This window comes from Mustela lutreola, chromosome 16 (assembly GCF_030435805.1).
Source record: "Mustela lutreola isolate mMusLut2 chromosome 16, mMusLut2.pri, whole genome shotgun sequence".
Lineage (NCBI taxonomy): Eukaryota > Metazoa > Chordata > Mammalia > Carnivora > Mustelidae > Mustela > Mustela lutreola.
This window is the reverse complement of record NC_081305.1, coordinates 31733338-31804067: the sequence shown is the minus strand read 5'-3', so window position 1 is coordinate 31804067 and position 70730 is coordinate 31733338. Positions and strand designations below refer to the sequence as shown.

Sequence of the window (70730 nt, the reverse complement as noted above, 5' to 3'; positions counted from 1 at the left end):
CCTTTAGACCTTGGTTGGCTTGATTGGAGTTTGGGTGACTGGGCCACCCCAAGGGCAGAAACTTCACAAGGAAGGATTTATCTGTGGATCACAAAGGGGCTTAACTACTTCTGGTCTCTTCCCACTTCATCCTCCCTCAGCAAAGAGAGTAGAGTAGCACCCTAGAGAATTTTGCCAGACCTCTACCAAGGAAAGGAGTCTAGAGCACTCAGAGCGAGATTTATCTTGGAAACGAGAATGCAGTGAGAAAAAGTCACCAGAGACAAGCTCCAAAGATATTTTTGTAACATTGACCCTTAAGGTTCCCAGTCGGGTGCCTGAGATGTTCACGGAGGACAATGTCCACAAAGACCAAAGACCTGAATGATTGTCCATGAGTGACGTATGACCTTAGGTGAACCAGGCAGAGGTGACATTCCCTGGGAGATGGGGCCACCTCTTCTCACCCATCCTGTCAAGAGCCCGGCATGCAAATGAGTGGTGACTGTGTGTGCATAGACTTGCCTAGCTCTCCTGTGTGATCAGTATTAGCAAATGTTGGCATTTTACCTCTTAAAGTTTAAAAACCAAACTCACTTGCTCACACCTCCTACTGATCGCTGCATAAAAATATGTCATGATCCTGGGCTGCCAAAATTTTTTCATCCATCCATTTCCTCCCTCTTCCCCCTGCTGCCCCAGTTCTCCTAGCACTTCAGAGGCAACAGGAGAAAAGGACAGAGGACAAAAAGCCACCAATTTACACTCCTTAAAATCACACGTGCGGGAATGCGTGTGCACACACACAGGGTAATGATGCTGCTCTCGCCTTTTAAGCACTTTTTTGCATTCCAGACCCTGTGCTAAGTGTGCTTTTTGCATGATCTTATTTGATCCTGTGTTATTAAAATCAGCCCCTTCAAAATGAACCGAGCTCCGTGTCACACGTTAGAAAGTGGGAACGTTTAAAAAATAAAAACCATGCTTACAGTTTTACCTCTCAGAGCAATCCTCAGAACCCTTACCAACCCTCAAGGTTTTGCTTCTCTTTGTTCTTGCAAACGGGCCGGTGACTCTTTTTTTTTCTAAAGGGATATTTGAATTTCTTTTCAAATGCATATCTGACCCCATTTAGTGCGACTTCCTTTATTTTCCCAAAATGTATATTTGAATGTCTTTTCAAATGTAATAGCCTTTTGAAGTTTGTTTACTCAGGAGTACCAGGCCTTCTTTTCTTAGGAATTCCACCACATTTTCTGGAAGCTGCTAAGTGGGGCGGGAGGTGGAAGATATCATATTTATGTATTGTCTTTATGTCTAAAATTACTTTTATTTATGAATAAATACCTGTATGACGGATTAAGTATTACGTGCTAGGTATCATGTACAAACACTTGCATTTATATAAAGGAGGACGGATGAGATGGATATGTTGAGAACTGAGGTGGGGAAGTCCCTGGGGGGTGGGGGAGGGAAGGGGGAGGGCGGGGGAGGGCCCCTTATTCCTGGCTGCTGATCTTGAGTAAATGTGAAAAGCCATACTTCAAGGCTTTCCTTTTTTTCCCACAATATCTCATGACATTTTTTGAGAAATGTACTGTAATTATCCCGGTTCACAGCTAGGATTCCGAGAGATGAAACAAGTCACACCATGTTACGTGGCCAGGAAATGGTGAAGCCGAGGTTACCCCTAAGTCCAATCCTTTTCTGAATTTCCCATGAGATGTTGATTTTTACAAAGGTTTTTTTGTGGTTCCGGGTCTGGATTTGGTCACGCAGTGACTAGGATACCTGTTTGGGGTTCAATCACATCATAGGTGGCTGTTCGCCCTCAGGGCATCCCTCACCCATCCTCTGCTCTGGATTGTGGGAGGACTCATCCCTACACGATGCACCCCAGATTTCCATAGGCATTGGTTTCCAACTGAGTTCAGCCAATGGAGATGCCCTGGATGCCTTCAGAGCCTACCCGACAGCTTCTGCCTTGGATTCCAGCAATCTGTACCCTTTCTTTGACAACTGTCCCTTACTCCTGGGAGTGGGCAGTGGGTTCCTGCTATCTTTAATCTCAGATTGGCCCACTACCCCTTTGGGCTTCTTACCTCTTCTATCGACCATGTCACCATACCCCTATATTAAATACCTTCTGTTCATAACACTTAGACTAACTAGACTCTGCCTTTCTGGTCTGAACAGGACAATGCAGAGATGAATACACACATCTGAGATCATTTGAGAAGACCATAAGAGACGTCACAGCTAAAATGGTATGGAGCCTCCTGTGTTTGTTGGGTGGTTTGGTGGTTGGTTGCCTGCTCGTGTCTGTGGTGGGTTGTTGACTGCATTTCTCATATTCCCAAGGAGGACTTCACCAAGAGTGAATGCAGGCAGGGAGGGAGAAAACACTCTACCTTTAGGCAGATATGAAGATAAAATATTTCCATGTATTTCAGCATGCACCTCTTTCTAGTTCCTTGAAGGGTAAGAATGCCCTCCTGGACTCTGTGTCCAACTCATGACTTCTTTAATTAACTACAAAGTGTAGCAAGACTGGGCACAAGTCTGTTGACCACAATCAGACAAATGTAATAATTCTAAATCTGAATCTATGTGTCCATACCTGATTTTGGGTCCCCTAACCTTGCTCTATGTCTGTTCCTATTGAACTGAAAACGGGACTGAATAAGGAAGATTTGTAAGGCTCACTGGGAGGTCCAAGTTTCAGCTGGACACAGGACAATATCCATAGTCTTTCCCTGGGCACCCCCTGAAAATGCAGCTGCTTCTTTTCCCACCAAGGAAGCCCCTGGGAGATGTCTCTGTCTGGTTACGGCATAAGTGAATTACAGTAGCAAGTCTTAACCAGAGACATTACACCGCTTGGTTTCCACACAGTCTGTGTTGGAGCAAAAATCTCAATTCAGGACATGTTGTGTGTATTAGTCATTGTTCTCCAAAGAAACAGAACTTATTGGACATATACGCAGAGATCAATTACAAGGAACTGGTTCACACAGTTATGGAGGCTTGGTGAGTCCAAATTCTACAAAACAGTGTTTCAGTTTGAGTCTAAGAGCTGCTGAAGGACCTGGAAGAGCTGATGTCCCAGTTCAAAAACCATCAGGCAGGAAGGTCTGCTAGTCCAAGTTGAAAGTCATCAGGCAGAAGAATGCTCTCTTCCTGGGAGGAAGGTCAGCATTTTGTTCTATTCATACCTTCCACTGATGGGATGAGGCCCACCCACATTATGCAAGGGTGTCTGCTTTACTCAGTTTACCAAATTAAATGTCAGCCTCATCCAAAATCATCTTCACAGAAACACCGAGAATAATGTTCGACCAAACACCTGGGCCAGTCAAGTTGACCCATGAAATTAACCATCCCAGGGGGTGAGAGGTTTTATAAAACATAAAAGTTGAATCACAAGGATGATTCCACTTACAGGAGGTACGTAGAGTAGTCAAATCCATAGAGAGAAAGCAGAATCTCTGTTAGCAGGTGTTGGAGGGAGATGGAATGGGGATTTATTAATGGAGAGTTATTTAATGGGGACAGAGTTTCAAGTTGGGACAAGGAAAAAGTTCTGGAGATGGACGGTGGTGAAGGCTGGGCTGCACAGCACTGTGAATGCCTTGAACACCACTGAACCGTAGGTCTCGAAAACGGTGAAAATGATTGATTTTAGTCATGTATATTTTAACGCACTGAAAGTTAAAATATAAATAGTTAAGTAGAAAAAAAAACGAACAAAAAATTAGGTAATGGAGTTGTCAACGCATTAATTAATATTTCCATAATTTCTCAGTCAAAAAAATAAACAAAGATTGTTTCCTTTACCTGGTGTTTCCTAATAAATCACACCAAATAGAGGGACTTCAAACAGTGACAACTTATTACTATGTTGTTGTTGTTATTCTGGCTTGGGATCCCTCACAAAGAGTCAGTCAGGCAGTGGTTGAGGCTCAACCATGTCAGAAAGCTTCTCTTCTGTGCCTGGGGCCTGGCCTGCACCTCATCCCTTCTGTCTCAGTCTAGCATTGAAGCACACCAAGGCAGGCCTCCTTGTAGGGCCAGGAAAATGGACTCCGCTTTTCCAATGGGAGAGGGACAAGAATCGGTAGCCTTCTAGAAGCCACCCTAAGGTGACTGAGCAGTGACAGTAAGCAAGAACGTTCTGACTTGATTTTCATTCTGTGGCATCAGTTACAAGAAGATCTCCCTTGGGAAAGAAAGCTCCATGACCCAGAACGTCACAATTTCCAGGTCCCAAAACCCTGAGACCATCAGGATTCCACAGCAATAGGCATGGGCCTTCTGGTCAACCAAATCCTTGACCCAACAGGGTTTCTAAGTACACTACTGCGCAAGTGGCCAACATTCAAAGGCTTGGCAATTCCATGTGCTTAATGCTGCAAGTCTGCAGAAATTCATTTCAACCTTCTCAGATGACTCAGAAGCTGGCAGTGAGGAGGAGGGGGTCACCACCAGCGGGCATCCATTATCATTTCGCTGGTCCGGCACCCCAGGGCTGGTTGACAGAATGCCAAAGAGATAAACCTCTTTTACTGTAATTCACACTCTGAAAAAAAGGGATTTACTAGGCAAATTAAGAGGGTGAAGAAACTTGCAGAGGGTGACATTCAGCCAGTTCCAGACACCAAACTTTTCAAGCACTTTAGAAGCACAATTTACATACAATTACAGGAATGCTTCATTTATCGGCCCCTGTCAGGGGAAGAGAGTTGAACGGAGTGAATTTTTCAGATAATGCTTGCTTCCCTCTAGAGGCACCAAGCCCTTTTCACCAGGCTGGACAGAACTCTTACCCAGACGAATTGCCAGGGCCCAGAAACCCACAAAAGAGCACATGGCAGGTGGCTTCGCCTTTCTTGGAGGAAGACGAGCCTTCAGACAGCGGTTATCCTGCAGGTCTCCGAAACAACAGTGGCCCAGATGACCCCCCCTCTGCGGGGCAGCCTTCCTGCATTCAAAACACATCCATTGACCCCCTACTTCTGCAAGGGGGTGGTTTTCATGGCTTTCTTCCTGTTGTTCTTTCTAACTTCCGGGGACAAAGAATTGAGATCATTTACTTCTAAGCAAGCGGCTCACTGTATCATCAGCCTTTCCATTTGGTTGTTTAAATCTCTAATCCCCTTACTGGCCCTCACTTCCCCTTAGGCATCCCTGCTCACCTGTTAGATACACAATCATTCATGCCTGTGTCTTAGTAAAATGCGTTGTGCTGTTTTGTGTGTCGATGTTCTATATTCATATAAATGGTATGGTCCCATGGAGTTCTACTTCTCCCACCACCATGCCTTTAAGAAGGACCTATCCTGCTTCTGAACACGGTCTTGTATTCTGCAGGCAGCAATGTTTTATCCATGGGACTGTCCTAGAGATGGACAACCAGGTCACCTCTACCTCCCAGCCACAGAACTGCACTGCAAAAAACATCCTTTCACACCTACCCGAGAAGGACACTTTCTCTGAGGGGGGCTGTGAGAGGCCAGGGTGGGGACGACAAGATCTTGAAGTCTATCCGTACTCCATTTCAGAAGAGCTGACAGAATCTTCTCCAGAATGGCCATGTTGGTTTATATGCCCCCGGCATTTCCTGAGGGGCCCTGTGTGCCCACATCATCATCGATGTTTGGTATCATTCTTTCTTCTGCTTGATTGGAGGATAATTAACATACATTGTTCTTTGGGTTTCAAGTGTGCTATATAATCATTCGCCATTTCTATACATTCTTCCGAGCTCACTGAGGTGAGTGTGCTCTTAAAATCCCCTTTACCTATTCTATCCATCCCCCACCTATCTCTAGTTGGTTCTCTGTATTTGTCTACCTTTTTTATTTGTCTCTTTTCTTCTTTGTATGTTCATCTGTTCTGTTTCTTAAATTCCACACATGAGTGAAATCTTATGGTATTAGTCTTTCTCTGACTGACTTATTCCACTTAGCATTATACCCACAAAGTCCATCCATGCTGTTGCAAATGGCAAGCTCTCCTTCTTTTTTATGCTACATATATACCACCTCTTTGTCCATTCATCTATGGATGAACACTTGGGTTGTTTCCATATTTGGGCTCTTGTAAATAACGCGGCTATAAACATAGGCGTGCCCGTATCTTCTTGCGTTAGTGTTTTTGTTTGCTTTGGGTTAATACCCAGCAGTGAAATTACTTGATGGGGTAGTAACTTGATTTCCAATTTTTTGAGGAACCTCTATGCTGTTTTCCAGAAAGCTGCACCAGCTGGCATTCCCACCAACAGTGCACGCAGGCTCCTCTTTCTCTGTATCTTCGTCAACACTTACTGTTTCTTGTGTTGTTGATTTGAGCCATTCTGACCAGTAAGAGGAGACATCTCACTGTGGTTTTTCTTTGCATTTCCCTGCTGATGAGTGATGTTGAGCATCTTTTCATGTGTCCATTGGCCATCTGGATGTCTTCTTTGGAAAAATGTTTACTTAATTTGTTTTAACCAATCATGATGGGTACAGAATGTTACCTACATGCTTTACTTTTGATTTTGCTGATTATTAGAAGGTTTAACACCTCTCTGTAGGTGTGTCAGCCATCATCCCTTTACCTAGTCACTGTTTTCCCAGGCTAACCACCCCCTGCTGTCTTTCGTGACTCTTAGGGAACTAAAATGCTTAATTTTGGTGTAGAAAATAAATTCCTTCCTATTATTGTAGGTCCTTTTCTCTTCCCTAGTAATCTCACTTGTCACTTTAAAGTCCTTTCCATATTTTTCCCCTAATCCCCCAAAACTGAATTCCACGTCTGAGTCTTACTCTGGTTTTCTCTCTGTCAGGCATACCCTCTTCCCATGGGCTCTACCAGTTCAATCCCTACCCAGATGTTTTTAAGAGATAGAGTGTGAACTGGGGTGGGGTGCAGAGGGAGAGAGAGAATCTTAAGCAGTTTCCTAGCCCTGTGTGGATCCCAATGTGGGGCTTGATCTCACAATCCCAAACTGAGTTGAAATCAAGAATCAGATGTTTAAGTGACTGAGCCACCCAGGCAACCCCCCACCCAGATTCTTTTCTTTTGTTTCAACTTTGCACATCACCTTGCTTGCATATCAATTCAGCATCCCATACCTCCTGAAGTTAGTCATTGTGATCTCCATCTCCCCTGTGAGATTAAAAGTCCGTTGAAGGTGGGACTTGAACTCCACCTGCCTTGCTATTCCCAGGTGAGCTTCACAGTGACAGGCAGACAGCAAGGAATTGGTAAGTTCCTATTGAACATATTAAATAGATCTTTTTAAGAAAGTGTACAGCCTGAAAAATAAGCTAGTCTTCAGCCAGCATTTGCATGCCCCATTGAAATGTGCTGACATTTAAAGAAAAGTCCAATGTAAAATCCAGCTAGAACCTTCTCCTTTGGAGTAGGTGAAGGCATGGAAGGAATTTGTTCAGTAAATCCAAGGCTGCAGACTCAACAGGTCTCTATAGGAAAGACAGATGTAAGAGGAGAACATGGGGAACAAAGAAAGTACTAGATCTTTCCATCAAGGGGTGAAGATCATCCTATTTCACAATGGTGTACCTTCTGTCTTCTGGTTATTGATTATTGTGGGTGATCTGCCACTGATTTGTCCTTAAAGCTGTGGTGGTGATCTATGATTGCCTCTCCCAGTTCTGGGGGGGTGACTGGGCTCCACTGATCAGTTCTTGCTTGGGAGTGGGGTAGGACAACCATTACAGTTAGACTATGGCTCTAGCTGGAATCATCTGGAGGCCTTCTTCACTCACATGTCTGGTCCATGGGCTTGACCAACTGGGCCACTCGACCATCCCTTAAGGTGTTCTGTCTGTGAGGTCTTGCCATCTTGGTGGCTATCGGTAGCCAAACTTCTCACATGGCTCCACAGGGCTTTAAAGGCATGGGTCTGAGGAGTTGGAGGAAATGAGCAAGCAAAGCAGGAGGAAGCCATTCCACCTTGCTGACCTGGCCTCAGGAGTTATGTGGCAGTGTCTCCAGCATCTCTGTTCATTGGGGCAAAGACCTACCCAGGTTCAGGGGGAGGAGAAATAGACCTCACATCTTGACAGAGACCAGAAAGATTTGGAAAACGCTTTGGAATTTTGAAACATTACTATGACTATTTTTGGAAAATACAATTGCCTCCAGCTTGTATCTTCAAACCCCAAAACCAGACTGAAGGTATGACAGTGTCTTGGTTGCCCTGTCTGAACAATGAGCCAACTGGGGAGGCCAGTGGTTTTAAGATTTATTTATAGTAACTTTCATCTAACAAATCTTTTTCTTAAACTCAAAATAAAGAGCCAGTAAGGATGAAGTTGTTACCTTGGAATACAGATGCCACAAAACCCCCAACCATTATAGCTTCCTCTTTCTGCACTAAGGCTCTAAGCTGGCTTCAGCTTGGAACCTTCCCAGCTTTGACAATTGCATAGCCTCAGGGGAGAACCCAGGTCCCAGGAAGGACTGGGCTTTCTGGCTCCTCAGCTTGTGCCTACAGATCAAATAAACCCCCTTCTGCTGCCACTCCCATTACCCAGGCTGCGAGCTAATTGACTTAACCCAACAGAGATAGATTGGCAAAATTACCCTCGCAATAGGTGCTTGAGAGTAATGGTACCTGGGAGGGACAGGTAAGCAAAAAGGGAATAAACTCAGGCAATTTTCAGACATGGCCACTGCCCATTACTTTCTTCACTTAAATAAACAAATAACCCCCAGGCAATCAGCAGCCAGAACCTCAGAGGCTGCAGGAATGATTTCCTTTCACTAGACGCCAAGACCAATCAATGCTCCTTAATCGCAACACCACATGCACAAACAGCCCGTGCAGCCCCAGCCAGCTCTCCACTTGCAGACATCTACTCCACACAGAGTGGGGCTGAGACCCCTCTTTTCCATGCCCCAAAGTAGGGAAGGGCAATAATTAAAGGAGAAGACCAGCCCCATCACATGCAGCTGGGGCTCTCTGCTGGGCAAGGCAGTGGATACGGTCCAGTGTGCTGAGACTGAGGGAAAAATGAAGTATGAACGGGATCTTGGACATTGGAGGTTCTGTGAGAAAACACAGGGATCATCTTCCATCACCAACTTCTAGAATCTACTCTGTGTTCCTTGAATGTGTCCGGAGCACAACCTTCCTTTTCCCAGTGAATGGATCCCAGTGGGACAGGAACCATGTTGACCCTTGAGACAAATGATCAGGTAGTGAGCCACAGTGAGTGGTCAGAAACTACCTTTTTTCACTTGAGTTGTGCTCCCAAGCCAGCATCTGTCCCTACAGGCCCATTCTGAAGTTTGTCTCAGGGAAGATTCCATGGAACACACATTCCCATACCTACCTCAACCTTGACTTTTGCAGTGGTGTCATCTCTGATTATGAAATCAGTGAGCAGCTCAGTATCAATGTCAGCCTTCCCTCCCAGGGTAGCCAGGAAGAAAGGCTCACAAATAATGCTGTCTTATCTGTTGCAACAAGAGAACAAGATTCAGTAAATGCCAAATTTCTACCATTTTCATATTACAATCACCATTTTGGCCATGCCCCACATTTTATTTATTTTTCTTTATATTGAACTCACTTTTATAGGAAAAGAAAAGAATATTTATTTTTAAGGAAAAGTTTTTATCACTGCCCAAACTGGAAAACCAATGCTGCATACCATAAATAGACTATGACTATAAAAATTAGCACAATGGGAGTTCACGGCGGATTAAACACAAATGTCTTACTCTGCTCATTGCTAAAACCCTAATAAAACGACACTTAAGGGATCAAAAACAAAAAGGTATAAATCCACAGGACCAAAAAACAAAAAACCAGAATGTAGCTAGCAAATGACAGCTGTCAACCAAATTTTGGAGACTAATGAGAAAATAGATTAATTGTGTCAGTGAGGAAGAAAGCAAAGAGGTAAGCTGTTCTGACCAGGAGTGCCTCTAAAAATCTCCTGGAAAGGTGGGAATTCAGGTAGGGCTACAGTCAGTAAAATGAATGGAAAGCCTGAATTAGAATCTATCAGAGCCCTAGATTCCCTCTCCCACCAACTTCCTGCCGGGAGACCCCAATTCCACCCCAGGGGAAGATGGACAGTTTATTATTTGGCAAGGTTGGTAACAAAATCAGTCCTTCCATCATTAAAGGACCTTTATGACACATATTCTAAAAGTTAAAAAGGCAGTTAACAACATACACAAATCCTTGGTGTTTTACTACCTGGAGGACACACTCTTCTTAGGCACCTGGCCTGCTTGTGCTAAAATGGTAAGGCCTGAGAGGGACCTTGTGGGCTCTGTAGCTTCTGTTATAATCAGATAAGAAAAGGTATTACATCCACAACATAGAAACAGAAGTATAAGAAGGAACATTCAGGGAAAGTTTAAAAAAAAAAAAAAGAAAAAGGAAAGAAAGAAAAAAAAAGAAAAACCAGTTAGAGGAGAACAAATAAAGGATAAGAAAAAAAGTGAATCATTTCAGGTTTGCCATTTAGATAATAGACATTCCAAAGGGGGGGAAAAAAAAAAAAACCCAAAACAAATGAACAAACAAACAGAAAAGCCAAAGAAAAGCAAAAACAAACAAACCAACAAAATCCCAGAGGATACAGAAGGGAGGAAATTATCAAAGAAATAATACAAGAAAATCTCCCAGAAACTAAAGACTTTGGTTTCCTTCCTTCCTTCCTTCCTTCCTTCCTTCCTTCCTTCCTTCTTTCCTTCCTTCCTTCTTTCTTTTTTGAAAGATTTTTAAATTTACTTTTTAGAGAGAGAGAGAGCACAAGTGGGGGCAGAGGCTCAGGGAGACAAACTCGAGAAGACTCCATGCTGACCAAGGAGCCCATTGAAGGACTGCTCAATCAACTGAGCCACCCAGGTGCCCCAGGACTTTGTTTTTCTGGTTGAATGGCTCCACTGTGAACCCTCAGAAGGAATGGACAAATAACCTCACCAAAGGATATCATCATTAAATTTCAGAGCAGCAGAAATAGAAGGGCCTAAAATTTTCCAGAGAGAAAATTTAAAAAGAAAATAACAACATAACCAGGTATATAAAAAAGTAAGAATGAGTGAGGCGGTAGTCTTTCTCAGCAACTCTAGAAGCCCAGGAATAGTAGTACCTTTACAATTCAGAAGGAAAATTACTCCAACCCTTAAATTTTATACACAGCCAAACTATCAATCCAAAAGGGAAGGGAAATAATAGACATTTTTTTCAAAGGTACTTAATGGTGTCCAAAATATGCACCCTTTCTCAGGAAAGTATCAGGGATGTGCTCCACCAAAACAAGGGGGTAAATCAAGAAAGATGAAGACATGATACCCAGGGCACAGGAGCTTATGCTTAGGATAACAGCAAAGGAAGCCCTGGTGACAGCTGTGCTGTAGGCCTGGGAAGCCACAGGATCAGATGGGGCAGGAGGATGGATGGCTCCAGGAGGGATGTCTCCAGGAATAAATGGAACTGACAGATTAACTGACAGGTGTGGCCGGGTGTAAAATTGGATTGAGGGCCTTTGTACAGAGCTACTGGAGGGTGTGGGAAGAGTCACCCAGACATTCAAAGAGCACCAAGCCAAAGGAGGCAAAGGCCAGGAGAGAATGACATCCTAAGACACTACCCAACTAAGCTTGTGAATAATATTTACCCATTCATCATGAAAACACTAGATCTGGATTCAATTAAAGAAAAAAAAAATACTACAAACCCATGGCAGGAAGTTTGAAGGAGGAGAGAATCAGTCTAAGTAAGAAGTGGTCTAAGAAACAGCTCATTGTTTATATGTGGAAATTAATAATATCTACCCGATGTGTGAGAAAAATCAGAAGACAGTAGTATACATATGTCATTTAAAATTACAGAGAGAAAAAAACCCAAAAGAAATTTCCGTAAGAATCAATAGTGTTTGTTTCAGGGAATTTGAATTTGGGGGCTAGGGGTAGGGGTGGACCAAGGGCCTTGCTGTTTATTACAAGCCTGATACTCTTCAGTTATGGATTAAGTAGTGTTGCTGTACGATTTTGACCCAACTTTTTAAAAGAATCAAAAACTAACACAACTAAAAAACCCACCCTGTTTACATTTTTTGCTAGCTATCATTGCCAGTTTAAAAACTCTGCATCCCAAGGCCCATGGTCTATTTTAAAAAGGAGATTGGGAAAAATTTGAGAGGAGACAGAGACAAGCTAGTACCTGTTAGAGATTCCTCCAATGCAGGTAATCAGAAAGATAGAAAGAGGCCACACAGGGCCTCTAAAACCTGACCCACACAACCTGTTGCCCAGACCAACCCAAGTTCATTGTTAATGCAGCAAAGGAGATTATGACTCTGGCAGAGTTCTGGTGGTGTCTCAGGGCATATGACACCAGGCCAGAATCAGCTGAGAAAACATGCTTCAGGAGGGTGTCTCAATTCAGGATTGGTGGAAACAGCAAGGAAAGATTTTGAGAGGACAGAGTCAAAGGAATCTTGGGGCATAAAATGTCTGCTGGTGTGTTCCCTGGAGTGGATGGGTCTTCACAGAAGTCAGACAACTTGGCCTGAGCAGGACGGTCTTGGAACATGGTCAGGCTCACAAAGACCTAAATATGGTCAGGCTCACATGAGTAGCGAAGGCAGGTTACCTTGGGCAGTGGGGGGCCTGTTCTCAGTGTCAGGCTGAGTGTAAGGGCAGATGGACTGAGTTCTTAAAGAAAACAAGAAAGGAATAATTGACCAATATTAATGAACGTCACCTTTGTGGATCATCTGCACCCAACGTTCCTTGGCTCACATTTTGGGACAAAATGAGTATCATGATAAACAAAGTGTTATGATCAAAAATGCTACTTATACTCTTGGTGATTATTAGACTTCAAAACTTGAGGGCCTGAATCTTTGATGATCTTTCTCTTCCTTCAGTGATTTAGAAACAGTGAGAGAGAGAGAGAGAGAAGCCTAGTCTCGAGTCAGATCCCTTAGTCTCACAGCCTGGTTGCGGGATGACATGTCTGAGGCACTTGCTTTTTTATCTTTTTCAAGGTTCCAGAGTTCTTGGAATTTGAATATTTAAGGCATTTCATTTCAGTATATGCTCAAAAATATTAATATGGTATTATATTGTTATTTTATTTTATTATTATGTTATATATTATATTATATCCTATTATTGTATTTCATATTATATCATTATTGTACTACATTATATTATACTATATTATATTATGAATTAAATCCACTAAAAGATTTTGAATAACACCCAATGGAAGGCAATGACCCACATTACTGGCTGTACTTACTACATCCCCAGATGTTTCCCAGGCCCCTGTGCTGGCCTTGCACAGATGGGAGTAACGGGGCCCATGAGGGGTCCATCGAGAACTCGTGATTGGGGCGGTATGTGTCCAGAGAGCCATGGTTCCCAACTGCCGCCTGCCCGAACACTGATCCCATAACTGCTTTTGAAGTTTCCCTCCTGAGAAAGAGTGCTGCGTGATATTCTCTCCCCACATATAAAGGTCGTTTTCCAATGAAAATAGGATCGAATGTGGTTATTTACTTTCAGAAACAAATGTGTGAGCAAACCTCTTTACCCTGTGTCTGGGAAGCAAGGCCTTCTTCTTGTGGTGTCCTGGGAGCAGGCTCTCCCGAAGCCCAGGCCTGCCAGGATGACTTCTCCCTTCCCTTTCCCATGTGTCCTGCATCTAGATAAAGGGATCGGTGTGGGTGAGTTTTAGACCAGGTCTGAAGATCAGTGAGGCAGAAGACCCCCTCCAAGGCAACCCCCTCCAAGGCAGCCACCATTCCCTTGGCCTGAAAATCGCTTCTGCTGTCAGCAGCAACAATACCAGGCCCACAAGTTCAGGAACAACCCTGAGCTGAAGCTTCTTTCAGATTCCAACTCCAGAGGTTGATGGGGGATATTTTAAAAGTTCAACCCACTCACAAAGGCCTTGGAGCATGAGGTTGCCTGTGGCAAGTTCTCTGATGCCACTAGCTAATGCCTAGAAAAGCAAAAAAAAAAAAAAAAAAAAAGCAAAAACAAACACATAAAACCTACCAAACAACAACAAAAACCACAAAGGGGAAAACAAACAAACAAACAAAACCCCAACAACAATCCTGCTTTATTTACTTTTTTAAAGGCTGGCTTTAAAGGCCAAGTCAGGTTGGGTTTTGAGAGGTGGACTGGGTGCCGAATGGGAGCCACCGGCACTGGGCAGTGAGGCCAGACTTCCTCCTCAGGAAGGCCTGCAGGACAAGGTCCCGGTGCCTCCCTCGCATCCCCCAGCCGCACCCCTCCCTGCCCATTCCACCCGCCAGACCCAGAACAAGACAGGAGATTTGTGACCGCTGATGTGTGGCCCGTCCGAATGAAGGGGGCTTTTCATTAACAAAGTAGCGGGCGGTGTCATCTTCCCCTGAGTCGGAATCATTCACTATTAGCACAATGTGTTATTATTGTATTTTTAATTGAAATGTAAATTCTGGGGACACTCTGACCCAATTTACTCCCAGGGAAAAAAGGGCAAAATTCTCATTTTCAAGGCTCTAGAAATGCAAGTTAGTGTTATTAATGATTAAGCTCTTTTTCCTTCCCCCCTGCTGTGGGGTGGGGGCCAGAATGGGACCTTCTTATCCGAGCACAATGGTAACGTTACCCAGTCCTCAGTCCTCGGAGCACACTTGATCGGCAAGGTAGATCTGGGTGGGAAGCTCACATATTCCCCCCACGGTCTGTCCTGAGGTTCACACCTGGTCCGGGAAGTGGCCAGAGTGTATAGATGTGGTTTCAGGTTTTAAATGCCCATGATGATTGATGTGTGATTAAATGATTGATTTGGAGAGGAGATTCTTGTCTCCTCTATTTTAAAGAAACTTGCTTTGTATAAACAGAACTGCATGGAGACAGGATGATGGGGGGAGCGGGTTGATTCAGGCTTTGTCCACGAACATTGCAGCGCTCACACCCCACTAGTTGATAATTCTAGAACTGACGCCAGAACACAAAGGGTGGTGAACATTTGCAACCCCGACTCTCCTTGCACTGACAGGGGAGAGAATTCACTCTACCGACAAATTTTATGGAGTACCTACTAAGTGCCGACCACTAGGAGATTGATGGGAAAGCAAAGATGAATAATTTAGAGAAGTACTTCTGCCCTCCCTCTAAGTGTCAAGGACAGCTCAGAGGTCGCCTTCACAAGAGAGATATCCTACCACCTGTCTAAGGCACTCTAATGCACTCTCTGCCCCCAGCCCTTTAAATATTCTCCTCATTGAGCTCATCGTTGCTGGAAATGATCTTGCTCACTTGTCCATTCATTTATTGCCCATTTCTCCTCACCAGCCCGCTCCCACAAGAATGCAAGTGCCACAGAAGGTCCACTTCTTGATGATCCCCGGTATATCCCCAGAACAAAGATGCCTGACACTCACCAGCAATGAATAGTTCTCTTAAGAGAACAACTACAGTATTAAAAAGTGCAAAAACTCCACTGGGCTCCAAGACCTACTGTATCTCCTACCAATGCTACACACTTAACTATGTGCCAGAGAAATGAATAAAATGCAGCTTTGACCAGGAGGGAGCTCAGAGTGAGTGCAAAAGACAAATAATAAAATACAGCCCTGTGTACGGGGTGCCTGGGTGGCTCAGTCAGTTAGGCATCTGCCTTCAGCTCAGGTCATGATCTCAGGGTCCTGGGATTGAACCCTGCATTGGGTTCTCTGCTCGGTGGGGAGTCTGCCTCTCCCTCTGCCTGCTATTTCCCTTGCTTGTGCTCTCTCTATCTCTGTCTCTCTTTCTCAAATAAAACCTAAATAAATGAATGAATGAGTGAATGAATAAATAAATTGGCATGCCTTAAAATAAAACAATACAGACCAGTATGATCACATAGACCATGGTACTCAACTGAGGGTGACTTTCCAGCCCCCTACTCCAAGATCTTGGGCTGTGTCTGGAGATGTTCTTGGCTGTCACAACTAGGGGCCACCCAGTGCAGAGAGGCCAACAGTGCTAAGCATCTTGTAATGCACAAGGAATTAAGCCATGAATGAAAAAAGTCTTTGGTTCAGAATGTCAGTTATACTCAGTTTGAGAAGCTCTGTTGTAGACAAAGAATTGTATCTAGGATTAATCATGGAGGCAAAGGTAGGGAGGAGGGAGGTCCTGGGGTTCCTGGTCTGGGCAGGCCTCACAGAAGGTGTGGCATGCAATGCACACCCTTGACCCCTGAAGTAATGTCTCCATCAAGCCAGAAGTACGAGGGTTCTAGATGTCTGCAAACCCTCCTCTCTCATCGGCTTGGATACGTGACCCCTTCTGCCAGGACTCTCAATGGAATCCATCATTTTACAGAAGGAGAGGTTGAGGTCTGACAAGGGAACAGACAGGAAGATTACCTAGTAACCATCTGGTAGTGAAGGCGGTTACAGTGTCTGGTTAGAAAGGGGAAGACCGCCTAAGCTGGCGCTGCATCTGGGGTGCCTCCCCACCCGCTTTCCCTCCAAGTAAAGGACCAGAGTTGTGCATGCTGCCTGGTCTGGGCACACTCACAAGCCAAAAAGGACCAAATCCAACATCCCCTCCAACTCTACCTCTGCCCGTCTGCAGAAAGAGGGGAGAGAAGAGAGCCCTTTAGCTCAGGCTCTTCATGTTACTCTTAAATTATGTGTGGCTTCCTTTAGCAAAACAAAAATAAATACAGGTTAAGAGAGAAATAATGGGCAAAAACCGAGCCGCAGGCAGGGACCCCGGGATGTCGAGACTTCAGGCGGGCGACATGGCCCAGCCCCACATCAGGGAGCAAAGCCCTGTTGTTTGTTATTGGACGATCCCCAGGTTGATCTTCGGAGGGGGGCGGGGGGGTTGTGATTTTCTTTTTAAAGAAACTTGGCATTTTATTACATCTACTTATAGACTCTAGATCAAATGCTCAGGAATGCGGTGGGGCGGGAGAGTCAAGCATGAAGTATGGAGGGTCAGGATGCTTGGGGGAGAGGGACGGAGGATGCCATAAAAGGAGTCAGCCCCTCTGTGGGCTCTGCCTTCTCAGAGCCTGGGACTCTGATGCTGTGTTTCCACACCGGGGAGTTGGGGCTGAGCTAAAAATGCATTTGCCTTGCGGAGCCCCTTGAGTTGAGGTGGGAGGGGACCCCAACATCCAGCTTCCCCGAGGTCCCAGGCCAGCCCTGTGAGCTCCGAACAGACATCCCGGATCAGATGTCCCCTTCTCAAGAGGGCTGATCAAGGTCCCTGTATTTATGGACACCAGAAGACCAAGCCAGAACATCCCAGAGCTCCCTCCGTGGACAGCTTTCTTTCATCCACCAGTGAGCCGGCAAGAGACCCCAACCCTGAGCCAGACAGGGATGGGTGGCCAACTCCCTCCAGAAGTTTATTACTTAGGGTGGCAAGGTACATATGTGTCAGTTAAACAGCCACAATTATAAAGTGACCCCCTAGAGAAGAGGTCACGTGGTAAGAATGAAGAGGAGAGAGCGTTCTGGGCAAGGAGTGGTCCCAGAAGCTTCCAGGAGGTGGTGGTCATCTGTTCTGGGGTCTCCTTGAGAGATGGACAGGATTCTATAGACCCTGCCCTGAGGGCCCTTCACTGGAAGATACAAAAGAGCAAATCACACCCCAGGCAGCAAAGAGTTTTCAGTCCTCTGCAGAGGAGGACGTTGCCAGGAGTCTAGACCCACCTTCCAGGCGGTGTCCATGATGGTCCATCAGTTCCTCAAACCCAACACCTCCCAGTCTGAGCTCTCCATTCCCTCCCAAGCCTGTGGCATTTCCTGTAACATCTGTCCTGGGGAGTGACACCACTGTCTGCCCCACTAGCAAACGGGAGACTGGGAAGTCCTCCCTCTCCCTCATCCCCTTCGAATTGCTGCCTGCCAACGTGACCTCTTTAACATCTCTGCTCTTTAACACCTGCTCCTCTGGGTCTCCGTCCTTGAATGCAAGCTCTATCAACCGATTATTAACATGTACTCTTCAAGGCTTAGTGCAAATATTGCCTCCTCCAGGAAGCCCTCTGCATGTGGCCTTGGTTAAGGGGGCACGCTTTCTTTGGGCCACCACAGTGCCCCAGGTACCTGTCACAGGACTTACACTATATTGCAATTGTCTTCATGCATTTGCAGAAAGGAGTGTGCCTTTCCTGAGAGCAGGAACTGTGTTTTCTTTTTCCTAGCATAGCGGCTGGCCCCTGGTAGATACGTGGTAGATGGTCGTTTAGGGAAGCTATGAAACAGGTCTTTAAAACACGGGTAGTTATGGTGTGTGTTGAGTTAGAAGGTCCAGACTTTCAGCTGCAGAGAGGTAGAGAGACAGAGATAGAGGCAGAGACACAGAGAGAGACAAAAACATAGAGAGTAGAGGAAGTGTTTGGACAATATTTCAAGATGAGACATTTGCCTGGAATTGGGCTGTCTTGTAGACTTTCCATCCTTGAGGCTGCAGAGACAGTGTAACCCCAGGGAAGAGGGAGACTGTGCTGCCATCTTTTTAAGCCTGGCATCTAAGTCACACATCATCCCAAGGCATAGATCCAACACACACACAAAATTCGATGGCGCCCATAAGTATTATTACCATTGTGCAGTGGTGAATGGCTCAGTATGTGCAGTCTAACGGGATGGGCTAGCCTCCCAGCTCTGCTATTGCTGTGTGACGTCGGACATGTTCCTTAACCTCTCTGTACCTCAGTGTCCTCATCACAAAGGAGAGATATTTAAAAATATCAACCATTCTGGGTTTCTGTGACTATAAAATCCAGTAAGTATGTAAGACCAACTCTCAAGAGTTGGTATCTAATATTATCACCATACATAATGCATCGCCAGTCATGACAAATTGGACTAGAGGAGTATTTCATCTCAGCATTTTGTGACACTCCTTGCGATTGGCAGAGACCTCCTGAGAAATTACAAAGGTGGGGTGGGAAGTCATGTTATCATCTGTGTGGGAAGCTCTGTCTGCCGAAAGATCCAGAAGCGGAGAGTTAAACCCACTCACCCACCAGCGAAGATGAGCAATTCATTTTCTTGCAGCGCGAGCTCTGGGGTCACCTGAGATTGGCCATTTTGGGGACCCAGAAAGCCCTACGCGCAGCGAGACGGGATTGAAAGACTCTATCAATAGCTTGTGACAAGTGCTTCCTGAGAAACTCGTCTTGGTCAAAGAGCAGCAATCATTAAATATATGCGGATCCGTCAATTTAATCCGTTCTTTTCATATGGATTGATTGGGTTAGCCAAGGAACGGCTAGGAGACAATCGACATTTCAGCATCCCTTGCAGACAAGCTGGAGAGGGGGGCGGGCAGGGAGGCTGGGGAGGGGAACTCACCCTCCACAACCCCCACCCTGCAGATTCCACCTGTGCCTCCATTCTGGCAAGGGGGACAGGTCACCGGCCATGGTCTGGGGGAGGGTCAAAGGCACGGGGCTCTGAGGTTGATGTAGGCGCAGCTCCTCCTTGAGTCCAGAGACTGGTTCTTGCTGCTTCCCCTCCTGCTTCTCTTCCTCCTCCCAGCCAGACCAGCTTGCTCAAACTGCACATCACACCTGTGAAGAGGCTGCTGGGTCCTGAAAACCAGGGGCCCTGAAAAGCCCCCTCCAGCCAGCAGTACAGCAAAGGAAACGGAAAATCAAGGTCAATTTGAAACAGACAGTGGAGCTCTGGGAGGGAGGCCCAAGCAGGGTTTCTCCCCCTGGAACGTTTCCCAGAAGACAAGGTGAGGCATCTCCCTTGAGAAAGGTGGGGTGGGTGGGGAGAGGTGAGAGGGATTCGAGGCAGGACTCTGCCCTCCTCCACAGCCCCCTTCTCTCCCACCGCCTAGGGGGGAAAGATACAGAGAAGAAATGGCACTCTTCGGGATGCCTCTTACCGGCAGCTTCCACACTACCCACGTTTCTGGGAGCAGGGGAGGATGTGGTGAACACAGCCTTTCTGGGGCCCAAGCCACATTCCGGTGGCTCAGCTGATCTTGGCACGGGCGTGGTAGACATTTCTCCATCCAATGTCCACGTGTCTGGTCCCCAGCCAGTCCCGTAGCAGTAACCAGCCCCACCGTGCTTTCTGGCTTCTATTCCTTTCTTCTGTCACTGTCCCTGCTCCTTCAACTCCTGCCTTCTGGGACATTTTTTCAAATTAGCTATCTGCACCCAACTCAGGCTCTGCTTTGGGGAGAATCCAAACTTAGGAAGCATGAGAAACAAAAGATACAGAGCGCAGCCAGGACATACATTTGCAAAGCAACAAATGCCTAGTTTGCTCCAGACTAAGCCAGGTTGTGTGCTGTGTCCTCGGCATCCCCTTACCCCTAGTGGGTGAAGACTTAATTCCCCAGGAGGTGTTATTCCAACATCATGCCCTTGCTTCCTTTTGGCGGTTGGGGGTAGCCTCAAGGAATGATCTAGACATCTTGACAGACAGTTCATCGGCACAAGCACAACTCTCTCTCTTTTTTAAAAAATTAGTTTATTTGACAGAAAGTGACAGAGAATACAAGCGGCGTGGGGGTGGGGGAGCAGCAGAGGGAGAGGGAGAAGCAGGCTTCCCTTTGAGTAGGTAGCCCAGTGTAGGGCTTGATTCCAGGACCCCAAGGATACAACCTGAGCCAAAGGCAAACGCTTAACCGACTGCGTTACCCAGACACCCACAAGCACAATCCTTGGAGGTAAATTCTCATTGAGCTATGACTACACCAGGAGGTAGGGGCAAGACAGGGAATCATCCTCCTTTGAACCGAAATGGCAAAACCAAAAGCATTCTCAAGAAGAGTTCTTTGAAAGAGGTTTGATGGCATCTTTGATAGTCATTCAACAGACGCATGCCAACTTGGCGCTTCTCATTCTTTTGCTTTGATAGATCAATAAAACAGCCCAACTTTGGGATATGTGAAAGTGATACTTTGTGTTGTTGTTGTTTGGGGGTTTTTTTGTTGTTGTTTTTTTAACTATCGCAGTATTTCTCAAGGTGTGGCATGCTTTAGGAAGTATAGGGCCATACCTCTTCAGAACCTTGAACCACACAGCAAGACAAAACTTCTTTTCAGTATTCTTCTAATTCCACAGAGACAAGCAAAAAGGTTCAGTTTGGTGCCAATAGGTCTTTCACCCCTTTCCAAAATCCAGTAATCTCTCAATCTCTCTCTCTCACGAAGAGAGAGTAGGCTTCAGGCAGAAAATAGTATCTGGCTAACACTTTATGATTGCTTTATTTTCATGGAGTTAATTTTCAGATTTACTTTTTTTTTTTTTCTAAGAAGAGAAAAGTCAGCGTCCATGTATGGATGTGATATAAGCTTTCTCTTTTGAAAAAGATCATTAAAGCAAAAAAAAAAAATGGAGTTAATTAAAATACAAGGCAACCAACCATGGTGAAATTTACAAGTGCCATTTGAGAGCCACCTGAGTTTAGGGAACGCTGTTATAAGCCATCACTCCACTTAGGATTTCTGTCTCCCTCAGCCCCCAGTTAGTTCTCTAATTTGGCAATTAAAGTGGAAAACATTCTGTTGAAAGGAAGTCATCAGTCTGGAAAAGGATTCAGAGATTTGTTGTGAACCTGCAAGGTCCCCCCACTTTCTGGAACGCAGTTTCCCTGTCTTTGAAATGGGTGATGGGATGGGTAGATGATCTCCAGGGGCTCTCTCAACTCTGGTGTTCCAGGTTTATGAATGTGGGGGGTCCCCAAGACCTGACCCGCAGCCCAGACTTTTCTCCTAACAAGCTCAAGGTCTAGAACACAGCACATCCCTGATTTAACTCATCCCCTCTCCTGTTCATCTCTCCATGTTGTCACTCTGCTTCCTCCTTGTCCCACCTCCACTGCCCCTCTGGGCTAGTCCTGGCATCCGCCCCCTCTCCTGGACGGAAGCAACAGCTTCCTACCTGCTCTCCTTGCTTCCCCCCCTTTTCTTCCTGGATACAGACTTCACTGATCACTCCGATGGTGGGACTTCAAAGTAAATCTAGTCACATCAGGACAACACATGAGCTCTTCTCCACACTTGGCCACCTGTCCCACCCTCTGACCTCCTCCGCCTTTCCTCTCCCCGAGCCACCACCATCTCCTTTCTGCCTACCCTTGACCTCACTCTCAATATGTTATCTGGCTAATTCCCTTCTTGGAAGACCCATCTCAGGGGTCACCTCCTCCATGAAGTTTTCCTTGATTAGATTCCCCACGACAAGGCTGAGAGAGGCACTGCTCCCTTCCGAGACTTTGCGTTATCCTGGTTTTTGGCTGTTGCCACATGGCATCGTGGTTATCTCTATCTGTAAGTGCCCACTCCCTCATCAGACCACCAAATTCTTCCTATGCTCAGTGTCCATCCGAGACAGGCACAGAATAAGGTGCCCAACCAACGATATGATAAACACATAACTGATTGATCAGCTATTCATCTTATTACTCTGGGAGCCTATGGCTCTGCCGGCAGAGCTCTTCCAAAGGACTCCATGGTCTTCCTCATCACACCTTGGCATTTTCTTCAGAATTACCCAAAGCGGACATGGTTAGTTTATCACCTACATCAATACTGTCTTTCTCAGGAGGCTAGAAGCTTCTGGAGGACGGGGACTGCCTCCTGCTGCACTCCCTTGCTAGGGAAACAGGAATCATGAGTCAAGCTCATGAGTCCAGTGAGACTCAAACTCTTCATAAACATAAACAGAGTATCCTCTAGGGCCCCCTGACATACCCCTGCTTCTATGTCGTCCCCCTCTGGGTCATAACCATTTCATCGTTCCTGAGCATTTGTCCGGATACCCTCTAGCATGCCATCGCACCAGATACAATTATATACGGAGGAAAGAAATTTCTATTTTGGTCTCAAGAAAATTATGTGATTTTGCTTAAGTTCAATTTTAAAACATGGAATATGACTGAACTTAATGTTAGTACTTAAGAAAAATGTTCACAGTAATTACAGATGAGGATACATATATGCAATTTATTTCAAATTTAGTAATACAAAAAAATTCTGGATCCTAACGTAACTATTTATAACTTGGCCGGGAGAACTCTGAGCATCCCAGTTATTTCGACAGAATAGGTTATTCTTCATGTATCTTATTTAAGCAATAATGCATGACAGAGCGTGAATTATGGTATATTAATTCTCACCTAGCGTGCTATTAGGACTGCATGGACGGCCGAGAGCTGTCAGTGCAACTAGGCATGAATTAATATCTAATAATTCCCCTGCTGAAATGTCTTATTGAGATTATAAGACTTTATTAGGAAAGGTTATTCCTTTAAAAATGTTTTTGTATGCTAATTGGGAGATGGGGGCCCAGCATGGAAAAGACTTCCCTGCTTCTCCCTGCAGCCATTTCTGAAACCACCTCTTTCATGCCCCTAACATGTCACCCTGGTTGATAGGCAAATATCGCCTTTTGGAAGTTTTCTCAGAAGCCTGGCACAGAGGAGCCCCTTAGCAATTGGAAACAGGAACATCAGAGTACCGCTTTGACCAGAAATTCTGTTCAGTAAACTGTGAGGCTTGGCAAACAGAGGAGCTGCCCTCCAAGGTGTTGAGGGAAGATGGGCTATATGCTCTTCCCATGACAGGTGGAGGCCCTTGTGGGCTGTGGGGGACCAGGTAGCATTCAAGTTCAAGGGAAAAGCTTTGGCCACTCCCCTTTCTCTGCGGTATTGACTAACCATCTCCCATTGGGAGGTGGGGTCTAAGTCCCCACATGACCTGTGTGCATGGGAGCCATGTTCCCCTGGCTCACTGGGTTCTAGCTACTTCTTTCTGTTGTTCACATGGGCTATGATCCTTCCTACCTCAGGACCTGAGCACAGGCCGCTGGTAGTCACAGCTGCTCCCCACACTTCCAATGTGCTAACCTGTCCCTGCTTAACAGTCACACACGATTCAGGTTCCTGCCGAAACCAGAGAAGCCACCTCCAATGCCTGCGCGGTAGCCATTCTGGATCATTCTCTGGGCGCCTGGAGGAGGATGCCCCTCCCACCCCCTTCTAGGGCCCCCGTGGCCGTGTGACCTGAATGGGCCAATGAAATAGGAGCAGAAGTGACATGGCCGCCTCCAGGAAGAAACACTGAAACGCATTCCTTTCTCCTGAGATGGCAGGCTGGGCTGAGATAGCGTCTCTGTGACTCAGTTCCTGATTGAGCCCAAGGAGCAGGCCTGCACAAGAGAGACAAATAGGTCCCGTAATTAACCCCTGGCATCTGGGGGCTATTTGTTCCGCAGCAGGACAGCCCCACACTAGGCAGACACACCCAGCCTCACTGCCACACGTGGTCAGGTCTCTGCAGGACATCACAAACTCGCTGCTTCTGATCACTTACTTATGTGTAATTATCTGTTTCATGTCTGTTTCTCCCATGGGACCAAAAGTTCCATGAGGACCCTAACCATGTCTGCCTGGCTCACCACTGTATCCCCAGCTCCGACGTGTCTTAGATGCTCAATATTTGTTGAACGAATGAAAGAAGGGATGATTCCAATGAACATACAATAACATAAATATAAGCACTTGGGAAACATTAGACAAAACAACAACAACAAAACAAAACAAAACAAAACAAAAATAACAACTCTACCAAGGGTGTAGAGCTCAAAATCTCTGAAAGGCTGGTCAAAAGATTCCTACCAAACCTGCTGTGTGACCTTGAGCGAGAGTCTTCCCCTCTCTGGTTCTTGACTTTCTCATCTGCCAAATGAAGGTAATCTTTTTCAGGACCCTCCATAGGTGGGCTGTGGCTCCATAGACATATGCGTTTATGTATTTATAAAGTACATAAATGCCTTATGTTACGCAGGCTCTTAAACGTGTAATACCATCCACAGGCGTCCTTCTCCAGGCTGACAGCAGCCACCAGCTCTGGACGAGTCTGTTGTCAAACCGAGATGGCGGTTCCCGCTTAGAAAACTCTTTGGGGTGCCTTTCAGCCACGTCTGCTGGACCTACAGCAAAGTCAAGGGGGGGAGAATAAAGCACATTTTCCTAAAGAGGCTATTGAACGTCTCCCCTCCCTTGCGGGGGGTGGGGTGTGTGTGCTTTGTGCAACATAGAAATGAAATGAGGGTCGTAGATAGGATTTTTCGTACATAGATAGGTTTCTGGTGAGGGGGTGCTCCTTGGCATCTGGGGCCCAAGACAGCTTTCCACTCCCCCATGAAACGTTAAGAGTGGCCTTAGGGAGGGGGGCCACCAAGACAATGGGATCCTCAATACATCATTGATGGTCTGACATTTCCAGATTCTCTATCATTATTTTGGATTCACCTAAGACTTCCAGTTTGCCTCTCTGAAGCTGCCTGGTTCTATGTCTGCTCCTTCCAGCACAGACCAAAGGAATCCAAATCCTCTTCCCAGTAAGTCAGGCCAGACACGTCACCCTGCCTCCTTTCTGACCCCTTGCAGAACGCTGGCTCCCAGCTTAGGACAAAGTCAAGGCCTGTCACAGACATCTTCCAATGTCTTCCTAACCCTCGGGGAGCCTCTGGTCCCCCCATGTCAGGGGGGATTTGTCTTTGCACAAAGTCCCCACCTCAGCCTAGGATGCCTCCTTTCAGACATCAAGCCAGAGGTAATAAACAAGCTGCAGGCATCATTTACCCACAAAACCAGGAGGCCAAGGATTACTACCTGGCAAAGTTGGTTACTTCTTAACAACAATGTCTATGTCTTTCCATGACGTCATCTCCGTAGGAAGAAAACCACCTGTCAGCCCGTCAAGTGGCTTCCCAGGGATACCCGCTCAAAGGAGGAACGATATGAGTCTATGTTGGGAACCATGTGATTGTGGAGACTGAAGAGGGGGACCCATTATAGAGATCAGATTACTGAGGCAGTGGAACAACTAGCCCTGATGGAAGGGATTCAAGGCTCCTCACATCAGGTCCCTGTGATACTTGTTAAAACATCTAATCCCAGGCCCCATGCCAGCCTACTACATCAGACTGTCTAGGGCCGGAACCCAGGCACTTAGAGTTCTGGCAATCTGGAAATGGCAAGTCTGGTCCCTTGTTCTCTCACACACACTCAGCCAACTTGCTTCTGATGAGCCATGAAGGCTAAGAATCTCGGCAGTAAAACTTAATTCCTGCTTTCCCACTCTAGTTTTCCCTTAAAAGGAGGCAGATCTGAGAGCCGATGGACAATACATTAGCCTGGGCAAGTTCAACTGGCAGAGGTGAAAGAGGCCGGTTTTTTAAAAACTCTTCTGCATGGTATTTTTCTGGCGATTAGTGTCGCTGCCACCACTGTCCCATCTCTACTCCCTTGTGCCGAACCCAGGACGTTTCTGAAGCCCTTCTGGAGGGGTCTGCTATTACCAGTCAGATATCACCAATTTGGGGTCAGCCTTGGAGGAAGGGGCCCCGGGGACTATGTCCGTCCCGGTCCCGCCCAGGTTGTGGATCTCAAGTTTTGCCTCCTGGTTGTCCAGAGGTGAAGTTCTCCTGCCCCGGCCTCCTAGGAGGTACCCTTCCCCTCTTGGTAGTAAGCAGCTGGGCCTTCCTTGGCAGCTGCTACAGATTAGTAAATTACAAGTTTGAGATTAAAAAAGAAATGACGAAAGAATAAAACCTTTAGTCTGGCAATTTGAAGTCAGATCGCCACAGTGAACACCTGTTGAGAAAGGCCATTATTAGAGGCTGGAGGTTCTGGGTGAAAAGATCGCTGTGAATTAATTTTGATTGCTTCACAAAACTCTGCATAACAAATGATCTCTGATGCGGGGGGGGGGGGATGTCCAGGGACTTGCATTTGAAGGAGGTGGGGGGAGATTGGGTTTCCAGCAAGGTAATAGAACCTCTACCGCGATATTAAAATCCACCATTGGCTGCACTTGTCTGTTATGCTTCTGTTTAAACAGATTGTGCATGCTAAGGTTACCGTGTATTATGTGCTTCTGGGGAAAAAAGAGAAACAATTGATATCAAAATCTTTTAAAAAGGTTAGTTGAGAAAGCATGAGGTCAGAGACTCATGACTCCCAAATTGTTAAATCATTTATTTACGTCTATGTCTATGTAAATGGAGACTTGGGTGTGCTCTTGGTGATTTAAACAGCCTTTGTTTTATTTTTTAACTGTGTACACACACACACACACACACACACACACACAACCACACATTCATAACTTTTTTGTGCAAGGGAAGACTAGACTAAAAGATGTGTTAATAAACGGATTCACTTGCAGTTAGATGCCCTTTGTAAATGTCATCAGAAATGAGAAAAAGTTAAGCATTCGAGATCACGGGGCATAGTGCAATAGATGGGGGCTGGATATACTGCATATTAAGTAGTTTCATTCTTTCCTGGAAAGAAAGAGACTCCAACTAAAATATGCCGGCGTCCTACCTGTCTGTCAGCCCCTGATTAAATCTAAAAGCAGGCATCCCATCTGTTTGCCCAAATGAAAAGTGTAATATTCTACTAACTACTTTCTATTACCGCTCAACTTAAGAGTTTCCTGCGAAATGATCCTCGGTTCATTTGAAGTTTATTTGGCACACAAAAGGAAGCTCTAGAAGGCTTTATGCTTTTAAGCTAATAAGCAATATACCCAGCTGACTCTGTGGCTGAATTTTCAACACTGGGCCATTAATAGAACATGAATTTTCATAGTCGGAGACGTCCACCCATCACTCTAAAAATATCGTGAGAGCAGTGGACAACTAGGAGTATAAGGCAAAATCCTACTACTTTGTTCCCTCCAGTGAGGATCTTTCTAAGAGAGTGGAGAAGTTCTGTAAAAGCACGTTGGATTATGAAACAATAGTTTGTCCAACAATCATATCATTTTACCAAAACTAAAATTTGTTCCTTCAAAATGTGTTGGGACTTAACCTCTGAAGTCTGAGTACAGACACCTGCATGAGCTTCTCACCCCAAAACCCCCAAGGAGAGCCACTCTCACAAAGTCTGAAGATGCTTCTGGTCCTTGTCTTTGTTTCTAGTTTATCCAGAAGACTGGGGAAGCCTTGCTGTGAGCAAAAGCTTCTTGAGTTCCTGCAAATGCTCTCTCCCCAGGAGCAAACGCTTTTAAAAAGAATTCCAATTTCTGCATGATTTGGGAAGTCTTTGGGGGGTTCCTTTGAGATATTAGATAATTGAATATAGCTTTCTCCCATTGAAAAAAAAAATCACACATCCAAGGACAGCCCCCAAACTCCCAAGATCCCTTAGCGCACTAGTCAATTTTATGACAAAATTAATCTGGAACGTGACTTATGGAGCCCCAGAGGGAAGTCACTGGGGCCGGTAAATATGTAAACATGGCTTTTTCGGTTTCCGTTTCGCATGAATACAAAATAAACTGCGGCCCTCCGCACGCTGGAAAGTTCTTCCTTAAAGTTAATAAAATCTGTCAACTTCCATAAAGGCTGAGAGGAAGGGGGTCCACAGGTGCAGGCGCTCGGGCTCGGGCTCGGGCAGTCGGGGCAGCTAATAAAATGCCCTGGACACCGCGCGCCTCCTTCCCCATCAATTCTCATCAAGCGTTATTAGAGTCATCTGTCGCCTTGGAGGTGCGTCCCCCGCGCTCGCCCCGCAGAAGCGACAATGACATTTGGCCGCGCTGCAGGTGCGGCTGTGTGTGGCCGCGCGGGCCTGAGTGGGGCGGCCTTTGTGACGCTCGGGTCCTTTGATCTGGGCCACAAAGGGCCTCAGAGCTGCAGCCCCCTGCTTTCTGCTGGCGGCACCGCCCGGGCAGGGGAGGGGCGGGCTGGGGGTGGGGGTGGGGGCAAGGAGGAGGGCGGGGGCGGGGAGAGAGGGAGGGGGGATGGACCTCGGGAGGGGGTGATCCATAATATTTATTTCAACAATAGCTTCAAATCTTTTTAAACATCATAAGAACACGGCTCATTAAGCCCACAACAGCCTTGAAATTGTGTTATAAAACCGCAAAACAGAAATCAATACATTTGCTAGAAAGGAGGTAATGAAATATATTGAGTTGCCTGAGAAGTGGTTTGTATGAATCATAATATTATTATGTGCGCATCAATCCCATTTCCAATACTTAAAGTTAACCAGCTAGCGAAGAGCGCGCCCTGAACCCTCGTTAAACAGGCTCTCCCCCGGTTACTTGCCAGGCCGGCGCATCCTATAAATAACCAGGGGAGAGGATCAATGCTGCGCACCCCAGAGCTTCAGCTGCTGCAGCCCTGTGGCCCTGCCTGATCAATACGGGCTCACAATGGCCGGGAGAGCGCCGGGGGCTCCTGCCTGCCCGGAGCCCCATGGCGGGCTTCTAGCTAGGGTTTGGCCAGCTGCTCAGGCTAGCCAGGCCAGAAATGGCAGCTTCCCTCCCCAGCCTCGGGGCTGGGGGTGGGGGGGGCGCCCGGGAGAAGGATCCAGGATCCAAACTCCACCCTGGTGTGTGCCAGTCTGAGGACCCCTGTCTCTGAAGGGAGCACCCCAGTAACCACCCCTATGAGCAATCTGATTCTTTCCTCATCGCTTTGCTTTTCCCGATGGATGTTGTTTTCTTTCTTCCCCTGCTGTCGGTGAATTAAAACTGGATGCATTTTTCTCCTTCTCCTTCCGGATACATTTTGGGAAAAGAGGACCTGATTCTGTGATGTATGGAAGCAAAAAATCAGGGACAGATCCCAGTTTTCCGGGGATCTGAGGTTTGTGCAACCTGAGGGCCCTTGTGGAGAAGAGCTCTCTTAACTTTTTGCCCATTTTATAGAAATAGGTGAGCGCGTTGCCAAGGCCCCTTCTGGACTTGGAGAGGCCTGAGAGGTGGGAGCCCCTAACTGAAGCGTCGAAGCTTCCGGAAGAGTCTGACCCAGAGGAAAGCCAGGGCCCTGAAATCATCTGACCCTCGCATTTCCACGCTGCCTCCACCTTCTGGAACGTAAGCCTCCCCTCCCCCCCCACCAGGACTCTGGCCTTGCCTGACTTTCTTCCCTCGGTGTCTTCAGAGCACAGATCCTGGTACGTAACAGGGGCCCTGTGAATAGGGGGATCCGGAAGTGGTCTGCCCTGTGGAGTCCGCCATGGAGCGGTGGGCTCCTGTCTCAGTCTCCTCCCTGAGGTTGCCCCGTGGCCCTTGCGCCGGGCATTTGGAATTTGGACCCACGTTCCAACAAGGGCGTGTTGACTCCCAGAGCATTTTCAAGTGGTCAGTAAAACATGTATGGCCCCATGTAAATGTATCCGCAGGCACAGATGCAAAGCTTCGCACCTGAACCAATGTACACACTCGGCCGGATTATGAAGGCACAACTCCTCAGAGGATCTGAGTTTTGGGAAAGACCCTGCCTCAGTAGATACTAGCAGAGCAGAGCCTAAGGGCTCAGAGCAGCGATTCTCCACCTGGGGTGATGTTGTCCCTCCAACCAGGGGACCTTGGCACCATCTTGAAAGCATGTTTGATCGTTATGACCTGGGGAGAGGAGAGGATAGGAGGGCAGGGAACAAGTGATGCTGTGGCTTCTAGTAGGTAGAAGTTGGGCTGCTGCTAAACATTCCATAAGGCACAGGACAGCCGCACGACACAGGATTGTCCAACCCCAAATGACCATGGGGCCAAGGCTGAGAAATTTTGGACTAAGCCTGCACCAAGGCCTTCTGGCTAGAATTAACAGTGCTGTTTCAATCACAGTACCTTTGCCACTCTCTCTAGGAGAAGGGGGATAGGGAGCGTGAGAGCCCATGCCCCTCTCTTGATATTATGGCTGGGAAACAGGGCTTCATTCCAGCCACCCACTCGGCAACCACTGACTGCCATTGTCTGCAGTGCTGCTATAGCTCTGGGCCTTTGCTCCAGGGTCCCTGGAAGACAAGATCTCCTTCTGACTTCTTCCAACACACCAACCATTCACCCTCTCACAGAAGGTGGGCTGTCTCAGCTCCTGCCTGGCTTCCAACGTACCTGACCCATCAGAAGGGCTTAACCAACAAATCATCAATCTTGAAATCAGTGGCATCATTTCTGCTCTCCACACCCCCCAACCATGCATACCCAACACACTCCTCACACCCCTCCCCAAACCTCCAACACCCCTCCCACACAAGTCCCCTCCCCTTGTCCCCACCACGGATCCCACAACACACCTGACCTCGGAAGCTACTTGGATAACCATTTTTGGTCTTCGACACTGAATGTGCCTACATTTCAGAATCTAAAAGATGGGTGACAATAATTTCCCCCACAAAATCCCACCTCCCCCCATCTCGATCTGATTCCCTGTCCCTGTTTCCTTTTTTCCCCTCTCCCACTGCCTATTGTCTCGTGCTTATCCCAGAATTGATCATTCTGACCATCTTGGCCATTTGTAGACACAGACTTTACATTGACCCAAATTTCTGCTTTTGCTGGCCAGAAGAGATCAGTGGTCACATGAAACAGCACAAATGTGATTTTCTTTGTTTGGAGAGGGGGAGTGTCATCTCTACTACATAATCCCAATTATGCACAATTAGCTGACTCAGGCCACCACTGGCCACTTATTGACTAGACAGATGGTCACCCAGGCTATGATTTTTGTCATCGCAGAAACTAAAAACCAGTTTCATTTGGGTACAGCGAACTAGGAAGTGGCCTCGTATCTTCTAGTTCGCCTGATAGACACAGAGAATCTGATAATTTGAAGAACCACACTAAAAAGTAATCTGTTCTGTAGTTTTCAGGTTAAAAAAAAATGTTTTTGAAAATTAAATTGTTTTCGCTTCCAGGACGTGCCTGGGGAACGAGACTAAAAAAAGAAAAATCCTGCATAACAATATTTTCCATATTGTCAGGCTCAGAAATGCCTAAGAGAAATTAACCCAGATGACTGAATTGTCAAACTTCAGAGAAGGATGAAATTTAGGGAGAACAACAACAACAGAATTGCCCAGTCCCAAACATATTAAACTCACTTAAACAAAATAACTCAATCATCCTTTAAGTTAGGATTTGCCATAATTCAGTCATGGTTTATGAAACCAATGTTGAGTAAGAACGTCAAAATGATTTCTTTCTCTGGACAGTTTTTGGGGGCTTTGTTTATAAACACAGAGATTCCACCGTAAAATGTACTTTTTTTTTTTTTTTTTTTTAAGCCAAGCACGCCAGACATTAAGAGTTTCTCCAAAATGTCAAGCAATTTATTCTTGTTTACTATGTGTATGATCTACAGGATGTCCATAATGTCTGGAAACATAGGTGGATATAAATAATGTGGTCAAGAACTAGTAACTCTATTTCCAGACTTTATAGACATCACCGTCCATATCCTTTATCATCACTGTCTGGTAGACAGTACAAATGAGAAGCTACTTAATATTTCTTAAGTGATGCAAATATGTGTTCCACTTAAAGGTGAATAGATCCTTCTTTACATAATAATGTACTCCATGCGTGTAAATTTTTTGAAGGACAGGTCAACATTTATTTTTTTTTTAATATTTTATTTATTTTGACAGCAAGAGACCACAAGTAGGCAGAGAAAGAAGGGGAAGCAGGCGCCCCGCTGAGCAGAGAGCCCGACGCAGGACCCGATCCCAGGACCCTGAGATCATGACCTGAGCTGAAGGCAGAGGCTTTAACCCACTGAGCCACCCAGGCGCCCAACATTTAAATGAATACTATTGAAGGTGGCTTTGTAAGGTGTGGAATCTTTTTGAAAAGTGAATTTACCAGTTTTCGAAGTAGAGGTTGGCATAGAATACAATGATAAGACACGGAGCATGACGGCGATGAGGGGGCCTTCTGTGTCCCCAGAGCTGTCACAGAGTGGGCATTTTGCCAGCTGCCTTCCACTGTTGATCTTAATGGAAGCCTCTTCCAGCTCTCCTGCCCAGATCCAAACACAGCCTTAGGCTCATACACCTAATACAGTGAAAAATCCTGGTTTTACTTATTTCCTGGGTGTGAATAAAATGTGCCATTGCAGGAAGAACCTAGAAAATGGGCAAAAAATGTCCGTCCCTGTGTTCCACTCCCAGCTCTTTCAAATAATGAGCTCTGTGGGTCCTTGTTTGCATCGCTTGCCCTTGGTTTACTTATAGTATCAAGCAAAATTATTCTGGGGTTAAAAAGGCTAGAATTGTAGTATCATCAACTCTGCGGATAAGGAGGGTCCCTTCGCTTTAATGAAGAATCCAACTCACAGGTCTCATGGTCCATGTAATAAAACAGTGTCACCCACAGCCTGACGGCCAAGTCCACTGGGAGGCCCGGTTGCACTGACAGGAATTACGTGAAAGAAATCTTAGGTGCCAATTCCAATACTCTTACTTAGAACTGAAAAATTAGGGGTGCCTGCTGGCTCAATCAGTGGAGCATGTGACCCTTGATTTGGGGATTGTGAATTCAAGCCCCGTTTTGAACATAGAGCCTTCTCAAAATGAATGAATTAATTTAAAAAAAAAAAGAAAAGAAAAAAAAAAAAAGGAAAGGTCAGTTTGAATCCAGGCATGATAACTTAGGCTACCACTCTGGGTAAGATCCTGGTAAGAACCCACCAGGATTCTAATTCTCAAGGGCAACTCCGGTATTCTATTCATGGCTATTGCTGTGGTTTCCAGCAGGCGGACAGATGCTGCCGAAGTGTTGGCTCACTCAAAGATCTAACTGTTGGAAATATCAGTCAAGACCTGACCTGAGGGCTTTGACTTGAGTTGAAAAATATTGGTAGGGATTGTGCAGTAGGAGGTGAAGTTCATTCCTTTCCCCCTCCCATCTGACTACCCCTCCCTCCACTCCCTGCTCCCAGACCCATTCCAATCCGAAGGCTTTGAACCCTGGGTTCAGCTGAGGATGAACACATCCCCTTTGCCGCATCACCTGTGTTTACATGCGTCTCCATGGCACATGCGTGTGGATGCGCGTTCTGTGTCGCCACGTGCATGTTTGGGTGCATTTGTGTCTGCAGGTGTGTATCTCTTGCCAGCCAGGAGTGTCCTTCCACAGCTTGCGAATCTGGAAAACAGCGGCTGTATCACTTTCAGCAGTCGAAGCAATATTTTAATGGCAGATTACAAAGAAAATGAGTAGTCGGAAACCACAGGTTGCCGACCAAGAGCAGAAAAATGAAAGACCGTACATCACCTACAACAGAGAGACCCGAGAATTGACTTCCCATCCATCTCTTTTATTCCTGTACTTCTTTTATAGCCAACAACGTCTCCTCCAGCCCATGATTGCTTATTTTAAATTGTCTTCCAGTCTCGAGGCTCTGTCTTTCCTATCCCCACCCCCCACCCCCCGCCCCTTCTCCCAGGCCTCCCAAATGATACAGTCTGGCTGATGTAGCCGATTTAGAGCCCGGAGCTGCTGCTTGTCTTGTAGCCAAAGCCGCGCAGAGAAGAGGAGGGAAGATGTCTTCCTCCTGGAGGATGAGTTGCCGGCAAGTGAAACTCCCCTGTCCCCCTCTCCGCAGCTCTGAGGCTCCGCAGATGAGTCACATAAATTACTGCAGGAGGCAAAGTTACCAACAAGCGCAGCACACGGAAATGATCTCGGTCTGTCGCGCGCATCGATCTCCAGGCGCGAACCACTGACCTTGGTCTCTGCTCGCCCGCTCTAAATTCTGAGTCCGTGTTAACTAAAGATTGCATTTCCATTGTTACGGCTCAGAAAGTGATTCCTGACCCGCCTGTGGTGTATCTCTTACCGAGCCCCTGCTTGGGAAGGTTTTTTTCTGTTTAATCTTTGGGATATCCGAGCCACAATTCCAAACATTTCCAAGTGAGACCTCTCTCCCATTCACAGTAAACCCCAGAAAGAATGTGGGCCGAGGAAAAGGAGCAGCAAACATTCCCTTTGTTCTGCATTGAACCGATGGCAGTTGGATCATCTGTGATGTGTCATAACAAATTGTCTCTACCCCAATTGTCTCTGTGAAGGTCGGGTAAAGTCCCAAAGATCGCAATCGGGATGAAAGGGACGTACGCATTTCTCAACAGAAGGGAAGTGGGGGCGGTTTCAGGGATTTGGCTTACTAAATGTGGAATTCCTCCGCAAGTGCACATGTTCCAAAAGCTGCAAAGGAGAAAAACCTTCATTCAGGGAAAGGCTCAGAGAAGTGGATTCCGAAGATCCACATGGAACTAAATAACTCTTTCTAGATTAGCCAAATTCCTTCTCTTCCTTAGAAAATGTTTTCTACTGAGCCCATCGATCAGCCTGGGACTGTTCGCTCTCTGGTCCTCAGCACCTACAGGAGAGTAAGGACCAAAACGAGGGCCAACGCCCGGACCACAAAGTTCATCCTCAGAACGGACTTCTGAAAATAGAAGCTCTATTGTCACGTTAAGAGATTTAAACATCTCTAATAAAATAGAAGTTGTGAACATAAACTATCCGCTATTGCAGATTCTAGTAACTGCAATTCTGATTATCCTACAGCAGAGTTCCAGGGACAAGTCCTGCACTTTGACGGTAGAGTGTGAATTGCAATTTTAAGCGGTGGTTGAATATTAACCCTGACATTGCCCTGGCTGGCAAGTTTCTCAACATCAGCACTATTGACATTCCGGCTGGACAGTCCTTTGTTGCAGGGGACTCTCCCAGATGCTGCAGCAGTAACCCTACCCACTAGATGCCAGCAGCTACCCTCCTCCCCCCAGTGGTGACCAGCGAAAAATGTCTCCTGACATAGCCCGACGCCCCGCCCACCCAAACCCACTGGGAGAGGCGGGGTGCAAACCGTCCTCAGTTGAGAACCACTACTCTCATCAAGGAAAAATTCATTTATTAGACACTTTTTTCCCCTTAAAAGACAGAGAGAGTGCAAAGTTATATAGCACTTCTCGGGACAACGGAGGAAAAGAAACAAAGACCCCGAATTAGACATTTCGATCTGTTTAATGGAGCATTAAGCAACCATTAAAAAATATGTTTTTTAAGATACTGCAGAGACATAAGAATGTGCTCATCCTATGACGTTAAGTGAGAAAAGAGCACATCACGAGAGGCCACTGCCATATACACACCCTCTAAGACACAGGTGTTTGAAACTATTGAAAGTATGCTAAGAGGAAAAACACAAAAAATGACAACCATTGTTACATGTGGGAGGTGAGATAATGCAGTATATATTTTTTCATTTAACTTTATTTTTCCCATTTTAAAGCAGACACAGAAAAAGGACAAAGGATCTGGTGGTATACAGCACATGAGCAGAAAGCCTCAAACACATCGCCATCCCATATTCCTAAATTTAATTTTCTTCCACACCCTCAAGGAAGCTGAGCGACTCCTTTCCTGCTTCTCTGATCCTCTGCTCATTAAACCCTCACATCTGCTTTCCTCTGCAGTCATCAGCTTCTAAGACCAGAATTCGGGGCTTTTTTTTTTTTTTTTTTTTAACACCTTGCTTCTCCACCTGGGCATGCTTGTTCATTGATTCACTCATTCATTCGTTCAGTACCCTGGTACTGTGCTAGGTACCGGGAATTCAGTGGAAAACAAGGCAGGCAGAGTCCCTGCTTTCATGGCAGAAGGACACGAAGCCAATATACGTATACATGGACAAGATCGTTCCAGATAGTAATAGGAGCTCTGATGACGATACAGTCTGGGGATATGGTCCAAAAAAAAAAAAAAAAAAAAAAAAGGCTCTAGGAGAAAGCACTACTTTAGATTATTTTAGGCTACCCTACGTTAAGGTAGTCAGGGAGGGCCTCTTGGAGGAGGTGACATTGACACTGAGAACTAAAGAACAAGAGGACAGGGGCATCTGGGTGGCTCAGTGGGTTAAAGCCTCTGCCCTCTGCCTTTGGCTCTGGTCATGATCCCAGGCCTCTGGGATCAAGTTCCACATTGGGCTCTCTGCTCAGTGGGGAGCCTGCCCCCCCACCTGCTTCTCTGCCTACTTGTGATCTCTATCTGTATGTTAAATAAATTTAAAAATCTTTAAAAAAAACAGTACCTTATATATCATAATTAAGCTTTTATAGAGGGAAAAGAAAAGTGAAAACTGCATGATTTTTAGTAATAAGAGACCAACAACAAAGTACCTGTTTATACCGTCATTTTTCTCTGGTATTAGGAAGCCCCTGGAAAAAAGCAGAGTAAAACTTTGTTTTAGGTTATGGCTGTGTTAAGCTTCCTTGGAGAGAACTGTAGGGTTGGAATGGAAACCTTGAAATCTGAACTCATTGGCTTTATAAAACTTAACTGAGCAGTAGACACTGACAATTATTTATTGTTTAGATATGTTTCTTTTTAAAGATTTTTAAAATTATTTAAAAGATTTTATATTTTGAGTAATCCCTACACCCAAAGTGGGTCTCAAACTCACAACCCCGAGATCAAGTCACGTGCTCTGCCCACTGAGTCAGCTGGGTGTCCCTACAAATGAGATTTTTAAAATTTTTCCTTTTATTTATTTTTAAAGATTTTGTTTATTTATAAAGAGAGAGAGAAAGAGGGAGAGCACACAAAAAAGGGGAGAAGCAGAGGGAGAGGGAAAAGCAGGCTCCCTGAGGAGCAGGGAGACAGAAACGGGCTCTATCCCAGGACCCTGGGATCATAACCTGAGCCGAAGGCAGACAGACCCTTAACTGACTGAGCCACCCAGGTGCCCCTAGATTTTTTTTTTAAAAGGAGGAGAGGTTCTTTATTAAAGCAACTGTGCGTTAATATTTACTACGTTATACTAGAATTACATATATGTTTTTTTAAAATATGTAAGACAAAGAAATACAAACACTGTCTTATCAGTAAAGACTTCTACATTAACTTTCAACAGTCACGGATCTCCTCTGGTGTTCCGTCTTCCTCTTACCCAGGATGCTTTGTAATATTTGACCTTTCTCATTGCCCTTGGTGTGAACATCTCTGTGTTCTTCCTTTACCCTGTAAAATCCCTTCATCTCTGTCTGTTTTCTCATTAATATAGCTGTTACGGCAGTTTGGTTTTTGTTTCTTTTTTTTTTTTTTTCTTTAAGCTTTTTTTTTTTTAATTTTTAATTTTTTATAAACATATATTTTTATCCCCAGGGGTACAGGTCTGTGAATCGCCAGGTTTACACACTTCACAGCACTCACCAAAACACATACCTTCCCCAATGTCCATAACCCCACCCCCCTTCTTCCAACCCCCCTCCCCCGATCTTTAAGCTTTTATTTATTCATGGGAGCCTGAGTGGCTCAGTGGATTAAAGCCTCTGCCTTCCTTTGAGTTGTGGTCTCAGGATCCTGGGATTGAGCCCTGCATCAGGCTCTCTGCTCAGCGGGGAGCCTGCTCCCCCCGCCCCCCAACTTCTCTGCCTACTTGGGGTATCAGTCTGTCAAATAAACAAATAAAATCTTTAAAAAAATTTATTTATTCATTTGACAAAGACACAGCGAGAGAGGGAACACAAGCAGGGGGAGTGGGAGAGGGAGAAGCAGGCTTCCTGCCGAGTAGAGAGCCCGATGTGGGGCCTGATCCCAGGACCCCAGGATCATGACCCAAGCCAAAGGCAGATGCCTAAGGACTGAGCCACCCAGACACCCCGGGTTTCACTGATTCTAAGACAGGTCCTGTTGCTTTTCCTTCAGTGGCCAAAAAAAGACTGTGTCTGTATGAGCCCTCTGGTGATTGTCCCGCATTAATGAAGGTCAAGCCCACAGCCCGTGAGTGTTTGCGGGTTTACCGCAAGCTATGAATGAGGGTTCCTAGGTAAGGAGCACTATCTATTTTATTTTAATTTTTTTCTTTCTTTAATTACGGGGCATCAGAGGCCGCTGTTCTTCTGTCTGAATCCATCATAAATACGTTTCTTGTGGAAAAGATGTGCTCTTTGCCCTAGCCTGGCTGGAGGTAATCTGAACTGGAAGGAGACACCTCACCTGGGGAGAGAGTCCCCACCTGGAATGCAGGCAAGGGCTGTTTGATTCAGGTTTCTGGGTGCAGAAAGCTCATAGGAAGAAAATTCTTCCTACGTGCAAGACTTTTTCAGCAGGAGGGTTCTCCTGTGTTCTAGACTTCCAGAAACAGATGTCCCTGGAAATGCAGACACTCGCTTAGTGTGTGGCCGGTGGCAGTTTGGTCCCCTTCTCATCCTAATAATGCAGGATGAAAATATCTCTATGGCAGTTGATGTTGTTAAGACCTGTTAATATTCCACGTGGGTAGGATACCAGCTTTTAGAAAAGGAGCTGACTGTAAGCAACCTACAGGGAGAGATTCCTTCTGCTTTCGGTCACTGCTGTGTCCCTGAACCCAGCACAGTGCCCCCCACAGAGCAGGTGCTCACTGAATATTTGCTGAAGGAAGGAAGGAAGGAAGGAAGCAACACAGCAGCAGGCACATTCCTAGGGCCTGGGAGGGCTTCCCTGAGTTCATCTCCTGTGGTAGCTAGACTTGGCGGTCCCAGGTGTTGACCTTTTAGAACACCTCACTGCACTCACGCCCTTCTACGGCGGTGGTCTACACGGCTCTGCGAGCACCAGAGTGTAAGCCTGGGGCTCACCAAACTGCCTGGCACTTAGAGGTGCTTCATAGTTTAATAAGCTTTAATAACCATTTGATGAAGGAAGGAATGAGGGGAGGTGGGAGGCAGGAGAGAAAGGGAGGCTCTGGGTAAAGTGGTTAATTAGAGATTGCTCTCTCTACATAACTCCATGTCGATCTGGGGAGCTAACCCTTTTTAGGCTTTGTTGTGGCTGGGTCTGCATTGAACCTTCCCCGACTCAAAGGTGGGAGAGCCCTTTTGCCCGAGGACAATTAACAACCTCCTGAAATAGTGTTTCATTAGAAAGAGCCCTGGGCAGCAAGGGGAAAAGCTGGATTTCCATCATTCTCTGCCACTGACTAGGCAACCCTGGAAAGGTCTCGTCAAGGTCTCTAGCTCTCAGTTTCCCCATCTGTTTAAAGGGAATGCAGCTACCATGCACTGCGTGCTGCGGGGTTGACGGAGACAGTGAGTGTGGAAGTGGTTTGTAAAGCACTAAGCCTTTGGCGTGCAAAGAATGACCAGGGAAACCCAAACTCTGGCTTATCCGGGCCAGCTTGAAGTCATTGTGTTCTTCCTGTCCCCTTCTCTACCTTGCATTTCCAGCCAGAACGTCTGCAGGAAATCCAGGGTCCTGTCTGAACCCCAAGATTGGCTTCCTGATGGAGTCCTCCTCCTGAAACGCCCTCTTGCTGTGGTTTACCTTCCTGATATCCTCGCCTCTTGACTGTGAAGGTTGTCTGCCTTCTGACCTTCCACCTTTCCCTGCTGAATTAATCTGTGCGGCGTGCACCGCGAACCAAGGTCCTTCTGTCTCTGGGCTCTTCCTTTCGTCACTTACAGAACGCGCGGGCTGGGCCACGGCGGGGCAGGAAAGTGAAGTAGGCGCCGAGAGCCGCGGGCTGGTAGCCGCAGGAGCCAGTTTGGGTGGGAACAGGAGAAAAGAGGAGAGAGCAGGTTTGCTCCCTCTGCATGGGACAGTCACACCTCTGTACCAGCCAATTGTTGAAATGTGGGAAAGTGAGAACACTAGATCATTTGACATTCCAAAAAAAAGGAAAAAAAATTCTGGAAATTTGAACTTTTATACGAGATCTCCCGACTTTCAAATGCTGGCAGTGCTTTCAAATTTGTTAAATATGCCTCATGAGCCAAATAAAACACATATGCAGGTCGAAGTCAGCCTGCGAGTCTCCACTTTGTGACCCAGGGCCTCTGGGTGCCTTTTTAGCTCTGAGAGCTGTGGTTTTTCTGGGCTGTGAAATCTGCTCAAAAATACCCACAGCTCCTTCCACCTTCTTTTTCTTCTCAGCTTCTCTTTGGGTCTCACCTGGGCTTTTGTGATGGCCTCCCGCTAGTCCTGGGGGGTCTGCCCGTGCCACCTTACCTGGAAATCAACTTTGTCGATGTAATCAGGTTCAGATGAGGTCCTTAGGGCAGCCCCTGAGTCCATATGACCAGTGACCCTAGCTTTGTGCAGTAAGATAATGTGGATGTTGGGGGCACCTGGGTGGCTCAGTCAGTTAAGCGCCTGCCTTCGGCTCAGGTCATGATCCCAGGATTCTGGGATCATGCTCCCTGCTCCGAGGGAAGCCTGCTTCTCCTTCTCCCACTTCCCTGCTTGTATTCCCTCCCTGTTGTGTCTCTGTCAAATAAATAAATAAAATCTTTAAAAAAAAAAAAAAAAAGAAAAGAAAATGTGAGTGTCATCAGTTCTCCCCCTCCGTCCCCACTGTGAACGAGTGCACGACTTGTCATGTGTGAACAAGGAAAGGAAAACCAGTGAGTGTGTTTTCCCATGAGAGAAGGAAAGAGGGAGGCAAGCAAAGCCCTCCCTGCTCCCCGCGACCACGGCTAGGTGGCTCGATCGTGTCCTCTATGGAAGAGATACACAAATATCTTGATCTGTAAGTATTAACAAGGTCTTTACAGGGTAGATAATGAAGATGGCACGCATAAAGCATCCCGGGCTCACTGAAGCGCGGTGTGGGAATCAGTGTGTGAATTTCCAATTAGTGTGGATACCTGCTATTTCTGTTACACCATGTGCTGAGCACGAAGGGCCCTGGTCGGGAGGGTTCTCCTGGCTAGAGCAGGTGTTTGGGAAACAAGAGCACTGGCCTGGGAATCCTGTAGGTTGCTACCTCGTTGGAGATCTCGACATAGCGTAGAAAAAAGTGAAAGGTGCGGAGCTTTGATGTACTTATTTTGTGACTCTGGGCCAGGGGTTACGTTAGGGAGGGACTGGCTGGTAGTTTGTTGGAAAGATTTGGGATAGGGCAAAAGGATAGCATCGTGGTTAAAAGGCAAGCACCTGGAGCTGGGTTGTCTGGCTTAAATCCTGCTTGCCAGATGTGTGCTTTTAAACATTTCAGCTAATCGCTCTGTACCTTGGTTTCCCTATCCATCAAACACGTGTCTCGATAGTCCCCATCTCATGTGATTGTTACAGGGATTAAACAAGTGAATGCAAGTAAAGCATCTAACACGACGTCTGACATTTCATAATCACTCTTAATACATTGTTTTAATAAAAAGATTTTATTTATTTATTTGTCAGAGAAAGAACAGAAGGCAGAGGGAGAAGCAGGTTCCCCATTGAGCAAGGAACCCGATGTAGGGGTCGATCCCAAGACCCTGGGATCATGGCCTGAACCAAAGGCAGACGCTTCACGACAGAGCCACCAAGGCACCCCTGTATCTCTATGATAATTTACCTAGGAAGTACTGGATTGGGATTGGGAAGGATAAATATAAATAACTCGGGCCCCAGCTCTCAGACTCCCTTCTGTACAGATAAAGAAGGACCTTCCTGGCCACTCTTGGCTCTGGAGGGTGGGTAAATGTGTGCGCATGCGCCTAGGCGCAGGTGTGTCTGTTAGAGCGAGCCCTTTGCCAAAGGCCACAGACAGCCTCCCAATCTGAGCAGTGTTTCTGCAAAGGATCTGCTAGGAATGATTGATTGCTCAGGACCTCCTACTTCTGGGCCCCAGTAAGCCCCATAGTGAGCACCATGACTAAGGATGTTCAGAAATGGCAGGGTTCGGGAGAGAACGTTATCTTAGGTACCCAAGAGCTGGGGCCCAATTACCAACGCGGGGGGGAGGGGTGACGGGGATGGATCTTCTTGGGACAGTGCGGTTTATGGCAGTGAGTAAGCTTTAGCGCTGAGTTTGGCTTTTTTCTTTGGCACTCATCTATGCATTTAAGGAGAAATCCCCTTTACAGCAAAATGCTTTTAAAATCCTCCCCATGGAAGCAGCCCAAGAAGGGAGAACACACAGGCCGACACCAGGAGTCCCGCTGCTCGCCTCTCTTTTCCTGCAGAAGGGGCAGCTAGAAAACGCTGCATAATGGATGAGTCACTGCAGAAAGCCCAGGAGATTAGGTTATCTGCCTGCGTATCATCTCCGCTCTTCCCATCCCCAGACCTGACGGCCAGGCTCCTCTCTAAAGCCCCGGTTTGCTGTGATTTCAGCTGAGAAGGAGAGAGGGGAGAACTCCTTTTTCCGGCGCCTTTGTAAGTGGCTTTCCAACTTTTCTGATGGCGACCCATGCTGTGTTTATCACTGTGTTCTAGTGCACCCGCGTGTGTGCACACACTCACACACACACACTGGAATGAATAAGACACCTCTTACCCTTACTATCGAGTGGGATATATTCTGATACTTTCTAGTCTATCCCATTTAAAAGATAATGCTGATGACTCACTGGGCTGATTTCATAAAGCACCGATGGGTCCCCACCCAGACTCTGAAAAACTCTGGGCTGGGGCCAAAGCATGCTGACAAGTAGGGGGTTGGGATGGCGACAAACGGGGAGAGAAAACTCTTCAAGACCTACAGGCCTCGCGCTTGTCTAAAGTAAGAGGCAGTTGGAAAATCAGGAGAGGACAGAGCGGCGGACACCTTGGTGTTCTTCGGTGGTGTTGGCATTGGTGTTATTTGGATTTGGGTCATGGCACGGAAAGGCAGTGGACGGTAAATTTCTCCTGCACGGGGCTGGAAAGACTATTGCAGAAAATCAAATTCAGTGTTTGCTAGTCCTTCTGAAATAAATACACTTACGTTTTAAAAAGGGAGTAATTTGGGGTGCCTGGGTGGCTCAGTGGGTTAAAGCCTCTGCCTTCGGCTCAGGTCATGATCCCAGGGTCCTGGGATAGAGCCCCGCATTGGGCTCTTGGGCGCTCTGCTCAGCAGGGAGCCTGCTTCCCCTCTCTCTCTGCCTGCTTCTCTGCCTACTTGTGACCTCCCTCTGTGAAATAAATAAATAACATATTTACAAAAAATAAAAATAAAAAGAGAGTAACTTACATGAAATTATCAAGTAGGTTAAGGGTCTGGGTGGGACCCGGACAGTGTGACATGGTAACTGTGGTAGTCTGATGGAAGCTACTGGAAATACAGACAGAAGGCAAAGCCTGCGTGGTTAGAGATGGGGAAAGCTGTCTAAGGGTCAGGCAAGTGAGGACTGTGCCCTGGGGTTGGCCGTCAAGCAAGTGACGGCTCCGGGGTGTCCTCGTGTTCCTTCTCTGCTCTCTGGGACTCAGTTTTGTCATCTGGTAAATGACTGAGACCCTGCCTGTCTCATAGAACTGTAACAAGATGAGACATGTGGAAGCCCCGTATTCTTTCTTTCTTTCTTTCTTTTTTTTTTTTTAAGATTATTTATTTATTTATTTGACAGAGACGGAGAGAGGGAACACAAGCAGGGGAAATGGGAAAGGGGAAGCAGGCTTCCTGCTGAGCGGGGAGCCCATTTTGGGGCCTGATACCAGAACCCTGGGACCATGACCTGAGCCAAAGGCAGACGCTTGACGACTGAGCCACCCAGGCGCCCCGAAGCCCCAGATTCTGAATGTAGAAGGAGCTCGGCAGGACTTTAGGTCCTTCCCTGTCCCTCCCACCAGGAGTGGGTCCTGCACCCATGTTTCTAGGTGACTGTTCGGGCCCCGTACTGGATGTGGCTGTGATTGTGACAAGATGCTGTGACCCCTGGCCTCTCTGCCCCCAGGTCCTAACGGACCCATGGTGCTGCATCTCGATCTAGCTGCGCTTGGCCATCTGGGTACGGTCTCACCTTGGGCCAAACAAGGAAGGATCGGTTTGTGTGGCCTTCAACACAGGCCACTTGTTCTCAGACCCCTCCGTGGATTATAAGTCAAAAGCTGATTCTGGGTTTGCCCTCTGCAACATCACCAAAGGCCACCCCCCATGCCCATAAGATGACCTGTTTGTAAAGGCCCGTCCCATGCCCCACCCCCATCGTCCTGGCTTTGGAGGGGGCCAGAGCCAAGCTGACAGGCAGTCCCTGAGTCTTTGTTCAACTTGAGCTCAGATGGACATAGAAACACAAGAGGAGCCAAATCATATGTTTAAACAGTTAAGAGGAAACCCAGCTCAGCAAGGAGCTACAACCCTGGATTTAGCCTGGGTGAATTTTCCTTTGCTGGGATTTCCTGTCCTGTTTCTGGATGTTTCTATCTATCAAATGTTCCCTGGCAGTTGGTTTCAGGCCATCAGCTCTGCTGTGAAAGAAAGCTTTACACAGGACTTGGGCTTAGCGGTTAAAGCATTGAGGACTGCAGAATGGTTGGGACCCAAAGCCTGGTTTCTAGGATGGAGGCTCTAGTCTGTGCCTATCTGCCCTCCATGGAAAGAGACCAAACTCAAAGACTGGCTTTAAAGGACCATCCATAACAATAAGGGCCAGGGAGCTTCCCCCCTAAAGGGGGGAGGCAACACTGGGGTTAGTGGGGGGTAGGTCCTTTAGGAATGTAAAGTAAGTGAACCCAAAAGTTGGCCTCCTGCAAGACTTTTAGACCACAGTTAAAATTTAACAATTTTTTTATGTAAATCATCTGGTATACTGAATTGCATGGTTGGGTGGGAGGGGGAGCTGAGGACAAGGAGGGAACAATGGCCTGGGATTAGATAATTTAGTTAGTGCTAAAATTCCAGGAAGTTTGTGTTGATCTGGGCCTGGATCTTGTTACTTTTTAGCTCAAATCTAAATCTTTATCTTCCTAGTACAGTCGAGAGGACATTTTTTTACTTAGTCATTTTTACAGTTGTAATTTTTACCCGCTTTCATCAGCTAGAGCCGGTTAGATTAGCAGCTCTTAGCGCAGAGATGAAAATATTGGTAGGGCCCAATGGGCCCAGTTTTGTTTATTCTAAGGAGCAGGCTTTGATCTAAACATATTTCCTGGGGTCTGGACGCGATGACCTAATTCCTGTCTTATCCGTCTCCACTTTCTGTGAATCTCAGATTGCGTTTTACTGTAGAACCCTTTGAAATTCACTTTGCATGTTTTCCCACTTTGTTACCCCCTCTGACATTTGTTTCACTTGGGGTAGAGTGTGTGACTCCTAGTAAAGGTTCCGAGGCTTTATTTTTCTAACAGGGCTGCTAGGTTTTAACAGAGTGGGGAGCCTTTTCCTTCTTCTTTCCTTTAGGTTCTCTCATTCTTGACTTTCACAACACGCCAAAAACAATAAGCAAATAATCTACTGCTAGAAGTTTATGTCAACTGCAAATCATTTAGGATTTTCTGTATGAACACTTTTTCTAATTCAAACAAACAAACAAAACAAAACTGTCCCCTCATACCCATAAAAGTCAGTTCAATCCACCTGGTCCGTGGGGACTGAGATGTGAAGACTCAAAACTCCAGAGTCATTTTCAGGTGTCTCTAAGGGGTCGGCAGGAACCCCTTTTCCCTTCTCCCGCCCCTCCCCCCAATAGTCATTCCTGGGAGGGGGTGTCTTGGGCAGTTTGGGTCCCTCATTGGTCTCTCTTCTTCAGGTCCTTGTCAATCACTACACTGCCCTTCCAAGTATATTTTCCAGACAAGGGGCTTCTTTGCATGATTCGCTGTACTTAACGATACTTTCACGGTGCACATTTTAAAAATAGGAACTGGGGCGCATGTCACCCAAATCCATATTTTTAGTTCAAAAATGTCGTCAACTTCGCCGTCGTCATTCCCGGCAGCAACAACCCAGAAAATTCAGTTCTCCTTGGTTTCCAAACTACCTCCACGCACCCCAAGTTTCAGAAGGGACAAAGCATAGCGGCCAAGGAGGGGCTGAGGCTTAGCCCGCGGAGGTGGGGTGGGGGTGGGGGTGGCTGCTGCCTGAACTTGGTCTGCCTAGAAATAAACCGGGTTGCTTTACTAATCTGATTCCCCGTCTCTCCTGCGGGGGTGCTGAACCTAAAGGCCAAGCATGGGGATCGCACAGGGAGGGGCTGAACGCGAGCCTTGATTTGGAAATGAATGGCAAGGCGAGTGGGCAGGTAATGATCGATAGGTTAGAGAGATAGTGGATCGATAGATGGCTCGGCGGGGACAAAGGCGCAGCGAAGGGGAGAGACCTGGACCCCGGGGCTCCGACCTTCCCCTCCGGGGCTTCGGTTGCCTCCGGAAGTCTGTCTAAGCGAAAAGTTGTCTGGGCTCCCCGTAACTCCCTTCCAGAAAGCACTAGAAGGGAGGAGGTTGGTGGGGAGCGGGTAGAGAAACAATTGCCCGGCTCCCGGCCCTGGGCCGCCCGCCTCGCGGAAGCGGACTCGCGGAAGCGGACGCACAGCCCGGGGTGGCGCAGGGCCCTGACCCTGCGGGCGGCCGGCGAGTGGGAGGCCAGGGGCTGGGGGCGGCTCACCCGGGCAGTGGTCGGGCGTGCGCCGGGGTGGGCGTCGGGGATCCGCCGGCTGGACCCCTCTTGAGCGGCGGGCGGGGCGCGGAGGGGGCACTGCGAGCCCGCTCCTCCCGGTGGCCCGAGTCGCATATTCCCTCCATCCTGTCCCAGGGCGTCGTCCCGGGGCGCAGGGACCGCTTCCGGGAGGGACGCCCCCAACGCCACGGAAACGTCCCCTTCTGGCCCCGCGTAGAACAAGAGCTTCTGGACAGAACTGCGGCCTTCCCTCCGTGTCCCCACTCCTGAGCAAAGGCGTCTCTCTTGGTGCGCGCGGCCGGGGCTGCGGAGGCGCAGGCCCCAGATCTCTGCACCCTGACGCCGCGCGCACAGCCCCACCAGCACCCTCTCCTGCTTTAGGGGGGCCCGCCTCCGCGCTGTTCTGGCTTGGCCCCCCCATCCCTTTAAGCTGAGCCGCCCAGCTTGGGGAGGCGTGCCCCGGGTGGCCTGCGCCCAGTGCAGACTTTTACTGGGTGTCGGCCCAATGCTTGTCCCTTACCTGGGTGCGGGGCCACGGGCAGGGGCTCACCACCTACCTCCCTGAAAGAAACAAATCGCTGGACCCTGTAGACACCAACTTCCACCCTGTCGGTTTGCTCACCCCAAAATAGTGCTCAGGAGGAAAACATGTTTCCCCTAAAACAAAAGGGAGAGAGGAAGACTCAGACTGAATTTTGATGACGAAATATTCAAGTTGTAATGGACGTTTTCTTTTCAGGTATGCATGGGAGTTTCAAAACACATGAAAGCCTAATTAAAGAACACTGACCTCTGTGGGTTGAGGCCTAGTTTCAGAGTCAGATTCTTTATCCCCCTCTGCTTGGGGCATTCACTAGCCACGCTGCTTTCCCTGCCTGAGAAAAGAAACAAGCACAGTTGAAATAAACCTGAAATCTAAATGGGCCAAATGTCCTGCTTCAGGGATAACCTGGCTGTTTATTTCATTTTTCCTCCTTTTGGGGGGGTGTGGGTGTGAGCACAGTGTCCAGATGGGTCATAGATAACTGGCAAAATATCTAGATCCTCCGAATTAAAAAGACAAAAGATGAAAATGAAAGAAGAGGAGGAAAAAACCAAAAACTAAAAACCAACCAAACAAAAAACCCCACAGGTCCATGCAAACCTGTTTCTGTTACGCCTTTTGCAATTCCTTATTTAGAGAGAGAGAGAGAGACACACTCACATACGCTTTACTGGTGCCTGGGGAAATGTTAAAATACATTTCGGGGTCTGGCTAAATAGAACTGTACTCTAAAAACACAGACACAGTATTTTGTTTTATCTGTTGCAAAAAAAAAAATGTATTTGATTACTTGGGTAAAATTACAGTATCTCTGTTGTTAGTAAGTATTAAATGTTAAAGAAATCGGACCCCCCCCTTTCCTTTCAACTTTCCAAGAAAGTGCATGTAACAGTCCAATTTTTTTTTCTTCCATACCTAATACAAAATAAGCAAACACTATACCTGCTCTCTTGATCAAGAAGAAGCATTCGCTCTTGTAAGGAACATATGTACATTTTAATGAAAGTGATATTTCTTATCGTATGTACAAGAGCATCTACATTTTCTCCACTGACGGTTGTTCAAGATGCCATACTTAGCAGCATTGTGTAATTCCAGCACACATTTTCTATTGTGAATATACCTACAAGGCAAAATGTTACGTCTCAGTTTCAACTACCAAAACAACACTTGTATTTTCTCTAAAGAATTCTGCGTGCTTATTACTGTACAGAAACTTATCAACATTGAGGACGACTCAAGTAAAAAGCACAATACAAATAACAGTTCAAAACGGAAATGGTTAAATCTACAAAAAAAAAAAAAAAAGCAGGTTGAATTTTCCAATAAAAATTTTAAAAAAAACCAACCAAACAAAAACAAAACAAAAAACCCCAAAAGCCCAAACCTTTCAAAGAACCACATGGATCAGTCTGTACTTTCAGTCCTTTGCTTAAATTTGTTTCGAAAGATTAGACAATGTGTTTGCTGATAAAACTTTTCCAGCAGGATCAAAGTGTACATTTATATACAGACTTTATTAGAGATCTAATGCATCACTGAGGCATTGCATCAACACCAGATTCATATTAAACCGGATATAGAAAATAAGTTAATGCCAGATTAAGACCGCCTAGCAGGGCAACTTGCGATTGCCATAAATGTTACAGCAAATTTACAGCACTCTAGTCAATTAGTATTTAGTCCAAAATACAGAAGACCAAAGTTAACGCTTGCATTCTGTTTGCAAAGCCAGGTTATATCACTAATAAATAAGCTTTCTTATAACTCTAGAAGTTGAACAAGGTACAAAAGAATGTCTTCGTAATGTTGTAGTTCATAGATCTGGGGGAACCGGGAAGGAAGGGGGCGGGGGGACGGGGCGAGGAGGAGGAGGAGGAGGAGGAGGCAACCGTGGGTCTCGTTCTGAGCCAGGATGCTCTTTCTCCAGCCAGAGTTGCTTTAACTTGTGACAATCTCTTTGCTGTCCTCCACGAAGCGGGTGAACCGGAAGTTGGTTCCGTTCTCGCTGCTGGCCATCTTCTCCAGGCCGGCCAGTGGAGCGCTGGGCTCGGAGTTCTGGAGCTTCTCCAGGTTTCCCGTCAGGCCGCTAATAGGTGAGCTGCTCCCGCTGCCCAGGCTTCCAGGAATTGGAGGGATGCCACCATTCTGAATGACGGAGATCTCATTGGCCTTCATGGCCAGCCCGTTGGAGAGCGCCGCTGCGTACTGATTCCAGAAACTGGAAGGATCCCCGCTTCCTGACCTGGCCGCCAAATCCTTCTGGAACATTTCTGGGAACTTGACAGGATTGCCTCCTAGAAATGTCATGGGGCCATCCACGGACAGCCGCCGACCCCGTCGCGCAGGGGCGCTGTTCCACATGTGAGTGCCCATGTGTACCTGAGATGAGACCAGGGTCAGGGAGGGGAAAGGAAAAAAAAAGGGGGGGGGGGAGAGAAAGAAAGGGAAAGAGAGAGAGAGAGGAAGGGAGAAGCTTAATAGTTGAATCTGTCTCAGCTCATATCCCAACACTCGACAAACCAAGTGACCCACATGTCTATTCTTATTAAGGGTCAGACAGTGGACAAGGAATAGGGAACTGTCCACTGCTCCCTCCTTAATAATGCACGGGCCCTTCCCAGCCCCGGGCCGCCTTCCCTCTTCCTGGGCCAAGATGCCTGCCTTACTTACTCTTTTTTTATTACCCGTATTTAGCTTATAATGGCCTCAAGCAAGCTCGTCAGGCGCAGATAGCTCCTTTCAGGGTTAGAATTGTTATGTCCACTCTCATTGCAATGGTAAGGATTGTATCTGACACCCTTTACCCTATAAATGTCCTTTTCAGATGGGAAGCAAGTACCCCTCACAGATTGCCCGGTGGAGGGCTGGTGCACAGAGAGAAAAGCCAGAAAGTAATTATTCATCTTGCATTACTGGCAGCAATCTCTAGAGAAATACTCTGTCAACAGAAAAATGTACACAGTCAGAGCGCTCAACTGTTGCTCTAGAACCTGAGCGTGTTTGCTTTATTTCCAACACATATCAGTGGGAAGCGTCGTATAATCAATTATCATAATACCCATTAGCCGGGCAGCGAGATGTTATTGTTTTTAGGGGATGCGGGCCGTGCTGGACGGCGCCGTTATGAAAAATAGATGCATCCGCCGAAGAGGACGGTTATTATGAAGTGATACGGGCTGCGCACAGGCCACGTGGAGGTCTTTAATCAATACCCCATGGCAACGCCAGGCCTGTCTTCCCGGGTAGGTAAGGCAATTCATTTGGTGCATTTAGCGAGACAGTGGGGAGGGGCCGACGCCTCGCTTAGGTGGACCAAATGATTCCAGGCGCCCACCAGCTCCGCTGGTCTGCAGCCCACCCCGCTCCCTCCCTGCCACGATCCTGACTCATGCACTGCCCGGCCGGGGGCACCCGCGTTTCTCTGCTGTCAGACCCACGTGGCAGGAACCTTCGAGAGAACTCTCCCCCTGCATGTCCTGCCTCTGGGGGGTGCTGGCTCAGGGGAGCATGCATTACAGATAATCAATGGCAAACCAGCCAGAGGGCTGTTGGGGGGGGTGACAGAGAACGAGGTACCTTCAGATTGCCTTTTGTTGTGAAAGCTCTCCCACAAATAGTGCAAGCAAAGGGTTTCTCTCCAGTGTGAGTTCGCTCGTGGATCTGCAGGGCGCTGGACGAGGAGAAGGTTTTACCACACGTGTTGCAGTAGTGCTGCTTGGGGGTTCTCCTGGGCAGAGCTGGGAGCAGAACTGGGGATGTGGCAGAGGAGGACAGAGGCCCAGAGGGGACATGACCAGTGGAGGTGTCCTTGCTGTCCTGAGGAGTGACATGCACGAAGCCGTTGACCTCTGTCTTGATGAGAGATGACAACGAGTTGGCGGGGATCACCGCCGAGTTCTGATTGGGGCCGAGGTTGGAACTGGGCTCAAAGAGCTGGGACGGCAGGTCCCGCATCTGATGTGTCAACATGTGCTGCTTCAGATTCCCCTTTGTGGAAAAGCCGCGATTGCAAACTGTGCAAATAAATGGTCTCTCTTTGGTATGACTTCTGTAGTGAATGTCCAAGGCACTCTGACAAGCAAAGGTTTTGCCACAAATGTCGCAAGCAGTGTTTTTAAATTTACCCCGGTCTCTGAAAGGGAAGAGGATCCCCAAAGAATCTTCCTTGATGATCTTCTCTGCGTGACTGGACGTCAGATCCAGAGCCCCACCATTCACGGGGGTGGGGGACAGACCGTTGGCGAACTCGCTGGGCACTGCTCTCTGTGGCTTCTCCTCCACGCTGGGGGACTTGTGGAGCTCCTGGGTGCTGTTGGATGGGGACAGAGCCTGCATGGAAGAGGTAGACTCTGAAATGGCCGGGCTGCCAGCACTTTGGCTCTCCATATCGCCGCCCACCGAGGACGAGTCATTGGTCAGGACGTCCCCCTCGACGGACCCGTTCTCCACGGACTTCAGGCTGGCCTGCAGCTGCTCTGCTAAGCCGGCGTTGATCATCTTCATCTGATTTTCCAAAGCAGCGATGCTTGACATCTCCAGGGGCAAAGGCGAAGAAGATAAGCTGTCTTGGGACGCATCCGCGGACTTGGGCGTGTCGGGGATGCTGCCCTCGGGACAGTCCTCCATGTTTTCATCAGAGAAGGTGTCCAGGTCGTCGAAATTCTTCTCGTCGAAGGAGCCCGTGTCCGACTCCATGGACTCAGGGTAGCTGTCGGGGACCGGGGTGTTGGGGATCTGACCGCCCATATGCATTCGGATGTGCTGCTGCAGGACCACGGCGTTGGTGAACTTCTTCTGGCAGATGGGGCAGGAATGCTGGACTCGGAGTGGGGGCACTGCCCGATGGACACTGTAATGGGTCTTCAGGTTCCCTTTCGTGGTGAAAGCCCGGCCGCAGATCTTGCACTTGAAGGGCCTCTCCCCGGTGTGTGTCCGGTAGTGCATCTTCAAGGCGCTCTGGCAACTAAGGACCCGGTGGCAGATGATACACTCGTTGGGGTCGGCGGCCTTCTTGTCAATGTTCTCTACCAACTGCTGAAGCTTGGAGGTCTCCGAGGCCTGGGCCGAGTCCAACAGTCCCCCGAAAGGAAACTTCGCCTTGAACTGCTCAGACATGAGCGGCAGCAGGGGGTTGGGAAAAGCCGCCGCGCTGCTGGGGCCCCCGTCGGCCGCCGGGGAGCTCAGAGAGCCGCTGCCACCGCCGGCCGCCGGGGCTGAGCCAGGGGCTGTCCCGCTCTCTTCACTTCTGCCCCCCGAGGGTGGCCCGGCGGACTCTTCAGCTTCGTCTGCAAGCCCACCTGGGTTTCTCGTGGCCGGCTCGGGGGCCCCAGAGTCGCTTTTGACAGAGCCTGGGGGGCTGGTGGCTGAATGGCTGATGGGGATCGGGGCTGGCTCTTCGGTCTTGATGAAGGGCGTGAGGCTCGGGAGGGTCGGGGGCAACGGCAGGCCGACGGAAGTGGTCAGAGTGGGCAGGACCGGTTTGGTGTCTAGCCAGCTGGTGACCGGCTTTTCCGGAGGAATGGACATGCCGTACGGGATGCCGGTACTTGTGGGGATATTGTCCAGATGCTCAGGCACAGGGTAGGGGTTCATCTGGATATGAGGGTATTTCTCTTTGTGGCGCTGAAAGTGGACCTTGAGGTTCCCCTTGGTGGAGAACCTGTTCCCGCAGATGTTGCACTTGAAGGGCCTCTCTCCGGTATGGGAGCGCAGGTGGATCTGCAAGGCACTGTCGCTCCCGAAGACCTTCGCGCAGAACCTGCACTTGTGTTTGAAGAACGCCTCGTCCGACGTGCTTTTCGCTTCGAAGGCGGGGACATTTGGTGGCTTGCTTTTTCTTTGCTGGGCCAAGGCGGACAAGGAGTTCAAATCCTCTGCAGTCGTTCCGATGTTGGGCAAAGGGCTGGGGAACACCGGGTTAGCGGGGGCCGGCTGAGGTAGAAGTGGATTAGATGCAGGATTCAATAAACTGCTTATTGCAAAAGCTGGTGACGATGACACCGAGGCTGCCGGGAGGCTGGCGTGCACGGCGCCAGCGCTCGAAGCCGCTTTTTCCGAGGACGGGGTGCTCCCCGCTGCCGCCAAAACGTTAATGTTGGGGGAAGAGCCGCTGTTGGGTGGAACGATGGTGTGGCCAGAACCGCTCTGAGGTAGCTGGGTGGGGGGGAGCTGTTTCACACTGCTGATGCACGCAGACTGGCTGGCGAGGCTCTGGGCTAAGCCAGCTGCCGCCGCCAGCTGCTGAGACAAATGGGAGCTTAGTGTGGACAAGGGGTTGGCAGATGTTCGTAAAGTACCTGGAGAGGGACTCGAAGATGTTGGCAAGTCTGCGTTCTGAGACGCCAACAGCAGTATTTGGTGACGGATCTGTTCGATCAGCTGCAGCTGGTGGATCTGTTGCTGCTGGAGGGCCAGGAGCTGCTCCATGAGGGCTGGCACGGCCAGCTTGCCCCCCGAGGCCCCGCCGCACCTCGCTTCCTGGGAGAACTGGGCCACGGCCACCTTGGTGCTCTGCAGGTTCTCAATGATGACGTTGCTGTTGATCACGGAGAAGTTGCCCAGTGTCGTCAGGTCCCCGAGTTGAGGTAGAGAGGTTGTGATCGCTGAGGTACCGGTAGAGGGGACGCCGCTGCAGCCTGGCGGGGGGCCGCTGCTGCCGCCGTCCCCCGGAGCGCCCCCGCCACCTTTGTTAGCCCCCGGGGCCTCCACCTCCATGGACTCTTCCCTGTGGCGGCCGCGATGTTCCGGAAGGTCGCCGCCTTTGGCCTGATCTGTTTTGAGAACGGGGTCATTCATTTGTTCATCGGGATGCTCTGGAGGAGGGGTAGGAGAGAAGGTTTCGGGTGGGCTGGCTGGGCTTTCATTGACAATTAACACTAATTGATTTTTAGTACAGTTCTTCTTGTGGAGCAGAAGATCTGATAATTCAAAGAACTCGGCACAGCACCGGCCACAGACGTGGGCGTCCTTGCTCTTCGTGGTGCGACTGGGTTGAACTTTCTCTGCGTCTCCTGCCAACATCAAAAGGCGCAGGGTGAGAAAGGGGGCCGGGACACACAGGGTCCCCCATGACTTCAGAACAAGGAGCATGACCAGTCATTTTCTGTCTTCCCAACTTGAACCCCTTGCCCCTGAAAACCAGTCAATACCACCTAAGAAGGTTCATAATTACATGTGGAGGGTGTGGAGGAATTCCTATCAATCCCCTCTCTCAGCTAGCCACGGTCTTCAGATAATCCATCAAAATATAAAATACTACGAACTGAAGACATTGGTGCATAATGAAATTCCATAGCAAGATATTGATTTCCAATATTTTATACACCTTATTGTCTACTCATCCAGAGAGTGTCCAGCAACCATTCTGAGGACTTATTAGTCTCTTGAGTTTCTGTCAACCTTATTCATTTTCAACTGATTCAAAGATATCTGTGACAGTTTGTTCTGTCACTAAACTAATTTGTAGTCATTCAGGTTCCAATCAGTAGTTGACGGGGGTGGGGGTGAGGTGGGGGCTTCATATCACCAAGCAGAAGACTGACAACTTAAAAATCATCTCCAGCCCCTACCTAGAATCTGAGCTAAGGCTGATCGGTGACAGTCACACTTTTGCCACATCAGTAACAAATCCTTGGGACCGCTCAAGACTCTGCTGAATACAGAGAAGAAAGCATCACACACACACACACACACACACACACACACACACACACCAAAGAGAAACGCAATGATCATAATCCGTTACAAGGCCTGCCTCGCACCTATATATTATCCCCATGGCATGTTTATTTTTAAAATTAAAGAATGCAGCCTTGGCTACCATTCCACTCTTCAAGGAATATATGCCACTAGGCTCCGAATGGCAACATTATGTCTCTAAATATTTCATCAAAAGTGCTCTCTATATCTATAAAAACTGGCACAAGCTTTACATTTCTGATTCAACATCAACTTCTAGAAGGATGGGCCGTTAAGGCGAAGGGAAGAAATAATTCCTGGTTTAGAGTTTGGAACGGCTGTGCAATTCTCCTTGTCTGAATGCCTTTAAAAACAGTTTGCTCTTAACTGTTATCAATTGTTTAACAGATTGTCCTGAACCTTTCATTATAAAAATCCCTTTATTTCATGTTTGTTTCCACGGGTTGCTCAGATTTCTTCTCGCTAAGATCCATTTGTAAATTAAACATAAAAATCTCCAACTCCAAGCTAACATCCTATTCAAAGACAGGATGGAGCCCCATTGTTTGCCCAGCATGGGGAACACCAACTTCTGTTGTACAAATGGTGTGTGGTCATCTCCGAAGGCTGTGAAAAAAAAAAAAAAAAACTGTTTAATTCAAGGATTACCTCCCTGCATGCTTTTCTGCAGAACTGAATCAGATAATAGTTAGTTTCCATGACTTCCAAATTGAATCTCCCAGAAAACTTGCAGGGGGGAAAAAAAAAAGAAAAGAAAAGAAAAGAAAAGAAAACTAATTGCGAATATGAATAAATACAAATTCAAAATGTTGCTTTTTCGGTAAACTTGAGAGTCAAATCCAAAGAGCCAGCCATCTGCCTTTTCGTAGTAAACATCCAAAAAAGCTTGAGGACTTTTGCATTCCAGAAAATATAATTAATACCTAAATACTAACTTCTGGAAATTCCTTTAACTCTATTTGCCTTGAGTGATGCCCAAGTTGATGAGAACCCCCTGTGAAGTATGCCAGATGTATGCACACTTGGGAGTGTTATTTGAGTAGCTAAGTTATACTTAACAAGCTAGCTTTGCTAATACCCATCTTTTAATCTCCACAAGGGTATGGAGCGAAATGCATTAACAATACCAAACAAATCTTAGCTGTAGCAGAAAATACCAATAATGATTCAGTTTTAATTTAATGTTTAATCATCCTAATTGGCACCGGATTCCTATGCACGTTCAAGGTGCTGTTTTAAGCACTTTCTGTCTCTCTCCCTGCCTTAAAATAATGTAAACAAAATATTAAACGAAATTTGCCAAAGTTATATTGCTTAACTTGGGACAAAAATAATGTGACAAAAATTCTGTTTAAAGCTTCTTATTTTGACAACCAATTTTAAATGATGCATCCATTTCAGATGCTTATTTTAAACTAGGAAATGCAATTCCTAATATATTCAACAGAAATGTTATTTCTTTCTCTTTGCACATTTCCATATGTAATGGTTATGTTTCCATCTACTTTTACAGCCAATTATGAAGGAACAAAAGCTATTCTGTTTGTTCACACATTTTCAACAAAATGCATTAAAACTATTATGTCAGCATGTTCTATTAAGCTCTGCATTCAGTGGAAAATACTTTTCAACCAGCTCACATTTATCAAAACATAAAGCCACTTTAAAACACAGTTTTGCTTGGTCAGCTGGGCTTAGACAAATAATGACAGATTCAGAACTAAATAACTAGCAAGGGAAATCAGAAAACTGACTTCATCAATTGTACACATTACAATGTAGTTTTTTTCAAATATTTAGCACATCTGTGTTCACGATTAAAGGGCATTTTAATTCTTTATAACTTGCAAACATCTGATATTCTCATAATATATGGACAAAATAAAAAGAAGGTTACTTTACAGGATTTAGCTGATTATTGCTTTCCTGGGCTTGAATTCTAGCATTTGCACTGCTTCAAGACTCACTTGAGAATTTTCAAGTTTTTCAACCTGAACATTTTTAAATTTAGGATTGTGCTAACTGGACGGAAAATGTAGATGCTTAAAAATAAATACGTGCTTGCTTCTAAGAAAGAGACTATGTTCAAAAGCTGCCCGGAGGTTTTAGCTTGGATTTTCACGACATTTTAATAAGCTGACATCTGATCTCACTGTAGAGTCAACTAATTTAATCTCCTGATGTTTATGAAAACCAAAAAAAAAAAAAAATCGGGTATCTATTTTGATTTATTTCAAAAGCAGGTGTCGCTATACTGTAATAGCTCTTAACTTTAAATTAATCTGTATTCTGACCTGAGCTGCTGTGAAGCTGAACACGACAAAGACAAAGCATGAGGACTAGTTTGAATCTTTAACTACCAGAGGGAATATTTTAAGTTGTAATAAGACAGACAGACAGACAGACACACACACACACACAAAACCACCATGTTCTAATTCATTTTTCGGACCGTCTGCTATCTTGTTTCTCAATAATCTGTTACACAGGATTGCAACTGGTGACCCCATTATAGTAAATACAGTTGCCTTGCTCCCCGTACTAGGGTGAAAGTAACATTCCAGGTCCTCTTCTACGGAGTTTGCATACAAATTGATTTTATAATCCTCCTCGGGGAGGAAAATTTGAGAACCAGTGGTTTGCTAAGTTTGTATGCACAAAAAGGATATCTGGAATTTTTCCGGCGCTTGTGTTTTTGTTTTTGTTTTTTCAGAGGATAAGGTGGTGAACTTAACAGTTCCATCCAACTTATACTCAAAGCCCAGATGTTTTCGGTCTTGTCCTATTTAGGGGCTGGACACCCAACTCAAATTTGTCAGTTTTTCATCATCTCAACCTAACATGGCAGAATAGGAGGCAGAAAATTGAAGTGTTCCAATATATCTGTCTACTGTGAAAACAAAAATAAAACTATGCCCCACACAGCAAGGTTGGGCCAGCCAGGAAACAAAACAAAACAAAACAAAACAGAATAAAACAACCCTATCCTACCACATTTAGTTTTCTTTTTTGGAGCTCTTCAGAAAGCGCCTTCACTTTACTTTCCATTACCTTACGATCACATTAACATTTTTAATAGAACCTCTCACAGGATTATGATTTTGGAGCCTATAATCTTTACAAGCTGTTCCTTCCCGTAGACTAACTGAGAAAGGCCATCAGCAACATTTTTGCTTGATCGGTCTTGAACTTTTTATTATTAATATACATACATACATTTTTGTTTGTTTGTTTGTTTGTTTGCCCAGACCTGGGAAAAACCTAAACCTGAATGTCCAGCTTAAGATTCCAAAGAAATTTTAAACACTCCCATGTGTGCCCTGCATACTGTCTATAATAACGTCTTAAGTTTCCCTCTCTCTGATACGCAACCGAATGACACATCACCAGAATGCTTCAATTTCCTCCATATTCTGGCCAGGATTAGTGTATTCTCAAGTGGAAGAACACAAGCGAAATCTCTGGGAAAAAAACCACAAAAAACAAAAAATCCATACGGATAAGACACTCCTTAAGCAGGGATGTGAGCCCACCTAACACACACAATCAATGAAAGGGGTAAAATGTCTTCCTCTTGGATGAATCAAACTGAACACTAGGTGGGGTTCCAGTTGTAAGGGTTTGTTCAAAAACTTCTTTGTGGCTTTTCCTATTCCAGTGACGCGTAAAAAGAGAGACTCCTTAAGGCGAGATCTAAACTTTGGCTACATAAACATTGGCAAAGGCACAAGAAACTAAATCCCTGTTGTTTGAGGGTAAAACTGAGCTATGGAGACTACCTGTCAATCTTCCCCTTTGGGGGTCTGGCATCTGAGGGTGACAGGGGAATAAGGTTAGGAAAAGAAGCCAAGCTGATAAGGTGAGACTAAAGTAAACTACCAACTTCCTGCTAAGTGACTAGCAAGACTCAATTTGGGGGTCACTGGGAAGATACTGAAGTACATATTATGATCTGGACCTTGTCACCTTTGCATGGGAGGAGGCTAGCAAAGGTTAAAACAGCTCGACACATTTAGCTTCTCTAAAGCCTGGCACACACACACTTTTTTCTGTGCGTGTTGGGGGGGGGGGAGGGGTGTTGGGGCTCCGTGTAATTTACCATCTCGGCTAAACTGCTCAATTCCTTCAGTTTTGGTAAGCTAAGAAAATTCTGGAAGACGGGGCAAGCTGTACACCACGCGATGTCTTAGAAACACTGAATTAAGACGGCAGGCAGGAGGACTTTGTTCTAGTTACTACGGAGAGCTGGGCTTTGAACCACTTCAAAAAACTTAGCAGACTGGGACTCTGCCGTTTGCTCGCTCGGGTTCCCACTAAGCTCTCCATGTGAGAAATGTGGGTTTTTGCCTTCTAAAGGGCTCCTGGTAAAGATGACTTGCTACCTGCAGGACGTAGAAAGGAAATAAAGTCCCCTAAGGATAACCTATAAATTGGCACTTGTACCTATAAACCATAGGAGAAACTTGATGTACCAGAAACCACGAGACCCTCACTATGACAAATGCACTTTTGTGTCCGCTCTCTCACACCCAACTCCACTTTGCTTGTTGGTATGTTTGTTTTCAACGTTTTAGAAAGTATTTGCCGCCCGGAGCAAATCCCCTCAAAACAGTTTGCATTCTCTCATCCAGAATCTTCCATTATGCCACAAACTTAGAATAGGCCTGATTAAACATGAATTCTTTCCAACTGCCTTATCGTGCAGGTGTCGGTTTTTCAAAAAAAGCAATTAATTATAGTTCTCTCTAACCTTTTGGGCCCAGAAATCAATGTGTTGCCATTAAGCTGCTCACAATGAGTAAATTACTTTGGTAAATAATAGAATTTCATTATTAATATAAATAAGAGGAACATTTATGATACTTTATATGAGACCATGTTTTATCTCGAGTTCATGATGTTTTTATCTCTCTTCCAATATTATCTTTTCCTTGAGAAAGCTGAGCACCAAAATACTTTAATAAACGAATGGAGTTGGAATGGGCCATCCCTGTAGTACCTGAATCTTAAAAACACCATTCAAGGAAGAAAAACCCAACACACTCACACACATACACCTCTGGAACCCAGAGCTTAGTAAAGAACCCACAGAGAAAATCATTAGATTCTAATATTACCCTTTCTCCGAATTATTTATCTTGGTAAATAATTTTTCCAATGGCAGTCATTTTTCCACAAATAACTCGAGACTTGTTGAATACCATTTAAGAGACAGGTAATATGTGCCATAATCTTGGTTTCATAAGAAATAGAAAAATTTCCCAGCTGAATGTAGGGGGTTCCTGGAATTTCAGCTAAATTAAAATAGGAACATTGGAAGGCTGACTAAATCATCTTATTTTCTTGAACTTGTTCTGGGGCAGTTATCCGTGTGGCTGTTTGGCATGGCTCTGATTTTCTTTGTATGCCCGTGCACACACACACATACACACACACAAACACACACACACACATACATGAGGCCACTCTCAGCCTGAGTCTCTGCGTTTGGGCTCCTGTGCCCGGGGCCCACAAACTTTTCTAGGTCCTGCTGTAGGTAGAAATCAGCATGTCTGAGGTGCCAGAGTGTGTCAAACGCACCAACTAGATTTAATTCTGTTTGTTCGAGGTTCCATGGACCCTATTTCCGAACATTTTGAGACATAAGAAAAACTAGCACACTGTTGGGAGTGAGGCGCTGTCTCCTAAAAATGTAATAACCTTTATACATGCGGGGGGTGGGGGAGGTCCACCCAAAAAAAAAAAAAAAAAAAAAGCCCTAAACCCCAACAACTCGGTGAAGTGTGTTCTGCCTCGGGAGGTGCACAGAGATTGCCCATTCCTTGCAGAAAAGGTGGCAACTTTTTAAAGGTAACTTGGAGATAGGTCACATGTTCTCAAGCCCCACTTTCTCCCAACTACCCCCAAATAAAAAGATGGGGTGCTGGAAGGCCCTCCGGTGAGGCAGACACTGAGGAGGATTACTTGTGTGTTAATATTATTACAGCATACGGAATCCTGTAACCCTATTACAAAATCTACCCTCTAGGCAGCTTCCCCCAAACTTATTGTTCAACCATGTAAAAACAGTCATAACCTAAAACCATTACCACGGAAGAAAAAGAGGGGGTGAGGAGAGGTGAGAAGGAGCTGGGAGGGAAGTCCTGTCTATGCCCCTAACACTTTGCTCTTTCTTAGGACAATGAACCAGCTTTGGGGAGAAAAAAAGGGGGGGGGGGGAGAAAGAGAGGGAGGAAGGAAGAAAGAAAGAAAAAAAGAAAGGAAACTTGATTCAGTGACTTAATGAACTTACCTCAAAGCTCAAATAAACTAAAAAAAAAAAAAAAGTCCTAATAAATAATAATGGTAAGAGGTAGTGAACTCCTTTTATGCTATTGCTTTATGAGAAACCTTAACTATTAAAAATTCTAGATTCGCAGGGCGAAGGAGAAAGGCAAAGATCTAGCAGGCATCCTTTCTCCTGGAAGCCCGAGTCTTTTTTCTCCTTTTTGAAAATGTATGAAATCAGGACAAATGGACAAAAAAATTTTAAAAATCCCAACAAAACAAAACAAACAAAACAAACCCCGAAAAACTTTTTCTTCTCCTCCCGTTTGGTTTTTCCTACACAGACTGGGAAGTTTCACAGTGTTCCAGGGCGGAAGGGTCTTAGCAGAAACTTTGAGAAAGATGGGTGTCGGGGCGAGAAGCAGAAGAAACCAGCTGAGAAAACTCGGAAAAATATTCGGAGCTGTTGCTGAGGCCTGGGGTAATTTCCCCCCAATTTATCTCGCGTCTCCGGGTTGGCCTCGGATGGAAAGCGGGGTTGGGGGCTCTTCTCAGCAGACTGAGAAATCTTAGACTCTGGGTAAGGCTGGAAGCTCGAAAGAGTACTGGGGTGGGGGGCTGGCGGCAAATGTTGTAAACAATTTTCTTAATCTGTCTCAGTTATCCCCAATTTCTTCAGGGGACCCTCAGGCCAGGAGACCCGTTTCCCGACAGCTGGGGTTACGGGAGTGGAATTCCCTTGGCTTCTCTGCCTGGGCTCTGCGCGGCTCCCCGCGCCCCAGCCCTACTGAGAAGCAGGCCTCTAGGGAAGGAGCCCGGGGACCGTGGGGCCCGGGCGGCCGTAGAGTTTAGTGGGCAGAGGTGACGATCTAAGGGCACGCTTCTGAGCCTTGTCGGGCTCCAGGTGCCTCCTCCATACCCCCAAATGCCGCCCAGGACTTGAGCATTCCGAAGGGCACCCGGAGCCGCGGAGACCCCGCCGGGGTTGCCCTCGTTCTCCCGCAGCCGAAAGGCGAGCATCTAGCTGGGGACCGACCCCGGCGCGGCTCCTCCGCCTCGGACGCTGGGCCTGGCAGCTCGGAGGCCCCTAAAATGAACCACCTCCAGGGACCAAGAGGGATTCGAGGTGTCCTCCATGCGTACCCCCAAATCCCCAGCCGGGACCTCTCCTACTCTCGGCCTCGGCGCCCTCACACAAACTTTTCTCTAGACTTGTTCATTCCCTTCGGGACCCCACAGTTGTCGCCTCCATCGGAGAAAGCGAGTGCCTCTGGGGGGGTTCTCCTCTGGCTAGAGACCCCCCCCCCCCCAGTAGCCCTGGAAAAAGACCCTCACGATTCCTGGAAGCACGGAGTACCACGATCCTCAGCAGGCGCACACCCAATCTAAAGCTTTCTCAGGGGCGAGGGGTGGGGTGCATGTATTGCGAGAAAAGATGCGGGGATAAAGCCTGACCCCAACCAACACGGTTCCCCGGCCGCCTGCACTGCGTCTCAGGAGCAACCAGCCGCAAAGACCACTCTCCGCCCCTGCCGCGACCCCGGCGTGTCGGGCACCCGCGCCCGGACACAGGTCCCCGTCTTCTGGCAGCTCTGAACCCCTAAAGGCATCCCATTCCCCCGCGCGGACCCAGGTGGAGTGTGAGCGCTTAGGGGGGCGCGGCACAGGGGGCTCCCCCGCGCTGGAAGTTCAGCCTGGAGTACCAAGTAAACTTCCTTTCCGCAGGCAGCAGGGCCGGGGCGGCGGAGGCCGGCCCGGGGGCCCGGGGCCCGGCGCGGGGAGCGTGAGGGGCCTTGGGCGGCCGACCTCCGTCCGCCCCGCGTCCCCCCGGCCATCCCGGCTCCGGCTGCCGCTCCCCGGAAAAGCCGGGCCGGAGAAGCGGGGCCCGCGTGCCCGCTCTCCTCCCCCCATCCCCGCCCTCCGGAGGACCCAACAACTCCGGAAAGATCCTGCCGGGAGAAGTGTTTGCTCTCCCCGGGCCAGGGGGAAAGCCCGGTGCAGGCAAATTGAAAATTAAAAAGGAAAGAAAAAAAAAAAAAAAAAAAGAAAAGAAAAGAAAGAAAGAAAAGAAAGGAAGAAAGGAAGGAAGAAATACGCTGAGTGCCGAGTGGTAAAGGCGAGCGGGGACTCGGTGGTGGCAGCGGCCAGGGCGGTGGGCGCGGGGGCCAGCCGCGTGTGCGTGGGTCCGGGTGTGCGTGAGTGTGAGTGCGAGTGCGTGTGTGTGCGTGTGTGTGTCCGCGGCGCGGGCCGGAGCACTCACCATCTCGCCGGGGGAGCGAGGCCACTTCGGGGTCGGATTGGAAATGTTGAGGCTTCGCTTGCTTCCTCCGCGACATGCTGGCTCAAACATCAGCTGGGGCAGAATAAAAAATTACTAAAAAAAAATCTTCTCAAAATTACGGAAATCGAGCGGCGGCGGCGGCGGCGGCTCCCCCCGCCCGCCGGCCCGCCCGCCCCCTCCCCGGCTCCCCGGCCCCGGGCGCAGCGCGCATGTGTCCTGCTATAATTATGATTATCAATAATGCATTGCGATTAATCATAGAGGGGCTCTTTGAAAGGCGATTGGCACCGGGCCAGCGCTATTCAAACCCGCTCGCCTTAATCAATTAGTTCGTGATTTGCTGCAGACCCCTGTCTCTCCGCGCGCTGGCCCAATAAGCCGGCCGCGGGGCTGGCTCTGCGCGCCGTGCCGCCCGACACTGGGTTAACCCTCTTCGCGACCGCCCGGGACTCCGCGGCCCGGCCGCCGCGGGCCTTCCTCCTCGCCTCTGCGCGCCCGGCGCCCCGGCCTGCGCCCCCCCTCCCGAGCCCCCCCCATCCCGGGCTGGGCCGACCCGAATTAGCATGCCCTCCCCGGAATTAAGCCTCGCGGGTGGGGGGTGGGGCCGGGCGGCGGGGGCTGGAGACCCGGGCTGCGGGCGCGCGGCGAAGTTCCCAACTCCCGCGCTAGGCGCGCCGGCCCGCGGGGGGAGGGAGTCCCGTGGCGGGATTTGGGGGGAGGAAGTCCCGTTTCGTGAGTGTTTCTTCGTTTCTTTAAGAGCTACCAGAAAGCAGCCCACCCCCACCCCATAAAAAAAAAAAAATAAGCGAGTGGGGAAGAGCCAGCCCCACGCCGGTCCGCCTCCTGCCCGCGGCCCGGCCTCCCTCCCGCTCGCCGCCTGGCTCGGCGCTCCTTCGCCCCGAGTTCTCCATCCCCTGGATCGCGGGCTCGCGGGGGCGCGGAGAAGAGGACCGAAGAAAGGTTTGGGAACGTGATGGGTTTGGGGCTTTTGGAGGGGGGAGGGGCAACTCTCCCGCCACCCGGATCCTTCTCAAAGGGCCCCGATCCTCCAGCCTCTCGTTGCTCCCTCGCTTCCCTTCTCTACCTCGGACATTCCCAGGACAATTAGGGCTGAAGTTTTCGGGAGAAGCAGCCCCGAGCCCGTGGGATAAGGGGCGGCCCGGCTCCGCCCAGGACCCCTCCGGACCTCCCCCCCGGCTGCCCCGGTTGGCTGCAGGGCGCGTCACTCCGCGGGGAGGCGGCGGCGGCAGTGGCGCCGCCGAGCCCGGGGCGGGCGGAGAGCAGGGACCGGCCTGGGATCCGAGTTCAGCTCCAACCGGGGGGAGGGGAGGGGCCGCCGCTTGCACTGAACGCTGCAACCCGCCCCTGGCCTCGGGAGGCGCAGCCCAGGCCGGCCCGGCCGTGTGGGCAAAGCCAGTCCTCGGGACCCCTAGGCTCCCCGCCCTGGGGGGAGGGGACCGCGCCCCAGGCTCCTGGCAACCAGGTGGCCGCGCGGAGCCCGGAGTAGTGGGGGTGGGGGTGGGAGGCCTCCCTGTCCGCAGCTGTCTGGCCCGACAGAAGCTCGCCTCCGTCTCTCCGGCACTTGCCGAGCGCGGCACCCAAACTTTTCGCACTAGCTCCCATCTCCCCAGGCTGGGACGCAGCCTCCCTACCCGCGCCCCGGGGTCCGGAATCGGGAACGTGGGTCCTGCGCTCCCTCCGCTGGGCTCCGGCGCCCGCGAACCTGAGGATCAGTCCTTGGCTCAGCCTAGCTCTTTCCCCTCGCGCCTCGGGGTCTCCTCGCTCCAGGGTTCCCGAAGTCCTGCGCCCGAAGGACAAACTAAACTTCGCTTGAGTAATGGAGGAGGAGGAGGGGGGGTGCAGATACACAATCCCTGCCCTATCTCGCTATCGGGAGAGGAGAGGGCTCATAAGGACGCCCCAATTCGGGAGCGCCCTTGAGTCTGGAGAGCACCACAGTCGGTTCGCGCGAAGTGGGCACCAATCTTTAGAGTAGTTTCGCGTGCTTGGGACCCTTACCGCTCTTCCCCAAATGACTCTTCTCTTTTATCTTCGTTGGTCTTTTTTTTTTTTTTTTTTTTTTTTTTTTAATTCCAAATCTTTTGTGTGCGGGTGCGGGTTAATGTTTCTGTTTTCCTCTTGGCGACTTTTATTCCCCCCTTGGTCTAACTTCTCCCTTCTTTCTTTATTCTCGTTCTCCCTTTCTTCACCTTTTCTCCCTCTTATTTTTCCTCTCTTCTGCCCTCGCTCGGTTCCTGACACGCACGCACACGCACACACACACTCCCTCTCCACCTCGCTCTCCTTTTCTCCCCAGGTCCTGTTGGTTACAGTAGATTTTGATAAAAAGACAAACGAAGCTATCAGTGGGGCTGATGTTGAAGAATGAAGATAATAATGTTTCCATAGGTGGTGCTTCAAATGCCATTATTTCTCACTGAATATTTAAAGAGATCCCTCGGCAAAGATGGATCTGCGTGCTCCTGGGGTGCGAGAAGCTCACTTCCCCCAGACTCCCGGGAAAGTGTACAGTAGCACGTGCCAATCCCGCACCCCCCGCCCACCCCTGCAAATTGTGGTCCTTGCACACACCAGCCCGCGCAACCAGGTACACTAACGTGCCGGTACATATGCATTCGCACACTCCTTTCTCCGAATGTGCTTGCATTTGGAGCCGCCCGCATCCGTCTCTAACACTCTTGGCTTCTTGCAAGTCCCGGCCTCCGGGTCACCGCGTGCTGCCAGGAACCGAGCCGAGCTGGCGATCCCGCAAACCCTTCTTCCCGGTGCGCGCCGCGTGCGCCACGGGAAGCTCCCGGAATAGCTTCACACGTGTTCGTTCCTTGCTCTATGTGTTATTAAGATTGGGGGGGGGGCGACTTCCCTCCTCCCCAAACACCAAAACAAACAACCAAACGAAATGCACACGCAAAAACAGCTTCTCGATGTTTAATTAAAAATGGGTAAGCAGAGACGAATTAATTGGGGGATCCAAACTTTAATAACTTTTTTCGTTCTTTTGCGTCCTCGACGGCGTAGAGGCGGGCGTCTAGCTCTGGGAGCGGCGTCCCCCGCTAATTTCTTGTTTGTTTTCTTTCCCTCTGTGGCCGGGAGAGAGGAGAGGGGGAGGGTGGAGGAGGGGGGATGGGAGGAGGGGGATGGTCGGAATGGCGGGGAGAGGAGAATTGGTCTTTATTGTTGATGGCAATACATCAATTACGGGCCATTGTCTGGGGCCCAAGTTCCGTGGTTCGCTGACGCGGGCGCTGCGATGTCAGGGCGCGGGTGAGGCTTCGCGTGCCGCGAGGCAAAGAAATAATTAAATTAATAAAAACGGAGACTGAGTGGGGGTTCATTTTTACTTTTGAACGGGTCGAAAGAAGGCAGTGAGTGCGACCGAAGTGCCACAGCTGAAGCCCGTCCCCACTCCTTGTTCGCCCCAGTAACCTGCGCGCTCTATAGGAGGTCGCGCGGGCTGGGCCTAGGATGGGGCAGCTGCTGGGGGAGCCCGGCGGACGCGGCTCCGACTTGCCATTTCCACCAGAGGGCCTGGCACTTAGGGGCTGATCTACGCGAGGGAACTGGGGTGGCCCGAAGTGAGGTTGCTGCTGTGCCAGGGTCGTGACCTCGTGGGCCAACAAGAGCCGCACACGGAGGAGGCGCTTGGCGAGTTGTGCGAACTCACATTTGGGGGGCTCGCTGGCGGTGCTTCTCCTAATGCTTCTCCGCAGTTTTCCCAAGACCTAGAGCGCCTTGTGGGGTTTGTGGACGGAAGGGCTGTGCCCCAAGGCCACGGGCCACTGCTGAGTTTCCAGCGAACGCCTTTTCGAGACTCTCTGCTTCATCCCAGATCCTGGGAAGGGGAGAGGGTGTTGGGCCTCCCCTTTCCAAAGGCCTGGCTCTCCCACCTGCAAAAATATCTCCTGCTGGCCCAGTCTGACCCCAGCTTTGGGATGGAGCCTGAAATGAGGCCTGGCCTGGGCCCGGGACCCTCCTCCTCTTTCCGCCCGCACTGGTTGGGCACCCCGGAACTGCGGGACCCCCCCCTCCCCCGCGCGCCCTGGCGGTGCCCCTGCTCCCTCAGCCGTAGGCCCCAGGCCCCGCGGGCCCCCGGGCCAGGGCTAGGAGGGCAGGAGAGGAGGTTTCGTTTTTTTGGGTTAAGGGGAAACAAACAAACAAACAAACAAACAAACAAAAAAAGGCGAAAGGGCGGCAGCGGTGCCCCGGGGGTTGGGGGTGGAGGCCCGTCGATGGTCTCAGTATTATTGATGGGGAAACGGTTAGGGCAGGAGCCTGGAGATCAGGTTCTCAGTCCTTCTTGTACCGGGAGGTGGGAGGGACGGAGTGGGGGCCACGGTCGTGATAGAGATGGTGGTAGTGGCGACCCGGATAATGGTGGTGTGTGTGTGTTGGGATGGGGACGCCTGGCTGCGCCTGCATTAACCACTCCTGGGATTTACTTCTATTTTTCTGGTCTGAAAGTTTGGCGTGGATGGGGCAGAGAAAGGACTGACGCAGTTACCCTAGCCCTTAGAACGCTTTGCTAGCCTGGGGGCTAGAACAGTGGGAGGAGGGGGACAGAGAAACTGACCCAAAGCAAAGACCAAACCCACCACAGGCTCGGTTGTTTTCCACGCCCCGGGACTTCGCTTTCTCCGGGAGTTTCAGAAACTCCTTTCTTAACCGAACTGCGGACGCTCATATCCTAACCTCTCCTCGACCGCGGGAGAGGCTTCGAACCTGAGGCCTTCGGGAGCGGGCTGGGGTGGGTACCCTCGGTCCCGGCGGAGTCGAAGCGGTGTGCACTCGGCTCCCTCGCTCCGGAGTCCCGGCGGCGAGAAAGCGCACTTTCAGGGGGACTCCCGCCGCCCAGAGCCAAGGGCTATCTCCAGACCGGCGCCGAATGCCGCGCAGGGACCTGGCGCCCCGGCGCCGGCTGAGGCGGGAAAGTCGGCGGTGGCAAGCGAAGGTCGGGCTTGGTAACCACCCCACGTCTCCCAGCCAGAGGTCCCCTGCAGCCTGCCCGCGGCCAGCTTCATCTTACTTCCCTTGCAGGGCCATCCCCACGGCAGCATTTAGAAACGGACTTCGCCAGCGACTGCGAGTGCCCGGGATTTTTTGCTTTGCGTCCACACGAAGCGTCTTGCACTTAAATTCAGTGCGCCCCGCATGCAACAGTGCCTCGCTAAGGGGTCTCTGGGTATAAAATTCCTCCCAAAGGAAATGTCTCGAGGTACCGAAAGTGGAAAAGACTAATCGAATTTATAAAAAGAAAACCTTTGCTTCCTTTTGGTTAAAATCCCATTGCGGTTTTCTCAACGTGGAAAAAAAAAATTATCATCATGCAATAGAGTGTAGCTAATTCCTGGAACCTGGTAGCAGGATGTTCAGAGCGCCCAGCAGGGCTCACAGATTCTCATATTGGAGCTCAGGAGGTAGGATTTTGGGATCCAGTGAAAAATGATGACTTCTTATGTCATCTGCTGGGAATGGGTGTGAAATCCATGGAGCCCTGGGCTGTGTGGGCATTTGGGGGTGTGCCTGTGGGAGGGAGGATCTGCCAGGAAACTCATTTTCATTCATATAGGAGACCCTCTCAAATGAGCTCCCATCTAGGCAACTCCTAGATCATTGAGGAAATCTCTTCTAACAAACTTAAAAAAAAAAAAAAATTATACTCTGCCACGTTCTGTAGCACAATGTCCCTCTTCAAAGAACAGAGCAACAGTTTCCAAAGAGAGGGGCATCTTGGTTTTATGAAAAGCTTGCCTGCCTGGAGACTTTGCCTGGGGTTGGTCCAAGTTCATGGAGGAAAGCACCCTTTGGTTTCTCTTTGGTGGACATCTGTGGCCAACTCTGCTTTCAGAACCATCTTGGGGTCCTGGCTCTTGTCTGCCCCGCGGCCTGGTGCGCAAGGCCTGTCACTGACATTACTGAGAATTTATAAACCCTGCAAATGTCAGCTGAGCTCTGACTTGCCCAGGGGATATTGCTCTGGGTTTCTCTGTGAGGGAGAGAGGCAGGCGTTTCTCCTGAGTTTGCAGTTTTGAGTCAGAATGGTAACTTTTCCTCATCCCAACCAACTTCAATTTGTCCTTCTAGTACAAATATTTTTTGTTTGTTTGTTTGGTTGGTTTTTTGGTGCCCTATGTGTGATGAATAAAAAGGGGTGGCGTGGAGGAAGCAAGTGGACAGCCCACCCCTCTCTTCTTTCCCCTTTTCCGGCTTGATGAAGTGTCTTAATTTCTGTACTCTAATTTCTTTCTCTGTGTTTTTATCCTTCTCTCTCTGGCAGCAGCAACAACACAGTTCTCTAAGACTTAATCCCTGATTTAAGGTGGGGTTTTACATTTGAGAGACTTTCATTTCCCAATTCCAAATCCCGGTCTCCCTCTTTTCTTGTGCCTCCCCCAAACAGGAGGAGTTATCTCCTAAACTGTAATCCTGAAGCCATCAACACCTGACCGCATTAAGGTCAGGAAATAGCCTTACTTTTTCTTTCCTTTCCCATTTGTAATTCTCATTCTTTCCTGACCTCTACTTTCTCATCCCGAGTCTCCTCTCCACCCCAGACTCTCTTACCTATTTTGTAGTAAAACCCAGTTTCGAGAAGCCTTGCTTATTAGAACCTTTGCTCAGGCCCTTACAGATGCAACTTTTGCTTAGAACTTGGTCCCCTGGACTCGCTGCGGCCTTTGCCCAGGGACCAAAGACAGGAAAATGGTTCCAGATCTGTCTCCTTCTCCTGGGAGAGTTGGGGTGAAACCCTCATTTTCCAGGTTTGTTTTTATTTTCCTTTTCTTTCCTGGACCCCACAGCATCTCCTGTTTGGGAGAATAGTGCTGAGAAAGCTGGCCTTTTATCTCCATCTCCTTGACAGTGTCTTTTCTGCTGATCGCAAATGACTGTCC

At 48.1% G+C, this 70730-nt stretch overlaps 1 protein-coding gene and 2 long non-coding RNA genes across 8 annotated transcripts in view; all 3 read right to left on the bottom strand.

Annotated features, from left to right (window-relative positions):
* LOC131818440 (uncharacterized) overlaps window positions 1-12261 on the bottom strand; it is an 18233-nt gene extending 5972 nt beyond the window's left edge. For both annotated transcript variants that reach the window (XR_009348820.1, XR_009348819.1), the window contains exons 1-2: window positions 12176-12261; window positions 9327-9450 (exon numbers count right to left, since the gene is read on the bottom strand). This is a non-coding gene — a long non-coding RNA (uncharacterized LOC131818440). The remainder of the gene's footprint in view (window positions 1-9326; window positions 9451-12175) is intronic.
* A 20129-nt stretch (window positions 12262-32390) lies between these two features.
* Window positions 32391-34681, bottom strand: LOC131818763 (uncharacterized). Its single transcript, XR_009348929.1, has 3 exons — window positions 34580-34681; window positions 33751-33885; window positions 32391-32793 (listed from the first exon to the last, which is right to left on the bottom strand). It is a non-coding gene; the product is annotated as an uncharacterized LOC131818763 (long non-coding RNA).
* Window positions 34682-48544: 13863 nt separating this feature from the next.
* SALL1 (spalt like transcription factor 1) lies at window positions 48545-65494 on the bottom strand. Of its 5 annotated transcripts, none has more exons than XM_059152713.1 (4): window positions 65472-65494; window positions 63799-63891; window positions 51150-54583; window positions 48545-49952 (listed from the first exon to the last, which is right to left on the bottom strand). In XM_059152713.1, the coding sequence occupies exons 2-4, from the start codon at window positions 63872-63874 to the stop codon at window positions 49512-49514; spliced, it is 3951 nt and encodes a 1316-aa protein (XP_059008696.1). In that variant the 5' UTR covers window positions 63875-63891; window positions 65472-65494; the 3' UTR covers window positions 48545-49511. The 5 variants fall into 5 exon arrangements, with proteins under 5 accessions (XP_059008696.1, XP_059008693.1, XP_059008695.1 ...); XM_059152710.1 differs by lacking the exon at window positions 65472-65494 and adding an exon at window positions 64904-64982; XM_059152712.1 differs by lacking the exon at window positions 65472-65494 and adding an exon at window positions 64168-64327.
* Between the last annotated feature and the right edge of the window lie 5236 nt (window positions 65495-70730).

Excerpts from the sequence above, each read along its gene's own strand:
- SALL1 (XM_059152713.1), bottom strand. The coding sequence starts at position 63,874 with ATGTCGCGGAGGAAGCAAGCGAAGCCTCAACATTTCCAATCCGACCCC. Across the intron at positions 54,584-63,798 it reads CTCGCTCCCCCGGCGAGATG|GAGACGCAGAGAAAGTTCAA; the intron begins GTGAGTGCTCCG and ends TGATGTTGGCAG. Across the intron at positions 49,953-51,149 it reads CAACAAAAGGCAATCTGAAG|GTACACATGGGCACTCACAT; the intron begins GTACCTCGTTCT and ends GTCTCATCTCAG.